This window comes from Ursus arctos, unplaced genomic scaffold (genome assembly GCF_023065955.2).
Source record: "Ursus arctos isolate Adak ecotype North America unplaced genomic scaffold, UrsArc2.0 scaffold_21, whole genome shotgun sequence".
Taxonomy (NCBI): Eukaryota; Metazoa; Chordata; class Mammalia; order Carnivora; family Ursidae; genus Ursus; species Ursus arctos.
The window spans coordinates 51,613,149-51,685,237 of NW_026622886.1; the positions used below are offsets into that span (position 1 = coordinate 51,613,149).

At 37.1% G+C, this 72,089-nt stretch overlaps 2 protein-coding genes and 2 pseudogenes across 2 annotated transcripts; all 4 read right to left on the bottom strand.

Annotated features, from left to right (window-relative positions):
* Positions 1-18,638: 18,638 nt before the first annotated feature.
* On the bottom strand, positions 18,639-33,627 carry LOC130544463 (olfactory receptor 4F3/4F16/4F29-like; annotated as a pseudogene).
* A 1,577-nt stretch (positions 33,628-35,204) lies between these two features.
* On the bottom strand, positions 35,205-36,142 carry LOC125282022 (olfactory receptor 4F3/4F16/4F29-like). Its single transcript, XM_048215943.1, is given in 2 exon segments — positions 35,205-35,557; positions 35,560-36,142. Coding segments are annotated over 2 exon segments (936 nt in total).
* A 22,230-nt stretch (positions 36,143-58,372) lies between these two features.
* Positions 58,373-59,535, bottom strand: LOC125282651 (olfactory receptor 4F6-like; annotated as a pseudogene).
* Positions 59,536-70,982: 11,447 nt separating this feature from the next.
* LOC125282664 (olfactory receptor 4F21-like) lies at positions 70,983-71,922 on the bottom strand. Its single transcript, XM_048218179.1, is given in 2 exon segments — positions 70,983-71,573; positions 71,575-71,922. Coding segments are annotated over 2 exon segments (939 nt in total).
* Between the last annotated feature and the right edge of the window lie 167 nt (positions 71,923-72,089).

Consider the following 72,089-nt stretch of genomic DNA (forward strand, 5'->3'; position numbering starts at 1 on the left):
GGTGTAGCCAAGCACAGAAACCGTTAATAAGAAAAAATGAGAGGCATTTAGTTTTCTAACAACAGAGAGGCCTTTGCCATTTTTTAGAGCAGCTTTAAATTTTTATTTTATGATGACTAAAGTTGAATTCCAGAGCAACATTAAAAAACTATCCTTGACAATTTTTAATCTTTTTATCATTTCTATGTCGATTACCTCAGTAATATTCAACTTAAACAAGAATATATTAAAAAGTATGAAGAATAGAGGTGCCTAGGTGGCGCAGTTGTTAAGCGTCTGCCTTCGGCTCAGGGCGTGATCCCAGTGTTCTGGGATGGAGTCCCACATGGGGCTCCTCGGTGGGGAGCCTGCTTCTTCCTCTCCCTCTCCCTCTCCCCTGCTGTGTTCCCTCTCTCGCTGGCTGTCTCTCTGTCACATAAATAAATAAAATCTTTAAAAAAAAAAGTATGAAGAATAATACATGGAGATAAAACCAAATTATATTGCATGAAAAAAGTAGAATATATAAGAAAATGAGATTTAAATTGACTTCAAATATAATGCTTTTATTCATACTCTACTGAATCCTCACAACCACACTGTGAAGCGCATATTGCCACCTAATCTCAAATTATTTTTCCTTTAAGATTATACAGATATTAAAAGTTTGGTCTATATATGAATTTAGGACAGTCCCAAAATTTTCTTCTTTCTCCTACAGCTAACTTCCTTAAATTATTGAAAAGTCAATATTACACAACATATTCATGAAGCACATATAATCTTGAATCCAAATTTCAGACAAGCACGACAGCAAAAATAAAATTATGTTAACTTCAATTATGTAAATAAATTCAATCTTCCAGACTAAGAGTCCAAACTTGAGATGCTGCTTCTTTCCTCTTCCTTTACAGCAGAAGAAACAAAAATGTAAACGCCATCCTTAGAAAGGCTTGGAAATATATCTACAATTCCAAACCATGACACATGAAAAAAAAAAAAAAACCCTTATGTGCAATAAAAATTGAAACAGGACAAGAGTGAACACCAAAATAAAAATCATGCCTCCTAAGATCTTAAGCTAGTCACTAAGCTCAGCAGTGTCAAAAGGACGTGGATACACTTAGAACAAAACTAGTGATCTTTACTTTGAACAGAAACATGGGAGTGTGTGAACACTCACTCCACAGAATGACCAAGGAAAGGAACTTAGAGGGAAATACACAGATATAGCACCTCTGGAATAAGTAGGCCATGCGTGGTGGAATGAAAGAAAAATCAAGGCAAGAGGAGGTGGGAAGCAGCAAAACACCTGACTATTCCCATTATGTAATGAAAAGAAAAGGATAAATCATAAGACAAATGACCAAAATTAATAAATATGGCTGCTCTGAGCCAGTAGTTAGCCCAGGAATCCAGGAGAGTCATCCCAACAGGTGAGAGGTGATTCAGAGACAACATTCCAAACTCAGCTTCTATCATACCTCACTAAAACCCTTAGTTCCTCCTCCACAGTATCCTTTCAAATTTCTAGCATATTCAGTTAGTATATTAATAATTGGGGTGCTTGGCTGGCTCAGTTGGTAGAACATGTGACTCGATCTCGGGGTTGTAAATTCAAGCTCCACATTAGGTGTACAGATTACTTAAAAATAAAATCTTAACATAATAGTAATAATAATAATAATAATAATATATAATAATTTTGTTTTAAAATAAAGCAGGAGATGACCTATATGAAAATACTTCAAAAAGAAAGAAAAGGGAAATGACACAAGGTATATATCATATACATAATAGGCTATATACCATGAAGTAGTAAAAGTGTGAGCAAATTTTTCTATGAATTTTTAAAGATATAACTTCTTTGTAAAATGACAGAAAATATATATGAGTTATGCAAAGAAATAAATGACAGAAAATATGAAGTGATGAAAAATAAATTGGAGAAATTCAAGAAATACAGGATGCCTCATTTTATTGCACTTTGTTTTATTGTACTTTTCAGAAACTGTATTTTTCACAAATTGAAGTTTTGTGGCAACCTTGCCTGGATCAAGTCTCTTAGTGCCATTTTTCTAACAGTATTTGCTTACTTCATGTCTCTATGTCACATTTTGGTATGCTCACAATACTTGAAACTTTTTCATTATTATTATGTTCATTAAGGAGATCTCTGATCAGTTATCTTTGCTCTTACAACTGTAATTGTTTTGGGTATCACAAACCACACCCATAAAAGACAGCAAATTTAATGAATAAATGTGTATGTTCTCACTGTTCCACCAACTGGCTATTCCCCATCTCTCATCCTCTCCTTGGACCTCCCTATTTCTTGAGACACAATATTGAATTAGGCCAATTGATTACCTTACAATATCCTCTAAGTGTTCAAATAAAGGGAAGAGTCACATGTCTCTCACATGTGACTCACAAGCAGCAAGTCCTGATGTAGAAGCTGCCGCAAGTATCCAGAAGAGCTAGCTAAGATAATGAGGATGGCTACACTAAACAACAAAAAACAGTCTTCCCTGAAAGAAGATACCATCTAGGATTTTCATAGCTAGAGAGAAGAAGTCTGTGTCTGGCTTCAAAGGAGAGACTCTCTTGTTAGGGCCTAATGCAGCTGGTGACTTGAAGTTGAAGCCACTGTTCATTTACCATTCTAAAAATCCTAGGGCCCTCAAGAATTATGCTAAATCTACTCTGCTTGTGCTCTATAATAGATCAACAAACCTTGGAGGACAGCACATTTGTTTACAACATGATTTACTAAATATTTTAACCCCATGGTTGAGACCTACTGCCCAGAAAAAGATTCCTTTCAAAATATAACCACTCGCTGACAATGCACCTGTTCACCAAGAACTCTGATGGAGATGTACGACAGAATGTTTTCATCCATTCTGCAGCCAATGCATCAATGAGTAATTCTGACTTTCAAGTCATATTACTCAAGAAATACATTTCATAAGGCTATAGCTGCCATAAATAGTGATTTCTCTGATGAATCTGGGCAAAGTCAACTGAAAACCTTCTGGAAAGGATCCACCATTCTAGGTGCCATTAAGAATATTCATGACTCATGGGAAGAGGTCAAAAACATCAACATGAACAAGACTTTGGAAGAAGCTGACTCCAACTCTCATGGATGACTTTGAGGAGGCTTCCATGGAGAAAGTAACTGCAGATGTGGTGGAAAGAGCAACAGAACCAGAATTATGTATGGAGTCTGAAGATGTGACTGAATTGCCACAATCCTGTGATAAAATTTTAATAGATGAGGAGTTGCTTCCTAGAGATGACCAAAGAAAATCGTTTCTTGAGATGGAAACTACTCCTGGTGAAGATACTGTGAGGACTGTTAAAATGGCAACAAAAGATTTAGAATATTCTACAAACTTAGTTGATAAAGCAGTGAGAGTTTGAGAGGTCTGACTCTAATTTTGAAAGAAGTTGTACTGTAGATAAAATGCTATCAAACAGCATCACATGCTACAGAGAAATTATTCATGAAATGAAGAGTCAATGGTTGTAGCAAACTTCATTTCATCTTACTGTAAGAAATTGCCACAGCAACCCCAGCCTTCATTGACCACCACCCTGATCAGTCAGCAGCCATCAATATCGAGGTAAGACCCTCCACTGGCAAAAAGATTATGACTCATTAAAAGCTCAGATGATGGTTAGTATTATTTAGCAAAAAAGTATTTTTTAATCGAAGTATGGCTTTTTAGATGGGATTTTAGATAGTTTAAGATGGCTTTTTTAGATGTAATGTATTGTACACTTAATAGGCTATATATAGCTTAAACATAACTTTTATATGCACCAGGAAATCAAAAAATTCATTTGACCCACTTAATTGCAAAATTTGCTTTACTAAGGCAGTCTAAACCTACAATATCTCAGAGGAGATAAAAAAAAACAAAGAGCTTAAAAGAGTTAGAAAAAATATAGATTAAAATAAAATCTAAGAAACGAAAAATTAATGTTCCTTAAGAATTCATTATACTTGGTAAAGAAAAAAATTCAAAAGAAAACTTTTCTGAAATGAAAGAAGCATTGAAACTACAGTCTAAAGAGACTGTCATGACCCAGGGGGGATAAAATGTTATTGCATGGGCCACATCAAGGCCAATCCAGTTGAAAGTCCCAGATTCCACGTCCACAAAATAAACAGCCTACAAAATAATGAAAACAAACAACAAACAAAAACCTTAGGAAATAGAGTTCCCATGAGGTCTTATTAAAGAAAACCATTAAAGAATAAACTTCACTAATCAAAAGTGAGTAGAGATAACATACTGAATTATAAAGCCTGATATTAAACAATTCTGGGGATTATGATTAAAGAACAGAATACAAATGTTACAAACCATGACAATATTAAAGAATAGTTATCTTAGTAAAAAAAATTTAAAAAACACATTTCTACTGAAAAACTCTGGTTTCTTCACTTTCACAGTGGGAGAGAATCAACAAATCATTTTAAGGGTAATTAAGTATTATATTAAAGTATAAAGGTAATGATTAGAAGAACTAAGAATACTAGAATCAAAATTGAGTGAAGGGAGAAAGGGAAGTGGGGTAAAAGGGTTAAAGTATAATAATTTCTTTCTATCTCATAGTCAATGGATACTGTCTTTGGAGGTAACACAAAATTAAAGAATTATAAACAGTGAATAATTAAAATGATCTATAATCCTTCAATATTATTAACCCATTCACACACAAAAGAAAACAACATATACAGAAATCTTAATGAAAGGATTAAATGGATGCATAAAATGTATTCATTCATTTATTCTACTAATATTTATTGAGCACTCATATGCCAGTATTGTGCCGAGTGCCAGTGATGTAGAGCTCCTGAATCTTGGAGTTTTACAGAACAGTGCGGGAGGTATATATTAATCAAACAATCACACAAACATTAAAATTGCAACCATAAAAATTACTCTGCAAAAGAGTGACTATCACATTAATAGAAGAATTTGATGTAAACAGGAAAATCAGGGGAGGTTTCCCTGAGGAAGTGACACTGGGAACTAAGATCCGAAGGTAAACAGAAGTTAACTAGGAGTGGAGGAAAAAGGATTCCCTGCAGACGGAACAATTTGTGCTCCCCCTTGAGGCCAGAGGTGCATTGGGAGTTGTGTCTGGAACCACAATGCCAAGAAAATGAGGTGAACATTATACAGGATATGACTGAATTCAGTAATGAGAGATCGCTCCTAAGAGAATGAAAAAGAAGATTTTAAAGCAGAAGGGTGATTTGACCAGACCTGACATTTATGAATATTACTCTCGGTACAGTGTACAGATTGGATTTGAAGGAGTTCAGACTGGATGCAGGTGAGCCACTTAGAAAGCAATATTCCTGTCAAGGCAAAAAATGTTATTTAGACTAGGATAAGAGTTTGGGAAGTAGGTAGATTTGCCCTATATTTAGGAGAGACAATCAACAGGGCTTGATGACAGGTTTAGCTGGAGATGCACTCACTTTAACTAATGCTTCAAGTTTAAGAATTACTCAACTCCAATAGGATCTCCAATCCAATGATCCTACCAATATTTTTACTGTCCCTTACTCCCTTGATGTTTTACCTCTCTCCTTTCCCAGCTTAAATTCCATGGCCAATTTTCTTGCTCCCTTTTATTTTGTTGTATTCACTTAGCCAAACCTGCTGAAACAGCACTGACTGCTGTTTCTCCTACTTCTACCTATTGAATGAAAGGGTCTATTGTAGCTACCCTGTGGAAGTCTTGCCATTGTATGTATTACATGGGGACAGAGAACTAATAACTTATTTTCGGATCAAGAAGAATCATACTCCAACAGCTGTATTTAAAGAACCATACCTGGGGAATATCATGGGAACTTGATTTAAAAGGCAAGATCTTGGACTTTCAGCTAAGGCCATAAAGAGACGAGATTTGGGGGCTCTTGGGAAGAGGTGGGTATTTTGTACATGGGAGGGACTTACAGTTCAAGCCAGAGAGCAGATGGTGGTAGCTGTTCTATGACAGGAACATAATCGATTCCTTCCCATCCACCCTGAATACACACACCACTCCCCCATCAAGAGACAAGATCTGTTCCCTCCCTCCTTTTGATCCTGAGCTGACCTCAGTTATTTGATTAACAGAATGAAGCATAAGTGATTCTAGATGTGGGATTTCAGGGTCATAAGATAAATGCGAGTTTAACTTTTATAAAAGAAACTGCCAAATGGTCTTGCAAAGTAGCTGTACATTTTACGTTACCATCAGTAATGCATGACGGTTCCAGTGTTCCACAACCTCAAGAGCCCTTGAAATTGTCAGGTTTTCTTTCCTATTCTTTTTCTTCTTTCTTTCTTTTTTCTTTCTATTTATGTATTCATTTATTTCCATTAATAACTAACAGTGTTGAGCATCTTTTCATGTGTTTGGTATCCACATATTTTCTTTGGGAAAGTATCTGTTCAAATCTTTTGCTAATTTAAATGGGATCATTTTTTTTCTTAGTATTGAGAACTCTTCATAAATTTAAAATACAAGTCATTTCTCAGATATATAATTGCAAATATTCTTCCCCCATTATGTGGCTTGTCACTTCATTAGCAGAGTAGAAATTTTTAATTTTGATTAAGTACAATATATCAATTGTTTGTTTTATGTTTTTGGTGTCATATCTTAGAAATCTTTACTAAGCTAAGGTCACAAAACTTTTCCAATATTTTCTTCTAGAAGTTTCATAGTTTTAGATTGTACATTTAGATCTACAATCCACTGTGGGTTAATTTTGTGTAAGATGTAAGAAATGGGTTGAGGTTCAATGTTTGCAGGTAAATGTTTGTCTCAGCACAATATGTTGAAAAGACTACTTGTCCTCCACTTAATTGTGTTTGTACACTTGTGGGTCTATTCCCTGAGTCATTTTTCTGTTATACTGATCCACATGTATTTTGTAAAATTCAACATGACTTTTTTTAAAATTGTTTTTGGCTGTTCTGGTTCCTTTGCATTTCCATACAAATTTTAGAATCAGTCTGTTGATATCTTCAAAAATTTGATGGTATTTTCACCATGGTTTTGTTGACTCTGTGGATGAGTATGGAAAGAACCGACATATTAACAATATTAAGTGTTCCAATTTATGATTTGTTTATACATTTTATTTCATCAGTTTTATAATTATAGAAGTGTATATATTGTTATATTCATACCTATGTGTTTCATGTTTATAAGTGTTATCATGAACAGCATATTTAAATTTTTTATTTCTAACCATATATTTCTAGTACATAGAAATACAACTGAATTTATATATTGACTTGAAGCCTGTGGCCTTCACTTATCATTTTTTGGAGCTTGTTTTATAGATTCTTTAGAATTTACTTTATAGAAAGCCATGTCTTTAGCACATGGAGGCAGTTTTTTATTTCTTCCTTTTAAAAATACAGGTCTCTTCTTTCTCTTGCCTTTTTCTCTGGCTGGGACTTCTAATGTAATGATAGTCATGAGAATGTCCATCTTTGCCTTGCTCTCAATCTTAGGATGAAAGCATTCAGTCTTTTATCAGTTTAATGTTACCCTTATTGGTGCCTTTAATCAGATTAAGGAAATCCCCTTCTATTTTTGTTTGCTGAGAGTTTTTATCATGAATGGATATTTAATTTTGTCAAATGTTTTCTCTGCATCCAATAAGACAATCATGTGGTCTTACTTCTTTAGTCTCTAAATTGACAATTAAGTGTTGAGCCAGCCTTTCATGCCTTGGGTAAACCCTAATTAGTTATGATGTATTTATCCTTTTATACATGTGTGATTTTAATTTTCTAATAGTTTTTGAGCATTTTTGTGTCTGTGCACATGGTGGATATTGGTCTATAGTTTCTTTTCTTGTAATGTATTTGTACAGTTTTGATATCGGAATAATGTTGATCCCATATATTGAGTTGCAAAGTGTTTCCTCCTTTAGTATTTTCTGAAAAAAAAGATTGTGTAAATGGATATTATATCTTTCCTAAATATCTGATAGAATTCACCAGTGAAATCATCTGGATCTAGAGTTCTCTTAATGGAAGGTTTTTAACTAGAAATTCCATTTCCTTAACTAATATAAGACTATTCAACTTATTTACTTCTTGTTCAACTTGAGTATTTTATGTCTTTCAAAAATCAAGACATTTAAGTTGTTAAAATTATGGGAATAACTACTTGTATTATCTCACTATTATCCTTTTGATGTGTCTAGAGTACACACTGAGGCCATAACTTTCATTTCTGATAATAATAATTTAGTCTTCTCTTTTTTCTTGATTAGTTTGGTTAGAGAGTTTCCACTTTTATTGGTATTTTCCAAAAATCTTTTGGTTTCAATGTTATTACTTTATAGATCTATTTTCTTTTTTATTTAAATTCAATTAATTAACATATAGTGTATGATTAGTTTCAGATCTTTCTATTTTCAATTCTTTTTCTATCATTACTTTTTCTTTTCTTCTGCTTATCTGTATTTAATTTAATCTTGTTCTATTTTCTTATGGTGAAATATTAGAGTACTGGTTTAATAACTTCCTTATAGTCTAATATTAGTATTTTTATAAAATTTTCCTTAAGCATTGCTGTAACTGCATTCCAGAAATTTTGATGTTGAGTGCTTTTCCGGAGTAGGAAACTAGTTTTGTCTGACCCCAGGAATTCAGTTTGACAGCTATCAAATCATTCTGAACAGCTATGAACTCAACCAGAGAATTAGAAAAGAATTGTTGTTCTACAAATAAAAAAGTGATGACTTTTTGCAAGGTAGGAGGTGCAAAGAAGTGATCCAAGGTGATACATGGGAAGATAAACCTAGCACGGGAGGGAGCCTCCGTAACGTGGCTACTGGAAAGTGATACAGCAGCTGAACGCAAAACTGGAACTTTTAGAAGTCTACTCCAGTGAGGGACAACCCTGCCTGACAGGCATTCAGGTGGAGAAGCAGGTTGGAATCCTAGGTGGGACAGAGTGGGTTCAGGATCCATGGGACCACAGAAAAAATGGGGGTGCCTGAGTGCATCAGAGTTCCCAGGCATCAGATAGGGGAAGCTGGCTGCAATCAGCAAGCCCCAGAATGGGCTTTCAGCCCAGTGTTGCCATAAATCACAAACTGCGGCACAGGTCAGGTGACTGCTCTCCAAGCAGGGGCCCAACAAATGGCAGAACCATGGCGAGACCCCCTTTCTCCCCCAGGATGAGCGGTGCAGGTGCATGCAGCAGGAGCCTGCAGCATTTGGACTTGAAGTAGGGTCATGTGTCTGGGATTGAAATGCTTGGTCATAGGTTGGGTGAGCACGGAGTGCAGACGGAGTCCAGGGAGACAGGAGTGATCCACTGCTTTTCCCTGAGGATGCACTGAAGAATAGGTGGGGGGTAGGGGGTGAGAGCTTTCAGTGCCAGGGCTAAAGATTGGGAGGCTGCCATTTTCATTTTCATCCTCCAAAGCAGTGTGGAAAGCCTTCAGGGAACAAATTCCGCAGAGAGCAATCCAGAGCCCCTTACTTAGCCTGGCCCCCTGAGCAAAGACACCCGAGAATCAGCAAAACAGGACCCTCCCTCATAAGATCAACAAGAATATCCAGCTAAGACCAAGTTTATGGATCACACAGAACTGCAAAACTCCAGGGGTAGGGGAAAATAGTATATAGAATTAATGGGAATTTTTTCCATGATTCTTTAGCCTTTCAATTTAATTTTTTTTCTCTTTCCTTTTCAACCAATTTCTTATTTTAATCAACTCTTTCAGTCTTTTTCAATTTTCATTTTTATAGTTACATACTATCTTTTCATTGTATTTAATTTTATTTTTGTATGTATTTGAGTTTTTCTTTCTCTACAATTTTGGTATGCAGTTTCTTCTAACAGAACAAAATACAAACAGATTCTAGTGTATTGCTCTGTTCTCCTCTGATTATATTCTATCTTTTTTAAAAGTTTTTATTATTTTTTTATTTATTTATTTTTAAAGATTTTATTTATTTATTTGACAGGGAGAGACACAGCCAGCGAGAGAGGGAACACAAGCAGGGGGAGTGGGAGAGGAAGAAGCAGACTCCCAGCAGAGCAGGGAGCCCAATGTGGGGCTCGATCCCAGTACCCTGGGATCACGCTCTGGACCGAAGGCAGATACTTAATGACTGAGCCACCCAGGCGCCCCTAAAAGTTTTTTTTTAAATATTCATCTTTATAGCTACATTCTATCCTTTCAATGTATTTAATTGCATTTTTGTATATATATAAGTTTTTCATTCTTTATAATTTTGGGATGTAGTTTCTTCTAACAAATGGACCAAAATACACACAGGATATAGTATATTGCTCTGTTCTGTTCATCTGTCTGTTGATATTCTTTTTTTTTTTTTTTTTGGTCTTTTAATATTCATTTTTCCAATTACACTCTATCCTTTCACTGTATATAATTTTATTTTTCTACATATATGTTTTTCTTTCTTTACAATTTTGGGATCTAGTTTTCTAAAAAACAGATCAAAATACACACAAGGCCCAGTGTACTGCTCCGTTCTGTTCACCTGTTTCATTATATTCTTTTTTTCTTAAATTTTTTTTTTTCAGGTTCAGGCCTCTTCTGATTTATTTAATGTATATTGCTCTGGGGTCATTGTTGCAATTTTAGTATTTTGTTCTCTTGTTCATCTATTCTTCTCTGGATGGAATGACAAGATGGAAAAACTCACAGCAAAAAAGAGAACAAGAGGCATTACTGACTGCCAGGGACCTAATCAGTATGAATATACGTAAGATGTCAGAACAAGAGTTCAGAATAATGTATACAGAAAAGCTTGGCTTGAAAAAGCATAGATGACACTATAGAATCCCTTTATGGAGAAATAAAACTAAAATCTAATCAAGTCAAATCAAAAAGGCTACTAATGACAGGCAATCAAAAACGGAGGCTCTAAATGCTAAGATAAATGAGCCAGGAGAGAGAATTAGTGATATAGAAAAAAAATGATGGAGAATAAAGAAGCTGAGAAAAAGAGAGAGAAATAACTACTGGATAATGAGGAGAGATATCAAGAGATAAATGATACCATAAAGCAAAACAATATTAGAATAATTGGGATTCCAGAAGAAAAGTAGAGAGAGAGGGGCAGAAGGTATACTGGAGCAAACTATAGCAGAGAACTTCCCCAATCTGGGGAAGGAAACAGGCATTCAAGTCCAGGAGGCACAGGTAACATCCCTTAAAATCAAAAATATAGGGCAACATCTCGACATAGTGAAGCTTTCAAATCTCAGAGACAAAGAGAAAATCCTGAAAGCAGCTCAGTGGACAAGAGGTTTATAACATACAAGGGCAGAAACATTATACTGGCAGCAGACCAATCCATACAGACCTGGCAGGCCAGAAAGGACTAGCATGATATATTCCAGGTGCTAAATGAGAAAAACATGCAGCCAAGAATACTTTATCAAGCAAGGCTGTCATTCAAAATAGAAGGCAAGATACAGAGCTTCCAGGACAAATAAAAACTAAAAGAATTTGTGATTACCAAACCAGCCCTACAAGAAATATTAAAAGGGGTCCTATAAGCAAAGAGATAGCCCAAAAGTAACATAGACCAGAAAGGAACAGAGGCAATGTACAGAAACAGTGACTGTACAGGTAATACAATGAAACTAAATTCATAGCTTTCAATAGTTACTCTGAATGCAAATGGGCTAAATGCCCCAATCAAAAGGCACAGGGTATCAGACTGAATAAAAAAGCAAGACCCACTGATATGCTGTCATTTTAAACCCAAAGACACCTCCGCATTTAAAGTGAGGAGATGGAAAACCATTTATCATGCTAATAGACATCAAAAGAGCTGGAACAAACAAACCTAAAATTTGTATGGAACCAGAAAAGACCCTGAATAGCCAAAGGAACATTGAAAAGGAAAACCTAAGCTGGTAGTATCACAATCCCAGACTTAAAGCTCCATTACAAAGCTGTAATCATCAAGACAGTATGGTACCGGTACAAAAACAGACACATAGATCAATGGAACAGAGTAAAGACCCCAGAAATGGACCCTCAACTCTGTGGTCAACTAATCTTCAACAAAGCAGGAAAGAATATCTAATGGAAAAAAGACAGTCTCTTCAACAAATGGTGTTGGGAAAATTGGACCATTTCCTCACACCATACATAGAAATAGACTCAAATGGATAAAAGACCTAAATGTGAGACAGGAATCCATCAAAATTCTAGAGGAGAACACAGGCAGCAACCTCTTTGACCTCAGCTTCAGCAACTTCTTGCTAGACATATCTCCAAAAGCAAAGGAAACAAAAGCAAAAATGAACTATTGGGACTTCATCAAGATAAAAAGCTTTTGCACAGCAAAGGAAACAGTTGAAAAAAACAAAAGACAACCTACAGAATGGGAGAAGATATCTGCAAATGTCTTATCAGATAAAGGGCTATTACCCAAGATCTATAAAGAACTTATCAAACTCAACACCCCAAAAAACAAAAAATCCAGTCAAGAAATGGGCAGAAGACATGAACAGACATTTCTTCAAAGAAGACATACAAATGGCTAACAGACACATAAATAAATGCTCAACATCACTTGGCATCGGGGAAATACAAATCAAAGCCAAAATGAGATAGCCTCCCACACCAGTCAGGACAGCTAAAATTAATAAGTCAGTAAATGACAGATGTTGGCGAGGATGCAGAGAAAATCCTCTTACACTGCTGGTGGGAATGCGAGCTGGTATAGCCACTATAGAAAAGAGTATGGAGGTTCCTCAGGGAGTTAAAAATCGATTCCCTATGACCCAGCAATTGCACTACTACATATCTACTCAGAGGATACAAACATAGTGATCCAAAGGGGCACCTGCACCCCAATGTTTATAGCAGCAATGTCCAAACCAACAATGTTTATAGTAGCAACAACAGCCAAACTATGGAAAGAGCCCAGATGTCGATCAATAGATGAATGAATACACACACACACACACAATGGAATACTACTCAGCTGTCAAAAAATTGAAATCTTGGCATTTGCAAGGACATGGATGGAACTAGAGGGTATTATGCTAAGCAAAATAAGTCAATCAGAGAAAGACAATTATCATACAATTTCACTCATATGTGGTATTTAAGAAACAAAACAGAATAGCATAGGGGAAAGGAGGGAAACATAAAATAAGATGAAATCAGAGAGGGAGACAAACCATAGGAGACTCTTAACTAAAGGAAACAAACTGAAGGTTGCTGGAGGGAAAATGGGTGGGGGGGATGAGGTAACTGGGTGATGGGCATTAAGGTGTGCACATGATGTAATGAGCACTGGGTGTTATATGCAACTGATGTGTTATATGAAACTAAACTCTACCTCTGAAACTAATAATACACTATGTGTGCATTAATTGAATTTAAATAAAATAAAAGATAAAATAAATATAGAACAAACACTGTAACAAGAGACAAAAAAGGGCATTATATAATCAAAAAGGGAACAATCCAACAAGAAGATATAACAATTATAAACATTCACACACCCAACACAGGAGCACCCAAATATATAAAACAATAACAAACCTAAAGGAACTAATTAATAATAATACAATAATAGGAGGTGACTTTAACAACCCACTTGCATCAACGGACATATCATATAAACAGAAAATCAACAAGGAAACTATGGCTTTGAATGACACCCTGAACCAGATGGGCTTAACAGATATACTCAGAATATTCTATCCTAATGCAGCAGAAAACATTCTTTTCAAGTGCATGTGGAACATTCTCCAGAATAGATCAGACATTGAGTCCCAAAACAGACTTTGACAAATACAAAACACTTAAATCATACATTACACCTTTTCTGATGACACTATAAAACTTGAAATCAACCACAACAAAAAAACCTGGAAAGACCCTATGTACCTGAATAACATGCCACTAAACAATTACTGAATCAACCAGGAAATAAAAGGAGAAATAAAAAAAATACATGGAAACAAGTGAAAATGAAAACACAATGGCCCAAAACCTTTGGGATGCAGCCAAGTCCTGAGGGAAGTAAATAGCAATTACAGGCCTACTTCGAAAATCAAGAAAAATCTCAAATAAACAACAAAACCTTACACCTAAAGGAGTTACAAAAAGAACAACAAATGAAGCCTAAAGTCAGCAGAGGGAAGGAAATAATAAAGACTAGAGCAGAAATAAATGATATAAAAACTAAAAAAAAAAAAAACTAATTCAATGAAATCAGGACTAATTCTTTGAAATAATAAATAAAATTGATAAACCTCTAGCCAGACTTATCAAAAAGAAAAGATAAAGGACCCAAATAAATAAAATCATAAATGAGAGAAAAATAATAACCAACACCATAGATATACAAACAATTGTAAGAGAATATTGTGAAAAATTGTATATGACCAAAATGGACAATCTGGAAGAAACAGGTAAATTCCTAGAAATATATAACCTACCAAAACTGAAACAGGAAGAAATAGAAAATTTGAAAAGATCAATAACCAGCAAAGAAACTGAATCAGTAATCAAAAAACCCTCAACAAACAAAAGTCCAGGATCAAATGCTTCCACAGGCAAATTCTATCAAACATTTAAAGATGAGTTAATACCTAGTCTTCTCAAAGTATTCCAAAAAACATAAAAGGAAGGAAAACATCCAGATTCATTCTATGAGGCCAGCATTACCCTGACACCAAACCAGATAAAGACACCACTTAAAAAGAGAACTACAGGCTAATATCCCTGATGAACACAGATGCAGAAATTCTCAATAACAGACTAACAAACTGAATCCAACAATACATTAAAAATTCATTCACCACAACCCAGGGGAATTTATTCCTGGGTTGCAAGTGTGGTTCAATATTCTTAAATCAATATGATACACTACATTAATAAAAGAAAGGATAAGAACCATTTGATCATTTCAATAGATATGGAAAAATCATTTGACCAAGTAAAATATTCATTCATGATAAAAAAAAAAAACCTCCACAAGTAGTCTTTGAAGGAACATACCTCAACATAATAAAAGCCATGTATGAAAAACCCACAGCTATTATCATCCTCAACAGGGAAAAACTCAGAGTTTTTCCTCTACAGTCAGAAACAAACAGGGATGTCCATTCTCACCACTCTTATTTAACATAGTACTGGAAGTCCTAGCCACAGCAATAAGACAATAAAATTAAATAAGAGCATCCAAAGTAGCAAGGAAGAAGTAAAGCTTTTGCTATTTGTAGATGGCAGGATACCATATATAGAAAACCTGAAAGATTCTACCAATAAAGGTGCTAGAACAGATAAATAAATTCACTAATGTCACAGGATACAAAATCAACATACAGAAATCTGTTGCATATCCATACACCAATAATGAAGCAGGAGAAAGGGAAATTAAGGACTCAATCCTATTTACCATTGCACCAAAAACCTAACCAACGAGGTGAAAGACCTATACTCTGAAAACTATAAAACACTGATAAAGAAATTTAAGACAACAGAAAGAAATGGAAAGTCATTCCATGCTCATGGATTGAAAGAACAAATATTGCCAAAATGTCTATACTACCCAAATCAATCTACACATTTAATGTAACCCCAATCAAAATGCCACCAACATTTTCCACAGAGCTAGAACAAACAATCCTAAAATTTATATGGAACCACAAAAGACCCCAAGCACTAAAAGCAATCTTGAAAAAGAAAAGGAAAATTGCAGGCATCACAATTCTGGACTTCAAGTTATATTACAAAACAGTATGGTACTGACACAAAAATAGACACATGGATCAATAGAACAGAAGAGAAAACCCAGAAATGAACCCACAACTTTATGGTCAATTAATCTTCAGCAAAGCAGGAAAAAATATCCTATGGGAAAGTCTCTTCAATAAATGAGAAGAACTTTTGGGGAAAATTTGACAGCTGTATGCTAATGAATGAAACTGGACCAATTTCTTATACCATACACAAAATAAATTCAAAATGGATGAAAGACCTACATTTGAGACAGGAATCCATAAAAATCCTAGAGGAGAACACAGGCAGCAACTTCTTTGACATTGTCCATGGCAACTTCTTTCTAGATATGTCTTCTGAGGCAAGGGAAACAAAACATAAAATAAACTATTGGGATGTAATCAAGATAAAAATCTTCATTAGAGAGAAGGAAACAATCAAGAAAACTAAGACAACCTATGGAATGGGAGAAGATATTTGCAAATGACATATCCAATAAAGGGTTAGTATCCAAAATCTATAAAGAACTTACCAAACTCAACACCCAGAAAACAAATAATCCAGTTAAAAAAATGGGAAGAAGACATGAATAGACATTCTTCCAAAGAAGACATACAGATGGCTAAGAGACACATGAAAAGATGCTCAACATCACTGATCATCAAGGAAATGCAAATAAAAACTACAATGAGATACCACCTCACACTTGTCAGAATGGCTAAAATCAACAACACAAGCAACAACCTGGTGAGGATGCAGAGAAAGGGGAATCCTTTTGCACTGTTGGTGGGATTGCAAACTGGTACAGCCACTTTGGAAAACAGGATGGAGTTTCCTCAAAAAGTTAAAAATAGAACTAGCCTACAATCCAGCAATTGCACTACCAGGTATTTATCCAAAGAATACAAAAACACTAATTCGAAGGGATACATGAACCCCGATGTTTAGAGCAGCATAATTACAATAGCCAAGCTATGAAAGTAGCCCAAGTGACCATGGACTAATGAATAAGTAATGAAGAAGTGGTGTATATATATATAATGGAATATTACTCAGCCATAAAAAGAATGCAATCTTGCCATTTGCAATGACATGGAAGGAACTAGAAAGTATTATACTAAGTGAAATAAGTCAGAGAAAGACAAATACCATATTATTTCACTTTTAATTATATAGAACAAACTGATGGTAACCAGAATGGGGGCGGGGGGTATGGATAAAACAGGTGAGGGGATTAAACAGTGCACTTTTGATGAGCAGTGGGTGTTGTATGGAAGTGCTGAATCACTATAATGTACACCTGAAGCTAATATTACAGTGTATGTTAACTAACTGGAATTTAAATAAACTTTTTAAAAACTCAATAAAATAAAATGAGAATAAACAAACAAAGAACATAATCAGATCTGCAAATACAGAAAACAAATCGATGGTTTTCCAGAGAGGAGGGGAGTGAAGGCTGGGGAAAATGAGTGAATGTGAGTAGAAGACACAGAATTCTAGTCACAGAGTAAATAAATCAAGGGAATAAAAGGCACCACATTGGTAATATACTCAGTGGTATCATAACAACACTGTATGGTGATGGTAGCTAGTAGCTACACTTATGGTGTGCATAGCATAACATATACAGAAGTTGAATTGCTGTGCTACATACCTGAAACTAATGTAACATTATCTGTCAACTACACTCAAATAAAATTTTTTAAAAATTTTAATTAAAATAAAATAAAATAAATTTATATATATAAATTTATATATATATATAAAATTTATATATATATATATAAAATCTTCTAGGCCATCCATTTTAGGGTGGTTTCATGAATTCCTAGAAACAATGCCAGATATAGAGTAAGCACAACTCCATATATTAGTAAGCCAAAAAAAAAATTTTTAGAGAACAAAAAAATAAAACAAAGAATGAATTACTGGTTCATGAATGTGCATATGTATGTGATCAAAAGAAAATCAGAAGGTGTCATTGGTTTATGCTTTTCAAAATTCTTCCCAGAAAGGGTTACCTCACCAATAGAAAAAATATTGAGTGATCGTGAGGCAATTATCTAAGAAAAAGATTATCAAAGAAAGGGGTGAAGGGAGAACACAATGAAGCAGGAGAGATCAGTACTCCTCTAGTCTGAAATCAGATTGTTTTTAATTATTTGAAGAACAATCTGAACACAAAATTTTCCTGCTGAACAAGATAACTATGTCCTCCAAATCATAAAGCAAAAGTTAGCTTGTAATAGACCTGAAGAACCTGGATTAAATGGGGCGCCTGGGTGGCTCAGATGGTTAAGCCTCTGCCTTTATCTCAGGTCATGATCTCCAGGTGCTGGGATCAAGCCCCACATCGGGCTCCCAGCTCAGCAGGGAGTCGGCTTCTCCCTCTGCCATTCCCTCTCCTTGCGCTCTCTCTGCCTCATTGTCTCTCTCAAATGAATAAATAAAATCTGTAAAAAAAAAAAAAAAAGAACCTAAATTAGATATGAATATTTCCCAACTCACCAAAGGAATAAGAAAAAGATCCATTATTGATAAAAGTGGAGATTATCAATTGTAAGTAAATAATTAGCATGTCGGATACATCGAAGAGAAAATTATAAGAAAGTATGTAGATAAATTGAATAATGATAAACTGAAAAATTGAGGCAAAGAAATTATTAAAAGTAGCACATATATGTGCAACCCCATATGAATCAACGTAAGTTTTCAATTAAGGTTTTATTTGTCTAAGTCTTCATGATTCTAAGGAAAGAGGAGCATTCTTAAAAGGTGTGGAACACAAATCAATTGCAGAATCACTAAAGAAGCCAATTCTAAAATTTCAGATACAAGCTACATGATGATCCCGATAAAAATCTTACAGCATTTTTTACAAAATCTTTCTAAAAATCACTAATGGCCTGAAAGCTCTTTTCATTGCTGTCTTCATCTCTTTATTCCTGAATGTGTAGATGACTGGATTTAAAAAAGGAGTGAGAACTGCATCAGAGAGAGCAAGAAATTTGTCCATCCATGAACTGGGATGTGGCCATGTATAGATAAACATGGTTGGACCAAAGAAAAAAAATACCACAGTGATGTGAGCTGACAAAGTGGAGAGGGCCTTGGACGAACCACCTAAGGAATGTTTCCAAACAGTAAACAGGATGAAGATGTAGGAGATGAGGAGTATGAAGAAAGAGCCAACACAAAGGAACCCACTGTTGACTAGTGCCCATGAACTGCAATCTGTAAGTATCTGTACAGGCCAGTCTGAGGAGATGAGAAAGGTCACAGTAAAAGCTGTCCAATACATTAGGACCACAGAAGGGTAAATTAACAATAAATGCTAGTTGGAACAGTGAGTGAATAATGCCAAGAGCCCAAGCAGCAGCCAGAAACAAAACACACATTCGTGGGCTCATAATGGTCAAGTAGTGGAGAGGCTTACAAATGGCAACATATCTGTCAAAGGCCGTGGCGATGAGTAGCACCATCTCCACGCTACCGATGACATGGATCGAAGAAGATCTGGGCAATGCAGCCTCCAAAGGAAATAACTTTGTGCTTTCTGAAAGGATCATAAATCATCTTGGGTGAGGTGGCAGAGCAGGCCCCCAAGTCAGTGAAAGAGAGACTAGACTGGCCAGTAGGAAGTACATGGGGGAATGTGAGGATCGATGGTCACAGAAAACACAATGAGGATGTTTCCAGTCATGCTTGCCACATAGAGCACACAGGAGAACACCAGGAGGAGAAGCTGGATCTCCCATGAATGAGTGAGTCCCAGAAACACAAACTCAGACACACTGAGTGATTCCTTCCGTCCGTGGATCCAGCCAACTGGGCTGCCACTGAAATCATGAGAACTAACAATGTGAGGAAGAAATTATGATTATCAGGAATTATAGTGGTATTAATTATTTATGTTGCATTACAAATGAGAATTACCTGGTAATCCAATTCTTCAGACTTCATAAGTAATAATGATAATGGTGACAATGATGATGACATAAGCACAACTCAGGAGATCATATTATAATTGGAACTATCAGGAAAACCTCTCATTGCCTAAAATTAATAGGAGAATTTGGCAAGAAGAAAAGCTTCACAGGTGCCTATAACAAGAAACAGAATATATAAGCAAGAAGGTATATTTGCTCATGAAAGACAAAGAGATAGTAGGTGAAAATAAAATTTAATTACGCACAAAGGGAAATTATAGTTTTACAAGTTATATCTGACTCTACTTTCCTATATCAACACATTTCATCTCCCTTTTATGATCATTTTCAATTTCTTCTCTCTGTACAGTTTACATTCAGGGAGTAGGATTGTGGGGAAACTGATTAATCAATGGATCACCATTTAGGAGTGAAAGTTTTCTGAAACATGAGATAGGAATGAATTAAGGAGAAACACACTGTAGAACAGGACACAGATTGAGATTAGGGGCAATGAAACTGAGGAATAAGAAAACACCAAAACCAAATGAGAGTAGTAAAAGGAGAGGAATGGGCTTTATCAAAGATAGAATTTCATGTTTTTATTTCATCACATCAGATCAGGTTCACTGCTTTCCTGAATCTTCCCATTTTTTCTATTGTGGTAAAAACAATACAGCATTAAAATTTACCATCTAAATCCTGCATAAGTGTACAGTTCAGTATTATTAAGTATATTTGTCTGTGGTGGAAAAGATCCCTAGAACTTCACCTTGTAAATCTGAAACTCAATCCCATTAAACAATAATTCCTTTCCCCCTACCCTCAGCCCCAGGTAAACACCATTCTACTTTCTGTTTTTATAAATTTGACTACTTTAGGAACCTCATAGAAGTGGAATCAGACAGTATTGATTTATTTTTTACTATCTTATTCCACTTAGCATAATGTCCTCAGATTCATCAACTACATCTTCCCATTTTTTTAAAAGTACTATCAAAATCATACAGAGATCTCTACTGGCCACTCGACTCAATAAAGTTCCCTCTGGAACCAACACCTGGCCCTGCAAGACTTTTATCAGGACCTAAGATATATACAAGTATTTGGGATTTCGCCCTAGTTTCTGCTAAAGCATGGCCCTATATCACCACAAGGAATGTGAAATACACCTGAAACAGCTTCTATTTGTCCACACATATAAAATGCTTATGGCCAGCACTTGGAAACATTAAAATATTACATTTTTCTTCATCAGTGATTCAGCCATCCACTCCCTTTTTCTGCTCGGTAGTATCTCCATCTTTTTAAAGTATTCGGTACTTTATTGTAACTTGCTCTGATATTTGACATCATCGTACTCAATGTGTCTGAAATCCATGCAGGTATATGGTTATCTCCAAGATCATTTGTACTTTTAAGCTTTAGCCCATTTTGAAATGAAAAGAATGTCAAACTTCAGTAATATTATAGGAGGGCACCAGAGTTATCACCTTGGCTTGATCACATGCAGATACTAAAGGGTTGGTAGCTGGGGTACCTGGCTGGCTCAGTTGGTAGAGCATGTAACTCTTGATCTCAGGGTTCTAAGCTCAAGCCCCCAGTGGGTGTAGAGATTACTTAAAAATAAATCTTTAAAAAACAAGGGGTTAGTGACTTTTAAGTTTTGGCTATGTTTTGTATTTGGGAGGAGAAGGAATGAAAGTGGTGGAGAAGATTCCATTGCTCTGTCCAGATACCCACCATAATGAATTCCCCAGTAGAGGGTAAGCCCTGAAAACAGCTGCTGAAATTTTATTCCTTCAGAAGGTGCTGGAATGTAATACAGGCTTACTGGCATTTCTTCTCCTTTTGCAGAACCAGCTCCAGGAATTTGAAGAATCTTCTCAAAAAAAAAATACAGTTGATATTGTCATCTATCCTAAAACATATCTCTACCCCAAAACTTAAAAAAGCGCTCACTATGATCTGACCCCAATTCTAGCTCGCCAATACTCAGCTGAGTCTCTCCATATGCAACTGAATCAAATGATTTTGCTGTCACCTCCTGAGTCTACAGTCCATAGTCTCAAGACACACGCTTTCTATAGCCTGAAGCTCTTCAGTCAGAAATCTCTGAGCCTGGGCTGGAGAAAAAGGAACCACCTGTGTTGTCATTGTGTGAGAGACAGATGGGAGGAAGAGGACTGGTGGGATAAATATGCATGGGTTACTGATGAAACATACAGACTTCTGTGTGGAAAGCATACTCACCCAGTGAAATCATACCAATATTTCTATCTAAGAGACAGCCTGTTCCAGACTGACCATTACGCAGATGAACAGCCTGAGATTCAAAAATGTAAACTGAATTGCTTATAGTCACACAAGTGCCAGAACAGGGACCAGAACCTAGGTCTCTGGATTCTTGATCCAGAAACTACTGTTCCTGTGAAATATAACCTAAGAAAGAAGAGTAAAATATCATAATTAAAAATGTGATTTTCTGAGGTAAAACTGACACCAAATACAGCATTTATACAAACCACCTATTATTTGCACAAATTATTTTGCATGACAATAATAACTACATACAACAATAACGTGACCAATTAAATGTTAGAAGTAAATGGTATACAGAAATGAAATCTTTTGAAAGACAAATACCATGTGATGTCATTCATATGTGGAATTTAAGAAACACAACAGATGAACATAGGGGAAAAGGGAAGAAAAAAAAAGAGAGATGGAGGCAAACCATAAGAGACTCCTAACTGTCTATAGAGAACAAACTGAGGGTTGCTGGAGGGGAGGTGGGTGGGGGGATGGGATAAATGGGTGATGGGCATTAAGGAGGGCACTTGTAGTGATGAGCACTGGGTGTTACGTGTAAGTGATGAATCACTCAATTCTATACCTGAAACCAATATTACACTACATGTTAACTAGCTAGAATTTAAATAAAAACTTGAAACAAACAAACAAACAAACAAGAAATGACATCATTTATTGCTGCCACACTTCGAGTGCTCACTCTTCTCATTTTAGTGCTCATTCGGAAGAACCCAACAGCAGTACAATATTGAAAGAAGTTCGTTTATCACATCATCATTTCTGCCTCTCTATAGTTGGCTGTTCTCAAAAGTCAAATAATGTTCCCAATTATTTTTATAAAGATTTCCTTGAGAGTTCCAGTACATAATGGTCAGGGTTTGTTTTTGGTTTTGGTTTCTAACTTCTATAAGTCACAAACTCAATAAACCCATCAGAAAGACATAAATTACACATGTGATAGCTACAACATAAGGTAGCATACAATACATGCCATACAAACAGTAGAGAAAATTATTTGCTGAATGTGTGAGGAAAAAAAAGAAAGAAATTCAAAGGAAGGACCAGTATTATCCAGTAAAGTCAAGGATTTCAGGAAGAGAATGGAATGTAACGTGTCCCTTTTATTTTTTTAAGATTTTATTATTTATTTGAGAGACAGCAAGAAGGGGGAGGGAGGGAGAGGGACTCCTCACTGAGTACAAGCCTGACACAGGCCTGGATCCCACAAACCCAAGATCACAACCTGAGCCGAAATTGAAAGTCCAACCTTAAACTGCCTGAGCCACCCAGGTGCCCCATGCTGTGTCCTTTTAAATATGAGGGGGAAACACCTTAATCTGTAAACTGTAGTCTTTTGCTATTAACCATAATACCTTAAAAGTTTTATTTGTATTGCCCTAAGTTACTAAGTGTTAAAGTCCGTAAATATTTCCAGAATGAAACATTGGTTAATAACCACTCCACACTCAGGAACCAGTGACTCTGACACTGTTTCTCTGCCATCTTTGAAATAGATTCCACACACACAGAAGAATATTTATCTCTTATATCAAAACTGATAATAACCATAACTAATGGTCTCTATTCAGAGGCACCCCATCCTCTAAAACATATACCTTGCTTGGGGATGAGGAAACTTTTCTCTGCAAACCTACACCTAACACTGAATTTCATGAAGCTTTGCAATAATCTGAGAGGTAGAAAGAAATAGGGAAGAGAGGAAGTAGAAAGCAATATGAAAAGAGAGAAAGACACAAGGAAAAGAGAAAATAGAAAAGACACATACTGAGGTGCCTGGGTGGCTCAGCTGGTTAAGTTTATGACCCTTGATCTCAGCTCAGGTCTTGATCTCAGGGTCATGAGTTCAAGCCCCATGTTGGGCCCCACACTGGATGTGGAGCCTACTTAAAAAATATAGATAGATAGATAGATAGATAGATAGATAGATGAGAGATAGATAGATACACACACACATACTATGATAATGAAAGGAAGAGAGAGAAAATAAACCGTACAGGGACAGAGGGGGAAAGTTCAGAAGAGTTCAGATAAAATTAAACATAAAGATCCCATTTCCACCTCTGAATAAGTGATTCAATTTGAAAAGGCAAACTCCTTCAGTTCCTGCCCAGCAGGCTCACAATTTCCTGTGACTATCGCATATGATAATGAATGGAAAGACTGCTTTTTATAATGCAATGCAAATGGAAATTACCCTGAAGTTATAACTACTACTCTAACTTGAGAAGGCCACAATAGAGCTGTGAATAGCTTGGGCTCTGAAGTCTATGAAGCCTGTTTTTGAATCCAGACTCCACTACAACTTGCTATATGAGCATGGGAAAGGTACTTAACCTCTCCGAGCCTCAGTTTCCTCATTTGTAAAAGGAGATAACAACACCTCCCTTGCAGGGCATGGTGGGACCTACGTGATATGATGATATACATAATATGTACCTAATGCAGGACCTACCACATTGTAAGGGCACAATGAGTGGTACCTAGTAAGTAGTCAGGACCAGCTAGCTGTATGTCCCCGTTCTGAGTTCCAAGTGTTATTTTTTTTTTTAATTTTGAATCCATTATTCTGAGATAATTAAGAAGAACCAGTTTCAGTTTAGGTTTTCATGTCTATGCTGGTGTCCAATAGCTTGAAAAGTTTCATTAGGACATTCCCTGTAGGATAATTTTGCTCCGAAGTGGAGACACTGCTCAGGGCTTGATTTGTGAGAAGTTTTTGTCCTGACGAATAATAAGAAGGGCTGTGCCATTTCCACAACCTCCCTACAGCCAAAGTCGTGGATAAATTCTCAAAAAAAAAAAAAAAAGCCTTGACCACCTCAAATAATACTGGTCATTTGCCCCTGCACGGGGTGGGGTGCTTCCAAAGATGTGCTCATCCAGAAAAAAATTTGATTAAACTTACCTAAAAAGAGGAGGAAACCCACAAATACCTATCTTTCAGGAAATAACTTGCTCCCTAACTCCCATTTTTTTCAAGATTCATTTAGCATCTTTAGCTATAACTGTTACTAACTCTGTACAAATGGAAAACACAAAGAGAATTTATGCATGTCAAAAAATCAGTTATGGATGCAGATGGTAACTTAGACCAATGTAGTCCTAGTTCTGTTTTTTCTATTCTACTGTGCCTTATTTAATTATTTTACTAATTAAAATATATTTACTCAGCATCTGTTTTTGTTAGTTGCTTGGTAAGACAATGCCTATCTCACATCTTTTTTTTTTTTTTTGGTTTATTACATTTTATTTTATTTTTTTATTTTTATTTTTTTATTATATTATGATGTAAAGTTCAATGATTCATTAGTTGCGTATAACACCCAGTGCACCATGAAATACGTGCCCTCCTTACTACCTATCACCAGCCTATCCCATTCCCTATCTCACATCTTAAGTCAGTATCAACAAACACAGTAAGATGAATGCCACAGACTTAGTTATACCTGAGTAAAGTGGAAGGAGAAAGCCACAGCTGTAGTGATCAGAAAGACAAGATGGAAAATGTGGCATTGAGCAGCACTTTTATAAACAGTAATATTATAATACACAAAGAGAGTCTGAAGAATCATTTCAAGCAGAGAGCACAATATAGAAATGACAGTTAAGTTCAAGTTACTCTAAGACAATGGTAAAGACTGCAGGTTGCCCAGAGAATGGAAAATGTTTAAGAGAACAGTGGAAAATAAGATGAGAAGGAAAGTTGAGACTAGTTTTATCTGACCTCAGGCTCTAACTTCAGATGGTGGAGTACTGAGTACTGTTAATAAATAAAGGGGAATAAAGACTTAGAGCAAGGAATTAATGGATGAGACCAGTGGTGGAGGAAGATGATTCATTTGCCAATGTGACAGACAGGCTGGAAGGAAAGGCCAAACAAGAAAAGAAGCCCAATTAAGAGACTGCTATAAGAGAGTGGATCTGACTTGAGAAAATCTTCATCACATCACCAAAACCATCTCTACTTTTACACTGGAGAAACCTTTGTTCTCTGATTTTCTTACCATTCTTATCCCCCTCACCTACCTGTTGTGCCAAGGGAACTAAGAGATCAGCATCACTGAAGATTCAGAGTCAGTGCATCAGACCTTATTCAGGATCACTACAGACGCACACCAATAGCTTTATAAAAACAGTGTCACAGTAAGAGTGAAAGTTAATCACGGCCCCAGAGGGCAGTGACCAAGTGATGCTGCAGAGATCTGGGACTGCCAGACTGAGATCAATTGACCTGGGGAATTATCACCTATGATCATTTTGGTTTTCCCAGTGTAGCTAAGCAGAGAGGCTATTAATGAGAAGAAATAAGAGTTTGTAGTTTTCTGACAAAGAGACTCTTTGCCCTATTCTAGAACTATTTGGAATCTTTATTTTACTGTGACTGAATATGCATTCACAGAAAGATATAAACTGGATTTTTGCATTTTTAATCATTTTATGATCATTTCAATAGTACATATTTCATCTTAGGTATGTGAAAATACAGAAAAGTATTTTTAAAAATCTTGAGGACAGAATATATTGAGTTTTTTTAAAAAGAAAATATTTTCAAATGTGAAAATAAAGTGATTTTAGAAATCAATCCTTTTGCATATTATTTTATTGAACCCTTATTTTTTTAAAATTTTTTATTATGTTATGTTAGTCACCATACAGTACATCATTAGTTTTTGATGTAGTGATCCATGATTCATTGTTTGCGTATAACACCCAGTGCTCCATGCAATACGTGTCCTCCTTAATACCCATCACCAGCCTACCCCAATCCTCCATCCTCCTCCCTTCTGAAACCCTCAGTTTGTTTCCCGGAGCCCATAGTCTCTTGTGGTTCATTCCCCCTCTGTTTACCCTTCATTCTTCCCTTCCTTCGCCTACCAATCTCCCTGCTATTTCTTATGTTCCACAAATGAGTGAAACCATGTGATAATTGTCTTTCTCTGCTTGACTTATTTCACTTAGCATTATCTCCTCCAGTCCTGTCCATGAACCCTTAGAACAGCATAGCCAAGTAAGCACTATTATTACATGCATGACTCCAATTATGTATCAATTCATGCATGACTTCAATTTATGTATAAAATTATGTATTTATATAGCTAATAAAGCTTAGCTTCATCTTTGAACCCAAAACTACAAAATTCATTCTTGTTCTTCTCTTCAGCCTTCTTCTTTGACACAAATTTTGTCAAAGTACAGAATAAAGATACAACGTTACCCACCCATTTTATAAGGCAAAATCAAAGTATCAGGCAAGAACAATACCACAGCAAAGAAAATTAGCAGCCCCATCACTTTTGAAAATAGATATAGAATTCCAGCTTAAGAGAGCAGAAAAGGCAGTTATGTCCTCTTGTCTTCCTTCTACACACAAGTGACAAGGTTCTCACCAAACCTCATTCATTATAACCCTTCCTTCTTATGCACTCAAGACCCACAGCAGCTTCCCCCAACCCTTCTATATCATCTGTGTTTCTTCCTCTATCGTGTGGTTCCCCTCTCCTTTCACCATGTGTTATATCTCCCATCTTACTAAAATCTCTTGATCCAACTTTCCCTTCTGGCTATTGCTCCATTTCTGTAAAGACCTTTGCATCAAAATTCCTCAAAAGAGTTGCCTCTGCTCTCTTGGTCCAATTCCTCTCCTGTATTTTCCTCCAAATTCACTCCAACCAAAATTTGTCCCCAGAACCTCCACTAAAACTGGGTTTTCAATTCTCCCATGACCTCCGTATCAAAATCTAATGATCAAGTCTCAGTTCTCATCTTTTAACCATTATCTATTCCAAACGTCATGTGCATTTTCTTCACTTGGTTACTCAGGTACCACACAATCCTGGCTTTCCTACTATGTCACTGGTGGCTCTTCCTTAGTCTCCATTAATTGTTATTCACTTCCTGATCTCTTGATTTTTAAGAATACCAGGGCTCATGCCTTTTCTATCTATATTCATGCTCCAGGTTTTCTCATCTAGTACCATGCCTTTAAATAACCTCTGTGTATTAACTTATATCATCCTCAATGGGGAAAAACAGAGAGCTTTTCCTCGACGGTCAGGAATAAGACAGGGATGTCCACTCTCACGATTACTACTTAACAAAATACTGGAAGTCTTAGCCTCAGCAATCAGACAACAAAAAGAAATAAAAGGCACCCAAATAGCAAGGAAGAAATCAAACTTTCACTATTTGCAGATGACATGATACTCCCTATATAGAAAACCAGAAAGACTCTACCAAAAAAAAAAAAAAATGCTAGAACTAATGCATGAATTTAGCAATGTTGCAAGATATAAAATCAATGTGCAGAAATCAGTTGCATTTCTATACACCAATAGCAAAGCAGCAGAAAAAGAGATCAAAGAATTGATCCCACTTACAATTACATCAAAAACAATAGGATACCTAGGAATAAACCAAACCAAAGTTTCTGTACTCTGAAAACTACAGAACACTAATGAAAGAAATTGAAGAGGACACAAAGAAATGGAAAAATAGTCCATGCTCATGGATTGGAAGAACAAACATTATTAAAATGTCTACACTACCCAAAGCAATCTACACATTTAATGCAATCCCTATCAAAATACCACCAGCATTTTTCACAGAGCTACAACAAACAATCCTAAAATTTGTACAAAGTCTCTAAATAGCCAAAGCAATCCTGAAAAAGAAAAGCAAAGCTGGAGGCATCACAATTCCAGACTTCAAGCCATATTACAAAGCTTGACGATATTACAAAGATGACTACAAAGTACTTATCAAGACAGTATAGTATTGACACAAAAACAGACACATAGATCAATGGAAAGAATAGAAAACCCAGAAATGGACCCACAACTATACGGTCAATTAATCTTTGACAAAGCAAGAAAGGATATCCAATGGAACAAAGACAGTCTCTTCAACAAATGGTGTTGGGAAAACTGGACAGCAACATGCAGAAGAATGAAACTGGACCACTTACTTATATCACACACAAAAATAAATTCAAAATGAATGAAAGACCTGCATGTGAAATAGGAATCCATCCAAATCCTAGAGGAGAACACAGGCAGCAACCTCTTTGACCTCAGCCACAGTAACTGCTTCTAGACAAGTCACCAGAGGCAAGGGAAATAAAAGCAAAAATGAACTATTGGGACTTCATTAGGATAAAAAGCTTCTGCACAACGAAGGAAACAATGAAGAAAACCGAAAGCAACCTATGGAATGGGAGAAGATATCTGCAAATGACATATCCAATAATGGGTTAGTATCCAAAATCTATAAAGAACTTATCAAACTAAACACCCAAAAACCAAATAATCCAGTTATGAAATGGTCAGAAGACATGAATAGACATTTTTCCAAAGAAGACATACAGATGACTAATAGGCACATGAAAAGATACCCAACATCACTTATCATCAGGGATATACAAATCAAAACCACGATGAGATACCACCTCACACCTGTTAGAATGGCTAAAATTAAGGGCCCAAGAAACAACAGGTGTTGACAAGGATGTGGATAAAGGGGAACCCCTTTGCACTATTGGTGGGAATGCAAACTGGTGCAGCCACTCAGGAAAAGAGTATGGAGGGTCCTCAAAAAGTTAAAAATAGAACTACCCTATGACCCAGCAGTTGCACTACTAGATATTTATCCAAAGGATACAAAAATACAGATTCAAAGGGATACATGCCTCTCACTATAGCAGCATTATCAACAATAACCATACTATGGAGAGAGCCCAAATGTCCATCAACTGCTGAATGGATAAAGAAAAAGTGATACGGGGTGTCTAGGTGGCTCATTCAGTTAAGCGTATGCCTTCAGCTCAGGTCATGATTCTGGGATCCTAGGATCGAGTCCCGTGTCTGGCTCCCGGCTCAGTGGAGTCTGCTTCTCCCTCTACACCTTCACCGCGCACTCTCTCTCGCTCTCTCTCAAATAAATAAATGAAATCTTAAAAAAAAAAAGTGATATACATACAAACACACACACAATGGAATGTTACTCAGCCATCAAAAACAATGAAATCTTGCCATTTGTAACCACATGGATGGAGCTAAAGTGTATTATACTAAGTGAAATCAGTCTGAGAAAGACAAATACCATACGATTTCATTCATATGTGGAATTTAAGAAAAAAAAAACAGAGGAACATACGGGAAGGAAAACTGAAAAAAAGAGAGGGAAGCAAATCATAAGAAACTCTTAACAATAGAGAACAAACTGCAGGTTGATGGAGGGAGGTGGGTGGTGCAGCATGACTAAACAGGGGATGGGTATTAGGGAGGGCACTTGTTATGATAAGCACTGGGTGTTATACGGAAGTGATGAGCCATTAAATTTAAATAATTAAAAATAAGGTGATCAACTTAATCATAAAAATAAATAAATAAATAAATAAATAATAAATAAACATCTATGTATCAATCTCTTGCTCATATTTCTAACCTGTATATCAGACTTGCTTATCCAGATACCTACTTTACATTTCCACTTGAATATCCAAAAAGCATCTTAAATGTAACGCGCACACAATTGAACTCCTACTTTAACCTACTCCTTCAAATAACTGATCACAAATCCATCTTTCCAGCTGCTTATGTCAAAAAACTTGGGAATCACTTCTCTAAAATTCAATATCCATCAATTGGCAAATTGTGTTAGCTCACCCTTCAAAATCTCATCATTTCTTACCATTTGCATTGCTACCCAAGCCAGTTTCCTTCTTCCCTTAATCTGCAACACAGTAGTAACTAACCACTGCTTAGACACTTTTCCTAGACTATTCTTAGCAGGACAACCAGACAAAAAGTTAATCTTATTTTTTTCCTTTTTTTTTTTCAATTTATTGAAAAAATTCAATTTAAGTTTCAATGTGGGGCTTGAACTCACAACCCTGGGATCAAGACCTGAGATCAAGAATCAGATCCTCAACAGACTGAGCCACCTGGGTGCCCCAAAGTTAATTTTAAATGTAAATTATATCATGCCATCCTCTGCTCAGAATCTTCCAATGATCCCCCTTCTTCAGAGTAAAAGCCAAATCTGTTACAATGGTTTACAGAATCCTATATGATTTGGCCCCACTTTACCTCCATGAATATTCTCCTACTATTTTCCATTTATTATATTGACAAAGTCACACTGGCCTCCTTGCTGTTTCTTGAATACAACAAAGCACTTGACGCCTTTGTACTGACTATCCTCTCTGCCTGGGATGCCCTTCTCCCTGATATTTACATTGATAATCCACTCACCTATATCAAACCTTCCCAATGATGCCTACACCCTGACTACCCTACTCAGAAGTGCAACCCACTCCCCACAACTCTGGAGTTTCAGATTCACCCTAACCTCCTCTATTGCACTGGTAAGTGCACTCATTTCTATTTAACTTACTACAGAACTTACTTGTATGTTTTGCTTATTATTTATTGTCTGGATAGCCTCACAATGGTAGGAATTTTATATACACATATAACATATATATACATACTATGTATATAATACGATATATATGTACATTAAATATATTTTTTAACTGAGATATTCCAGAAGCTTACAATAATGCCTGGCACTCAGTAGGCACTTGGTATTTGCTGCATAAATGAAAAATTGAAAAGAGGAGGTGGAGGGAAAAGGAGAGGGAGAGGACGAGAATCACTCCTGGGTTTCTTGTTTCCATAAGTGGATAGATAATAGTGGAAGAAGACACAGTTTTCAGTGATGATCACAAGTACCATTTTGCATTTATTCAGTCAAAGGACATATGAAAAAATGCCAGAAGACAGATTACATATGAATCTAGATCTCAGAAGAGACAAGGACTATGTTTTATATAATAGTGTAGTATAAAATGGTTACAGATCAGAAGGGAAATGATTACTCACTAAATGGGGCCAAGAAAATTAATAAACAAATTTGAGAAATTTAGATCCTCTCCTATTATTTTCACTAAAAATAATTTTCAGATGGATAAAGTATTTTAGAAATACATGTTCATGGATATTCTTTAGGTATTAGAATGGAAAAGGACTAAGAATAAAACTTACTCACAATAAAGAATAAAACTATAAAGTCACAATTTAAAAGCTCCATGAAGTTGGTCACAAAAATCATTACTTTCATGTTGCAGAATATGATAGGTAAAATTAAAAAGAAAACCGCAAATTGGGGAAAATATTTTGAACATAGATACAGTAGTAAAGGAGTTAGTGTCTTCAACATATATGTGAGACTGGTAAATAAATATGACAAAACTAATATTCTATATATGAAGATGGGGAGGAAGAACACCTCAGCAAAGGTTCTACTTCAAATTAGAAAAAACACGTGACAATTTTTTGCCTGCCCTAAATTACTACTTCCCTTCCACGGATGGTTGTTCCCCACCTCCTCCATTTCAGAAATGCTCCCCTTCAAATTCATTCAGTTCTCTGGAGGCTCTCAGGCAAACCTCTTGATTTGAGGTTGCCAAGAGAGGAAGATTGCTGAAGTAGGCTCTCAACCTACTTCTTAGCAGGTACAAATCTTTGGGGAGAAATGATAATGTGAATAAAGAGTTTAAAAGATTATTATCCCCTATTAACTCCAAATGTATCACTCTACAAAGGAAGAAATCTGAAATACAGACAATATACATGCAAGATTTTCAAGACAGAGTAAAAAATTAAAGATAATCTGACCAATGACAGAGGAATAACAAATATAATTATGATATAGTCATATAATGCAGTACTATGTATTTAAAATTATTTTGTACTACAATATCTAATAATGTGAAAAATTTCTCAGAATGTAATATTCATCAAAAAGGCAGGATAAAAATACAGAGACCATTAAATCCCCATTTTGTAAATATATGTTTTTATTTAGGCATAGAAAAACACTAGAAATAAGTATATCAAGATATTACTACTAATTATCTCCATATGGTGATTTTATGGAGATGATTTCTATTTTATCACCTCTAATTAACAAATAAATTTTTCGTTATTAGAAGAAATTTTTTTCTTTTATTAGAAAAAAATCTCCCCAAATAAATAATAAAACATAGAGGATTTCACAACAGAAGTAATGGAAAATACAATCTTCTTAGAACCAGAGATGTATTTCTCAGTACCCTTTTGATTGTAGATGACAGAACTACACCTTAAGCAAACTTAAGCAAGAGGGTTAATGTATTGGCTCATTCATTAGCTCAGCTGGAACAAACTAATTGGAGGGCAAGAATGAAGCAGAATGCTCAAGACAGCTGGAACCAAGAAAATGATTACTGCCAAGCTTCTATCTTTAAAACTTATAGCTTCTCCAACATATCTTTTTTCAGTATCCCAGACTTGGTTTTTGACAACAGGAAATATGATTGCCAGTGGTTTCTGCATATATAGCTCCAAAAGAGATTGTGCTTGTTTTCTCTCTATTCTCAAATCCAACATCCTGGGAAAAAGCTCAGATTTGGCCCATCTTGGTCAGAGGCTCATACCTGCACCCTTCAACTGTGGCTAAGAGATGTGCATTATGACTTGGTTCAGAAGCCCAACCTTTGACCAAACAGTAGGGGTCAAAGAAGTAAGACTTAATGTCACCTTCATAATCATACCACATGGTTACTGCAAGAGAAAACTACATTTACCAAGAGAAGAAGGTTGCTGATTTGAGCAAACAACAGACTAGATGTTCTTTAAAAATCATTATTTCTTCAGAGTAAAAAGAATGACCTTTAAAATTAGATGATACAGAAAATCTTTAGGCACTATGCAGTTAATGAATGTATACTGTAATAGATATAGACCTGAGAGAAAGGCAGAAAGACAAAAGATTGGGAGTAAGCCTTTTTTTTTTTTCTTTTTAATGAACACACACAAACAGTGAGGAATCTAGGAATCCCTGCTAGGCCTTTTGAACATATTTTAATTAATGAAAGAGAAAACCGAGTGGAATTTCCATTTTAAATACACCACTTCCAAACAAATTTTAGGGAGACTGAGCATAACTGGTAGCTACTAAATTGATAATATATGTATTGGTTTTCCAATAGTCAAGAGCCCCCAAGAGGGGGCTGAATGAATGAATGAATAATATAAGAGCAATGGAAATCAAAAGAAAAGGCACATAAATTATCAAGTGAGATGAACTATGAGGTAAATAAGGACCATTTATAAGACAATAGGAATACTGATAAACTGGTTAAGATGTATGGAGTGGTTCAGAGTCATTCACACTACATCTCTGAGAATGAGCCTTGGTTCCTCTGTGTTGAAATGGATAAGAATTGAAATTTCTAAATTGGTGTATGCAAATCCCTCATTATGATAGAAGAGAATATGGTCATATATAAAAAGCCTCCCAAACTAAAATTTAGCTTGTAATGACTCAAATCATGTAAATGCAATGGGAATAGTATTATGTCAGCAGAAGAAAAAGGAAGAACCTGGCTATTTACAAATGAAAATAAGAATGAATCTTAAAGAATAAAGGGGTTAGACAGCCTGAAACACAGTACAAACAAAAGTCAAAAGTTAAAACTTGTGAGACCAGCCAGCGCTGTCCAGATAGAAAAGTGGCCTGGTCTAAGGATCCTATTTTTCCACTTGTTATGGAAAGCATATCCTAGTGTGGAGATATAAGCATTAATCATCAAAATCTGATATGATTAAATATTTGAATAAATCCATCTAACTCCTCTTGCTCTGATTCCCTGCTCATGAATGTCCTTATCACCTAACTTCTCAGAAATTTCCCTATAATGAAATAGTAAGTTAGGCTTTCATGAAAGTTTAGACCACTTTACTAATTTTTTATAGCAAATTAACAAATTGACATCTTGATATACATATATTTCTATCCAGTATCAATTTATTTAGTGTCAATCAGCAAGTATTCCCTTGTATAACTCCCACTGAAGAGACTCAATTTTGAATTCTAGACCATAGTAAATTCATCAAGATAATGTCTCCTGAGAGACAGCATTTGGCCTTCTCTGGGAGATATTTTTTATCACACAACATGCTTCCTTCAACAATAGACAGCAACACAATTTCTCAATTAAGACTCTTAAATAACCATGTTATTTTCATCTCAGACACCTAAACAGTAGTAAGGTACTTGGAAACTGATACTGAAACTATAGAAATTTGATGTTATTTCAAGTCATTAAGAAAAGTCCATAATACTTTTGTCATTTATGAAATCCTTCTGTAAGTAATAAACTGACTGCATACTCTCCTCATTGCCACTTTCATTTCTTTGTTCCTGAATGTATAGATGACTGAATTAAAAAAGGGAATAAGAACTGCATCAAAAACAGCAAGAAATTTGTCAAAGCGTGATGTGGGGTGAGGCCAGATATAAACAAAGATGCAAGGACCAAAGCACAAAATCACCACCATGACATGAGTTGCTGAAGTGGAGAGGGCCTTGGATGAGCGTCTTGAGGAGTGTTTCCAAACAGTGGTCAGGATAGAACTGTAGGAGACAATCAATATGAAGAATGATCCCAGAGATATAAACCCACTGTTGGCTATGACCATGAATCTAGACTGTAGGTGTCTGTGCAGGCCAGTTTGATTAACCGAGGGAAGTCACAGAAAAAGCTGTCTAACACATTAGGGCCACAGAATGGCAATTTTATAACGAAAACCAATTGAATCACTGAGTGGGTCAAGCCAATTACCCATGTAGCTACCAGAAGCAAAATACACATTTTTCGGTTCATAATAGTCAAATAATGCAGAGGTTTACATATGGCAACATATCTGTCAAAGGCCATGGCAATGAGCAGCACCATCTCCACACCACCAATGACATGGAGAAAGAAGATCTGAGTGATGCAGCCACCAAAGGAGATGACTTTACGTTTTCTGAAAAGGTCATAAATCATCTTCGGAGAAATGACAGAAGAAACTCCAAGGTCAATGAAGGTGAGGTTGGCCAACAGAAAGTACATGGGGGAATGTAAGTGAGGGTCAGAAGTCACAGTGAGCATGATGAGGGAGTTTCCCATCATGCTTGCCACATAAAATATGGAGCAGAACACAAAGAGGAGAAGTTGGATCTCCCAGGAGTTGGTGACTCCCAGGAACACCAACTCTGACACCACAGAGTGATTCACTCCATCCATTGATTTATCAGCTGGAATGTTTCCAGATTAAAAAAAAAATTAAAAAGAAACTAAAATAAGAATGTTAATAAAGTTCTACATTATAATGATTAATTATTCAAGGATATTCACACTGTGAAGACTATCTATCCCCTCAATTCGTTCACAGGGCCATTATTAAATAAGCATTTTACCTGGTGTCACCTAAAGCAGTTGAGTCACTTCCACATGCAACATCCCTAACACCATGGCTTCCAGGACAATTCATCTATAAACAAGAAAATGAAGCAAATATAAAAACACTGTAGATATGCATAACAAAGATTAGGAAGGGCAAGGAAGGTGGTATAGTGCAACACAATGAGAAAAAGAAAGAGGAGGTAAAGATGGCATTTGCCAGAATTCACTGGTACTATTTTAATTGCTCCTGGAACAATTCTTCAGCCATTCAAGTTGTCTCGTTTCTTACCCTTGCCTCATCTCAGGCACATAATATGTCTCTTATAATTATACCACTACCTACAATCATATTTACAATTCATACAATGCCCACAGAGTAGCAGTGAACAAAAGAGAACCAGGCATAGGGTATAAAGGTGACTCGAGAGTATGAAGGATCAAGGCAAGGGTAGACTAGATACTAATGGCACAGAGTATTTGCATGGGCACTCGGAAGGTAAAAGTAGAAGTACCTAGTAGGATGGTCAGCAGCCGGGACATGGCCAAGATGTACAAGGGGGAAGGGAGTGCTATGGGAAGTCAGGAAGTTAAGGAAGCCAATTTGATTTATTTGTCCAGATTCTTCACAATCTCTGAAGTTTGTGAACCTTGGCTATAGCTACTAGAGCCCGAAGCTTTTGGAATTTGCTGGGGATGAAGAAATGCAAACTTCATAGTTGCCATATAACCATTGATTTTCTCCTGTCCCTTCATCAACCTTAGCCCCTTTTATCCCTCTTATCTGATCTCTCTGCTTCAAACCTCTCAAGTGTCTGGGATCCAATGCCAAGTCTGATGGTTCCCTGACTCTAATTCTGGGTGACTACATGAATCTCTTTAGTTCTTACCCACTTTTTTGCAGGGAATACAATGTGACCACATGGAAAATATATTCTCTTGCCTGTAGGTCAAACAGTTCTGTGTCTCAAGCCCTCTTGCTCCCATAATACTTAGATATGCTGCTAAAAGATGAAGTGGTCTGAGAAAAGAGGTGGGTTACAGCATACACAGTAAAGAGCTGGTAAAATAAAGGTACATGAATGCACAAAAAGCCTCACACCTGGAACTGAAAGGAAAGGGCAAGAGAAACCCAGCAATAGAAAAAAAAAAAAAGGATCCCAAAGTTTTGTCTTTTAATATGTGTATTTATATATGCACATACACACACACCTCAGTTGTGCATGACGAGTGAAATCAGTCATAAAAATATTATCCCACAAATCTCGTAAGTGATTAGCTAGTCCAAATTAATCATTTACAAATGAGAAAACAGTAGTCCAGTGAGGAACAAGCAACTAGTTATAGACAGAGAATCTGGTTTTTCTAGTCCACGTATGGCTTCAGATACCACATGCTAGAAAAATCACAAAATAAGAAGAGATATGCCAAACCTAGATCTACTTGGTCCAAACTAGTTCCCAATAATTACATATGGTTATTAAATGAAATTAAAAATCTATTTCCTCGGTTGTACTGGCCAAGGAAATACTAGTATTGAAATACTAGTATTTCAAGTGCTCAATAGCCTCATCTAGCTACTGGTTACGGACAGGATAGTGCAATATGGAACATTTCCAATCACTACTCATCCCTTAAAGGTAAATCAAAATCCCATCTCCTCCACGAAAATTTTCCTAGTAACTCCACTTTATATGAATCTCTTCTCTTATTCCCAGAAGTCAGGAAACTTAAATTTTAATTGAAAAATAATAAATACCCACATAAAAATAAACCATAATATATAGTACCATAGGAGACATTCCAGATGTCTGCTGTTGGCCAGGAAGGACACACAAGAGTCCAGGAAATTCAGACACAACTTTACAAAGGATAAAGGTCTTGTGAGTTTTGCAAAAATAACTATAGGAGTTTAACAAGTTGAGAGGGGAGAGGAAAACATGCTGAAAAGAGATAATAACTGATTGCTTATCTAGAGCAAATCAGTTCTTACTAATCATAGTTCCTCAATGGTTTCAATTTTATAGATTTTCCCTCCTCAAATGTACTGTAAGTTTGAGAAGGAAAAGGAGCCTTTCTTCTGGCTCTTGTGTTTCCTAAAATACAATTAATAACACTTCTCTGAAGTAAAGGCACTTTCTCGGGTCCATAATTTTTCACAGTTCCTGTTTTTCTAGTCTACCATCTTTTTCTTTGAAGTCCAGCATGCACAAATGAAGTTTCCAAATTCAAACCTAAGCATTAACACATTTCCCAGTCACTCCCAAGAGAATGCCTGGTATTCTTGCTATAAACTTCCAGCTGGGGAGTAGGGAAGCCTCATCTCAGGACTTATAATGGTCCATGGTTTAACTTCATGAGGTTTTAGAAAAGAAGAAGCAGCATGTAAAAGGAAAAGAAAGGGTTGGGGGAGCAATAGTTCCAATAGCAGCCAGCATAGCAGGGAATTTATACAGTTTCTATTTCCCAGGCTTCATGATATAATTAGTAATCATCTTCCATGCCATTGTTAAAGTCACAAAGAAAATATAGATTTTTTTACACCATATTCTGAAAGTTTCTAAAATATTTAATGATAGAATCTCAGAGCTGGAAAACCATACATTATTTTTATGGCACATATTTACTAAGTACTTTCACATGTTTGATCCTTATAATTACCTATAGGATAGATATACCTGATAGAATTATTTTCATTTATGGATGCAAAATCTCAAATTCAGAGAAGCTAGTAACTTACCTAAAAACATAGTTACATAGTTTAAAACCAAAAACTAGACCCTCTGATTCCAAATCCAGTGCTGTTTTGACTACATCATGCAAATATGGATATCTGTTCATGATCTAAAACAATTATTCCTGTTATGAACTTTGAGCAAGAATGCAAAAAATGTACACCTTAAACTGACACAATGTTATACGTCAATTATATTTCAATAAATCTGGGGAAAAAAGGATTCCATTTTACTAGGAATATTCCATCCCATTCTCATAAACATTTAATACATAAATAAATTAACTTACCCAAGATTTTATAGCTACTAGTGGCAGAGCTAAGACTTAAACCTACATATTACTGCTACAAGTTGAGGGGAAGGGAGAAAGGTGTTTGCTGATCAGAAGGGAAAAAAAACAAAATCCACCAGAGTTTTGGTGCTAGTAAAAGACTCAGCAGGGGCGCCTGGGTAGCTCAGTCACTTAAGTGTCTGACTTTGGCTCAGGTCATGATCCCCCACTATCAGGCCTCCTGCTCAGTGGGGAGTCTGCTAGTCCCTCTCCCTCTGCCCCCACTCCTCCTCCTACCCTTGCTCCTGCATGCGTGTGCTCTCTCAAATAAATAAAATCTTTAAAAAAATTCACCAAGTCAGGGGGCCATTTATTCATAAAAATCCACAGTAATTGACAGATGAGCAATTTCCCACTCTGGGACAAAAATTTAGGAGCCATCCAAAATTTGAAGTCATGAGAAAGAAAGATTTACTTAAAGGATAACATATAAGACAGAAGAAAGCTAGTGGAGGAAACATACATGGCCAAAAAAGAACAAATACATAGTATTTGTTGTCATCATTTTTGTGTTACTATAACTACTATTTTTACACATTATCTGCCTTTTAAAAGCCCTGTTTCAATGTATAAAAAGCAAGGAAAAAGGAATGTCACAGAAGTAAGTAACAGCTCACTTTCACATGCTAAAGAGTGACCAAAATTAGAAGACTAAATAAAAGGCATAGATTTAGAGCTGAGATATCACTGGTACCATTAAAGGGAGAAAACCAAACAGCAGAGAGAAAAATCAAGATTTTAGGGAAGTAACAGATGGTGTTAAAGTGGAGAAAGCAAAATCAGGAAATGACAATTTCAATCATATAGAGGAAAAGGTTTGGGGGTGAGTGGGAAAATAAGGCAATATGCTATGTGTAGAAAATTTGTAGAGTGTCAGAAATGTACCAATAGTTAAAAGATAATTTCCAAGCAACTGTGAGAATCTTGTTGAAGACAGGTTTCACAAACTTAGTCCAAAGCCAGATGGAACCTTTTTGTGACACCCTTCAGAAATGGTCAGGAACTTGATATTCAGCATTTTAGAGCAGCACATCTGTCTGGCACAGTAAGCAGAATGGAGCATCAAAAGAGACAGAGGTCCTTTGTTCATTTGTTTTGTTTCTTAAATTCCACATATGAGTGAAATCACATGGTATTTGTCTTTCTCTGACTTACTTGCTTACCATTATACTTTCTAGATCCATCCGTGTTGTTGCAAATGCAAGGTTTCATTCTTTTTGTGGCTGAATAATATTGCATTGTGTGTCTTCATCCATCCATGTATCGATAGCCACTTGAGCTGCTTCCATAATTTGGCTATCGTAAATTATGCTGCAATAAACATAGGGGTGCATATATCCTTTTGACTCTTAACAATAGAGAACAAACTGATGGTTATGAGAGCAGAGGTTGTTGGGGGATGAGTGAAATAGGTGAAGGGGATTAAGAGTACACTTACCATGATAAGCACTGAGTAATGTATAGAATTATTCAATCACTGTATTGTACACCTGAAACTAATGTAACACCATTAACTACCTGGGATTAAAATTAAAAACAATAAAAAAATAAAATATATTCCTCTAAAAAGAGAGAGAGAGAGAAAGAAAAACAAAGATCCTTGGAAGTCTGAGGTCACACTGAAATTGAGCAAATTACATACTGGGCAATGCAGAAAGTGAAGCCAAAAAGGAGCTGATATATGGAGATAACAAAATACAGATCAGAGATCTTAAAAGCAGGGACAGTAACTCTATCCTTTACTCTCTCTTCCATATCTTGTTTTCAAAACTGGATTCCCATTAAAAATCAACTTCACGACAACACTATGATTATAGTTAACACTGCTATATGATATACAAGAAAACTGTTGAGAGTTAATCCTTAGAGTTTCTATCACAAAGAATTTTTTTCTCTTTTCTTTTTATTTAATCTATAAGATGGTGGGTGTTAACTAAACTTATTGCGGTAATCATTTCATAATTTATGTAATCAATCCACCATACTGTACACCTTAAAGTTAAAATGATGTATGTCAATTATTTCTCAACAAAACTAGAAAAAAATCAACTTCACTTTCTTTCACGTGCCTTTCTCTATACAGTTGCCCCCACTCTTCTCTCCTGTACAATTTCTGCTCCTGCTCATTTTATTATTTCCTTCCTCTCTGGAAGCATAGGAATCTGTGAAGGAGATTTTTCTTCAGGTAGAAGACAGTTCACCAAGCCTTCAGTCCCTCTTCACTACATCACCTACCTAATCTATCAAAAGACCTCCGGTGGCAACATGGTCAGGGAGTCAGAGAAGATCCACCGACTGCATTTTCTCCTGTGCATAAGCATTGCCCATATCCACCCACCCCAGGACAAGGAGCTAAATAAAACTGCTGTTTTGAGAAAGGAGCCTAATTAAACTAATGCAGAAGGTGGTGACCAAGTGAGGCATTAGAGTTCTGGGATTCTCAGACTGAGATCATCAGGCCAAGGGGACGGTCTCATAGGATAATAAGGGAGGGAGGAAAGAGGTGTAGGATTTTCTTATAAAAAATAAAGATCCACTATTTTTTTCTTACATACTTTTTACCTTTATTTTATGATATGACCCAGAAAAATCTCTAATGAAAGATGTATTTTCTAATTTTTAAATGGAAAAAACTCCAACACTTTTATGAAAAAAAGTTGTAGAACTTAGAAATCTTGACACATTTTGTCAACTAAGTCTCTGTGTGTTCAAAGGTCCAAACAACAATTAAGAGCAGCAAGTGTGAGTAAATACGAAAGACTTAGAATAATGGAGGAAGATGTGAATACTTGAGTAGAAACAGATTAGGACAAGAAACGTAGAGATGGAGATGGAGAGATGTGTGCACAAACCCTTTACTTTCTGGAGAAACAATAGGAAACCAACTAAAAGAATTGTCAGAGCACAGCAAATTTGAAAACTACGAGATAATTCACACAAAAACTGTTAATACAAGGACTCACAATTAAATACATTAAGATTATTGCATTCAGGGGCGCCTGGGTGGCATAGCGGTTAGGCATCTGCCTTCGGCTCAGGGCGTGATCCTAGCGTTATGGGATCGAGCCCCACATCAGGCTCCTCCGCTATGAGCCTGCTTCTTCCTCTCCCACTCCCCCTGCTTGTGCTCCCTCTCTCGCTGGCTGTCTCTAACTCTGTCAAATAAATAAATAAAATCTTAAAAAAAAAAAAAGATTATTGCATTCAAAATAAGGCCCAAAATACAACTTTCTTGGATTTTACATATATTAAATATGAAAAACATTAAAATAAAATACATTTTAAATAAGAGTATAGATTAATCACTACAGACATTTACCTTCTTCTACTCTAGTAAATCAAATATAGTAGAACCAGTAGAAAACGAAAAATAGAATGAACTGACAATTGATAAAGGAAAAAAAATTAAAACGCCAATAAACATACAGAAGTACAAAACTTGGAGGCAAAAAGTTTGGTGTTTAATCCTTTCAACATTACATGATGGCAAAGGACACCCAAGGATTACCCAGGAGAATATACATAATTCATCTATTAAGTATTGATTAAAGGATATAGACTTGGTGAAGTTACCATTTTCCTCACAGATTTTTGCCCAGTAGAGATATACATAATTTCTTTTTTTTAACATTAAACCAATAATTATATATAATTTCAAAGTTACATAATTTCTGTCCAGTAGAACAGATAACCTCAGATATTTATGGCTTAACATTAATTAACATTAATTAAACATTAATCAGTGTTATATTTACAGTTCAGGAATCATGCCAGAATTTCTTTGCAAAAATGCCTATAGATACCCTAAATTTTTACCAGCTTTACTGAGATATTGGCATATGATACTGTGTAAAGTGTACAGCATGTAAAAAATAAATAAAAAATGAAGTGTACAGCATGATTTGATACACACATAACATTATAAAATGATTTTCATAATAAACATCTCCACCACCTCAATAATTACCATTATTACATATGTAGTGATAACATTTAAAATTTATACTCAACAACTTTCTATGTATAATACAGTATTGTTAGCTACTGTTACTATGCTGTACATTAAACCCCCAGAACTTATCCATCTTATAGCTGGAAATCTGTACTCTTTGGACAATATCCTCCCATTTTCCCTACCCCTTGGTCCTTGGCAACCACCATTCTACAGTTTCTATGTGTTTGGCTTTTCAAAATTCCACCTATAAGAAAGACTGCAGAGTATCAGCCTTTCCCTGCCTGACTTATTCCACTTAGCCTAATGCCCTCAAGATCTACCCCTACTGTTGAAAAAGGCAGAATTTCCTTCTTTTTCGTGGCTGAATAATATTCCACTATGTGAAGGCATGTGTGTGTATCACAGCTTCTTTATCCATACATCCATCAGTGGACACTAAGGTTGTTTCCATGTCTTGGCTATTGTAAACAATGCTGCAATGAACATAGGAGTGCAGATAGCTCCTTGACACGTGATTTCATTTCCTTCAGTTGTATGCCCAGAAGTGAGATTGTTGATCATATGGTAGTTCTATTTTTAACTCTTTGAAGAAACTCCCAACTGTTTCCCATAGTGGCTGCACAAATTTATATTTCCACCAACAGTGCACAAAGTTTCCATTTTCTCCACAACCTTGCCAACACATGTTATCCCTTGTTTTTGAAAATAGCCATTCTAACAGGTACGAGGTACTACCTGATTTGCATTTCCCTGATAATTAGTGATGTTGAGCAACTTTTCATGTACCTGTTCGCCATTTGTATGTCTTTGGGAAATGTCTATTCATTCCTTTACCCATTTTTGATTGGATTATTTGTTTTGCCATTGAGTTGTATAAGTTCTTTATATATTTTGGGTATTAACCCTTTATAATATAGATGGTTTGCAAATATTTTCTCCTATTCTGTAAGTCACTTTTTCTGCTGGGCAGAAGTTTTTGAGTTTGATGTAATCCCATTTCTTTTTTTTTTTTAAGATTTTATTTATTTATTTGAGAGAGAGAGTGGGGGTGCATACGCATGCACATGCAAGCAGGGGGAGGGACAGAGGGGGAGGGAGAGGGACAAGCAGACTCCAGGCAGTGTGCAGAACCAGACATGGGGCTTGATCTCATGACCCTGTGATCATGACCTGAGCTGAAATCAAGAGTCAGACACTTAACCAACTGAGCCACCCAGGTGCCCCACCCAATTCTGAGTGAGACTGTATATGCAGAGATTTGTGATGCGCTCTTGATTCTATTTCACTGATGTATGTGTCTGTTTTGATTACTATAGGTTTCTTTGGTAAAGTTTGAAATTAGGAAGTGTGGTATCTCCAGCTTTGTTCTTCTTTCTCAGGATTGTTTTGGCAACTTAGGATCTTTTGTAATAAGAATTTTAGGATTCTTTTTTCTATTTGGATGAAAAATACCATTGTAATTTTGACAGGCATTGCACTGAATCTATAGAAGTATAAAAATAAAAAGTATAGAATATGTTAAAGTGTTTCATAGCTATGAAAGAGCCTTGAGTATATAAACATTTTATTCATTCTTCCAATCCATGAACACAAGATATCTTTCCATTTATTTGTGTCTTCTTCAATGTCTTTAATCAATCTCTTTGAATCTTTTAACTTCTTGATTAAATTTATTTTTAAGTATCTTATTCTTTTGATGCTACTGTAAATTAGATTATTTTCTTTATTTCTTTTTCAGGTAGTTCATTGTGAGTGTAAGAAATGCAAGTGATTTCTATGTGTTGGTTTGTATCCTGCAACTTCACTACATTGATTTATTAGTTCTAAGGGGTTTTTTGGAAGAGTCTTTGGGATTTTCTGTGTTAAAGAAAATCATATCAACTGGAAACATAGACAATTTACTTTTTCCTTTCTGATTTGGATGGCTTTTATTTCTTTTTCTTATCTATGTGCTGCAGCTAGGATGTCCAGCACTATATCGAGTAGAAACAGCAAGAGTGGGCATCTTTGTCTTATTCCTGATCTTACAGGAGAAGGTGTGAACCTTTCCCCACTGAGTATGATGTTTGCTGTCGTTTTGTCACACATGGCCTTTATTTTGTTTGGGTACATTCCTTATACACCCAATATGGTGAGAATTTTTAATCATGAAAGGATGTTGAAGTTTGTTAAATTTTTTTTTATCTATTGAGATAATCATATGATTTTTATCTCTCACTCCATTAGTGTGGTGTATCACATTTATTGATTTGTATATAGGCATCAAATTATCACACTGTACACCTCAAAGTTACATATGTATCAATAATATCATAATAAAGCTGGAAAATATATAATCTATTTTCAATTTTAAGATTCTGTCTTTACTGATGGTTGTTGAAAAGAAACTAGACTTATAGGGACACGTGGGTGGCTTAATCAGTTAAGCATCTATATTCAGCTTAGGTCATGATCCCAGGGTCTTGGGATCCCAGGGTCTTGGGATCCCAGGGTCTTGGGATCCCAGGGTCTTGGGATCCCAGGGTCTTGGGATCCCAGGGTCTTGGGATTGAGCCCCTTGTCAGACTCCCTACTCAGCAGGGTGTCTGCTTCTCCCTCTCCTTCTGCCCCTCCCCCTGCTTGTGCTCACTCTCTCTCTCTCAAATAAATGTTTAAAAAAAAAAAAAAAAGAAAGAGGGGCGCCTGGGTAGCGCAGTCGTTAAAGCGTCTGCCTTCAGCTCAGGGCGTGATCCCGGCTTACCGGGATCGAGTCCCACATCGGGCTCCTCCGCTGTGAGCCTGCTTCTTCCTCTCCCACTCCCCCTGCTGTGTTCCCTCTCTCGCTGGCTGTCTCTCTGTCACAAAAATAAATAAAAAATCTTTAAAAAAAAAAAAAAGAAAGAAAGAAAGAAGAAAGAAAGAAAGAAAGAAAGAAAGAAAGAAAGAAAGAAAGAAAAGAAAAGAAACTAAACTTATCAATGTTATCATTTAATCAGGAAACCATATTTGCTCCCAGAGAATTCCAATTGTATACTGAAGTTATAACACAATATGTTTATTATTAGAAGTAAAATTTGTTTAAGTTGTTTACTAAAGCTATAAAACTACTCAATACTTCTGTGATAAGTAAATTCATCACTATTAAGGTTTATGGATCTTTCTTGCTAGTCAGAAAACTTCAGCTCTTAAGTCCACCATTCTCTTTGCAGCCCTAAAAACTGTAAGTCACGTCAAACTCCAAAAAGCCCTTTTCTTTCAGATAGCAACTTCCAACACAGGGTAACAAAACAAACTAGCTTGGCACTAAATCACAGGTACACCAAAAACTTAGAGCTAGAACCCTTTCTTTAAGGCTTTTAGTGAGAGCTCTCTGTCTCTGCAGCTAATCTCTAATTTGGAATAGAACCACTTTGTTTTGTTATGTTCTTTTTTTTTTTCCCCTGTAAATTTGCTAATGAGATAAGGAAAAGGAAATTCATGAAATTACTGAGTAAGGATCCAAGGTCAGATGATGCTGTGAAAAGCTGTACTTTTCCACTCATGAACTTTTATAACACTCTCTGTATCTAAAAGCAGTTTTAGGAACTGAGAAAAGAAAATAGGAGCAAAAAATTCTCAGGAGCAAAACCAAATCACAAGCAATGACCACCATGAACCATAAACGGACCAGTCATGAAAAAAATCACAGGAGTACTGAAAATGAACAAGCTGTACCACCACCTCACTTTAAGTTAACAAAGGTTTGCTGAGCCATGTCTCAACAAAAACGCCAACTAAAATTTGTTCGGTAGTCACTACTACAGTCTTCTTGAAGAAAGCACTTGCCTTTGCCTCTATTTAGAGGCTAATCAGTCTCAGTTTCTATCTTGTTGGTGTGGTAAAATAAAAATTAAGAGACAGAAGAAAGTGTTGAATGGAAACATTTTATCAAATCCAATCCAGAAACAGACTTAAAAAAATAATAATAAAGACTGGTAGTTAGAAGGAAATGGGAAGAAAAGGAATAACTCTATTAAAGCTGAAAGTCCACGATGTGACTCCCTCCCATACTGGGAAAGCACTCTCTGAATTTTGTGGATTGGTTGGCAGCACCCAGGTTGATGGGTTAGGTAAGCACTAACCCAGGGGGCTAGCTGCTGGGGGTGTACTGCAAGTGAGATGCCAGGCTCTACGTCTGCACAGGTGTCTGCAAGGCCAGTTGTCCCTGCATAGAGAAGTGAAAGGATCATTTTCAAACCACTAAAATCATGACACTCACCCAAAGTCATTCATTAATGAGCAAACTAACAAAATGTTAAAATCAATTCATATGGGAATTTGACTTACAGAGACTTACATTCTCTGTATTTTGCATTGCCATAAACAGCATGTATTGACACTGCCACGGACAGAACCCATTTCCATTGTTCTGAACAGGAAATATGCATTACTTTCAATTTTCTAATAAGCTAAAAAGCCAGATACTAACAGCCTCCTCAAAGACAAAGGCCCACATTCCTACAGAACCACACAATCCCAGAGGATCCCCTAGCTAATGCCCATTATTCCACAGAAGGGGCACCCAGTAATTTCCTGGCCATTTCCAAGTCATCCTCAAATTTTTCCTAACAAAGTATTTCTCTGTTTCCCAGAGCAAGACCTGATTAATTTGAGGTTAAAACAACAACAACAAAAAGTCTCCCCTCCAGTGCAATCAAATGATGTTCAAAGGAAAGTAAAAATTCTCTTGTGGGAACCCACTGGGCAAATCTAACCGCCTCACTGCAGAGAAACTAGTCTGCAAGAATATTTAAAGTGCTGTCCAAGGTGATTTGGTTTGAGTGTGTTCTTCATGAAATTAAGTCATGAATACTCAGTTTGAGTTCTGAAGCTGACCTGATAGGAATCAGGTTTCTCTGTTTGGCCCTGATATAATAGAGATAAATAGAAATGTCGTCATGTATTTACAATGCCTTCATCTCAAACACTCTTTCTGCACAAACAGAAGTTGATTCTGAAATAAGGGGAGGAGGTGGTCTAGGAAGAGATATTTCTATGAAGAATTTGCCAAGTCACAAATTCTTGAGGTGGAATTATTTTGCTCCAGACATGTATATAATTATTCATAAAACAATACACTTACATAAAATTGCCAGATTATCAAGAGAAAACAATCAAATTAAAAGTCATAAAGAAACTGCATATACAGAGAATACAAGAATTCTATCAGAAAAACTGCATCACAAATTATAAAAACGTGGGAAACGTATCTTTATATTTTCCTCTCTGGCTCTTTTTCTTGCTGGAAGAAATAACTGAGCTCCCTGCCTTTGGAGCTTGGTGCAGCTATGGGAATAATTGCTTATAATCACTTTTCCTTTCCCACTAGCCTAGCAATTTACAGGTCATGACTATCTTATTTGAGGATTACTTCTTCTTCCCATTTGTAACTAGTGACCTATAGAAAATTTAAAACAAGTTGGGGTGTTGCCAGTATGTATTGCTCATACAGACAAAACACAGAAATAAGCTAAAAAGCCAGATACTAAAGACAAGTCTGTATTTCAATATATTGAAAATATAGAAAGTAATAACTGACATGAGGGAGAACAAAGAGAGTAAAACTAACCAGTAAGTCATCATGTAGCCTCTAACCAGAAAAGACTGACTTACAACATAAACTAATTGATAAGATCTTTCTCATTTTAGCTTTAAAAATCAACAAAAATCCTCTTCTGGCAAAGGAAGTTGGTTAAATGCCAAGACTATTGATGGGAAGTGGTAAGGATGTAGCTTAAAAATGCTCTGTTTTTTATTATATTTTTCTTTTTGGATGAGGACTGCACCTTAACTTCTGTTTGAAAGATAATTGTATGAAAACAATGCAGGTAGACAGAAGTTTCCGTGAATTTGTGAGAAGTTTTGTTGTTTTTTTCAAAAATGCTGGATGCCTTTTGTCATTCTAGGATACTTGATGGATTCTGAGTACCCTAGATTGTAGAGGTCTTACAAGTAGTTGAATTGTGTTATCACAAACTGAGTTATTCATAAGATCATTAAGTCGAAGAGTTCAGGTTTACTGTATTAAAAAAAATTACTGAGTGGCAACTAATTTCAATGAAAGAACTCTTTTATCTCAAAGACAGACTCAAGTTGATTCTTTAGGATTAAAGATCAAATAAAGATAAGAGACAAAGTAACTAAAATGCAGACACACTTCTGAAAAAATTATTTGGTGTCCTTTGAATCTTCATTTGAAGCTACTGATACTATGGTTTCTGATCTGAGAAAGTCAAAGAAATCGCCACACATCCTTCAACTATTTTCTAAAGTAAAGATGAATTTTAAAATTCACATTACAAGCATTAAAGGTTTCCACATTTGGGCACTTTTTATATGAAGTGTTTTTGTTTATAAGACCAGAAAAAATATGGTATAATTTTTTTACAGTCTCAGTTTAGGAATTTCCTAAATATCTTAAAGAGTTAGTGAATTTAAGGATTTTTATGTGGAAATCTCCTTCTCAAATAAAAAAAATCTGCTATGATATTACTAAACTTTTTTTACTGACTTACTGCATCAAGGAATAACACAATTCCAAAACAGCACTTAATTAGGGAAAGTGAGAACATGGTTTCTATGGCATATGGGTTGATCTCACAGTTATTAAAACAGGCTATCAAAAACTGGGCAAATATTTGGATTGGTTGATGTCTTAAGGCAAGAGCTGATGCAGGCAAGGCAAGGTTTTAGGCAAAAAAAAAAAAAAAAGTGCAGTGTGAATCACAAGTTATTCCCTGATTATAATTACACAACTGATGGAGATAGTTGTTCTAGTTCTTAGTCAAGGATAACTGATGACTGTGTTTTGTCCCATCCAGAGGGTCAGAAAAAAGTAGCCTCACTCTTGCATACATCATTGTCAGGATTTCTAGATGGCATTGATGTCACGGAAACTACAGTCTGGAGTCCAATTAGGAACTGATCTCCAAGCTCCTTTTGTCAAATGATGAGTTGTTGGATCATGTGGTATGACAGTGGTTGCAGAGCTGCCTTAAAACTTTGGAAATCACTGCAATCACAATGCACAGAAATTCAAGAGCAAAATAATGATTGAACACTGCAGAATGCTTCAGAGACATAATTTAAAATTACCAAACTCAAGCTAAAACAATGTGTCCCTGAATTTTTTACCTACTTGACAAGCCAGATAAACCATCTTCTTCGGTTTAGAGATTAATTGTTTCTTCTGGCTCACATCCAAGTGCAACAAAAAATGTTGGCAATACCACAGACATAACTCACTTGGCTCGCTAATAAAAAGTCTGAAGCTATTTGGTTGTCCACTATCACACCGGCTAAAATGCTTAGAGTTGCCTATTGAGCCTCAAAAGCTGTCAGAGTCAATTATAACTTTCACTAAGGTTAATTACACATTTCTGGCCATGTTTTCCAATTAATGATCACTTATAAAAATCTCCATTTGGATGGAATCAGAAAAAGTGAATCAGCGATTCCTCTAGGAAATTCTCCAGCTGTTAAGGCATGAAAGGTTTCCTTGGGAGGATGAAGAAAAGATGGTAGTATCTGCTAATGATAAAGCCGAGTGTATTACATGAGTTCCCTGTAGTATTGGGCCATATCTGCTTGCAACAGAATGGTGTCTAAGATCAGATGATGCTCTAAAATGCACAGATTCCTGTTACTAAGCCATAAGGAGAGAGACTATGAGCTAGGGAATCTCAAATATTTCCGAATGTTTTCTACTAGGCCAGAAGATGGAAGATGGTATGGATAGTGGAGTTTTTGTGTAAGTGAGAATGCCTTGCAGAGCTCTTTAATTAGAGCCTCATAACTCCCCACATGGGAAACTGGGAAACTTTTGCCAGTTTTCTACCTGAAATCATCTGCAACTACAAGACAAGTATCCTGGAAATGCCAGAGATTATATTCATATAATTTATATCCATATCATTTCCAATATTCTTTCTTTACTGTTGGAAATCAATTTTGGCATTTTATGACCTCTTTGAACTACTCCAAACTCCTATTTAGGGGAAGTATCAAAGGAGCAAGCACCTTTGCAAGGGCTTTATACTGACTCCCAGCAATGGGGCATTCTCACACAACAATGCCATTGTCCCTGTTATCTCTAATCTTGTCGCTCAGTAGGAAACACAAATGTAATTCTCAAATTAAAATTAGTCAAACTTGCCTAAGATAACTAATTGCAATGCTTCTTAATTTACATGTTCCTTTAAATTTTATCTGCTGTGGAGACAAGTAAGAAGGGCAGTGCAAATCCTTGATCAGAATAGATGAGGGAGGGCTCCTAAAAAATGTTAGCACATACCAGCCTAAGAATAGCACTACTAAATACTATACACCAGAGACTCATATTTCCTGGTTGCAAGCAGTCATTTTAACTAAATTACTACTAAGGGATAAAAATATAGGTACCTAGGACTCCAAATCTAGGGATTTTTCACATTATTCCACAATTCTCATTAATGAGCACCTCCCCTGACCTATATCTCTGCTTGAAAGCATATTAACCTAATCAATTGGCACCATATAGATTCATCAAAGAGCATAAGGTCACTTTGCCCTTAACCCCAACTGTGGCTAAATCCACATGAAGTCTTTTTCTCACTTCATTCTTTGTCTTTCAGTAATTTGCAATGAAAATAGACGACCTTTCTTTCCCCAGCAACCCAATTCCCTTGGAAAAGGGCAGTTTGCAATATTTATACACCATCTATCCATAACTCCTACAACACTACTATATAGAGAGCAGACAATCAGTTATCATTAGGAGGCACATAGACCAAATCTATGCTATATCTGCCATGTTTTTCCATATAAATAACATCATTTTTGGCAACTCTATGAAAATGCTAAGAGGATTTTAACTGTCTTTTGTATGACTGGCTTTCAGTACTTGCCTCTAAGTCAACGTATAAGACATTCATTACTGGTGACAACTCCAGTTAGTCTCACTTTTATTTTCAACAATGACTACCCAGGGTTAAAACTAAAACACCAAAGTATTTCCTCATGGACTCTGCAGCACATTAGGACTTGCCAGTGTAACCTCCATTTCTAAAGGGAATAGCAACTGCATGTGAAAGTATCCTGGTATCCACAGTGATACCAACTCAGAGATTGACTCAAACTCACTCAATGAATAAAGAATCTGCAGACCACTAAGATATAATTTCCTTTCAGGGAAAATAATAAAATGTATAATGACCTATAAGTTCACCAAAGACATACTAGGAGAAGGGCAATGCAAGTTTTGAGACTAAAAATCATGGCTTTTAGGATTCTTTTAGAGGTCAAGTATGAAGACAAATTACCACCAGTGATTATGATTTACACATAGGCCAGCAAAATGCCTTTGTCAAGGTTCAACAACAAAAATCTGTGAAAAATACCAGAGCTTAAGGGATTTTTGTGTGTATTTGACTATTTTAGTAGTTTTTTCATTATTGAAGCATTTGTTATAAAAGTATAAAAATTACAGATAATTACAAGAAGATAATTAACCATCTATATCTACCCCCCAAAGAAATAATCACTATTAATATTTTGGGTTATACATATACATTAATTTTAAAATAGATTGAATTTTAAACCTTGTTTTGTCACCTCCTTTTTCACTTATCAATCTATCCTGGGCAATCTTCCATGTTATTAAATATATTAATATATTTCCATGTTATATAAATATTAAATATAGTGTAGCTGAGCCATATGTATATAACATACTTCTACTGTGCTCATAACATTATTTAATTCATTTTTTTATCATCAACAAGGAAATGACATAAATTTAGGGAGGAAAAAAATAGACAAATTGGTCCAAAATGAAGAAAGGTAAACTAGGGCTTCCCAGGGATCAATGTTAAACCAACTTTATAAAAAGCAAAAAAAGTATAACGATTAAAAATCCAGACTCAGAACCACACTGCTTGGATTTAAACTCAAATCTCTCATTTACTAACATTAGATAAGCCATTTAGCCTCCAACTCCCATTCTGCAAAACAGGGATGACAATAGTATCTACCTCAAGGACTGCTGTGAGGATCAAATGAGTTAATGCAGGTACAGATGAAAGCAGTGCCTGACACACAGTATATACTTTGTAAATATTCACCATTATTATTTTTACCATTGAACTGAAGAAGGAATTAAACTATTACATCTTCCATTTCACAGTTAACACAAAGCAATGAAAGTACATACTACAATACTATGAAAAAACTAGGTTAATGAAAATGCATCAAAGGTGTGTGTGTGTGTGTTTGTGTGTGTGCGTGTAAGAGAAAGAAGAGAGAGAGAGAATTAGAAGGTAAGTTTAATGTGAATTAGAAGATAAATTATGGGGCGCCTGGGTGGCGCAGTCGTTAAGCGTCTGCCTTTGGCTCAGGGCGTGATCCTGGTGCTCTGGGATCGAGCCCCACATCAGGCTCCTCCACTGGGAGCCTGCTTCTTCCCCTCCCACTCCCCCTGCTTGTGTTCCCTCTCTCTCTGGCTGTCTCTCTCTCTCTGTCAAATACATAAATAAAATCTTTTTAAAAAAATGTTAAAAAAAGAAGATAAATTAGAAGATTTTATTTTTAAGCTGACAGACTCCAAGCAAATGGCAATAGTTCAGGAAAGGAACCCAGGTTAATTTTTAAATTGATAAATCCTTTTCAAATATCATCTCAATTAGTCATAACCGTAAACCTGTTAGTTCTAGTGCAGTGTTGGAAGAAACTGAAACTCAGAGAGGTTAAGCAACTTAGGTAAGGTAACGCAGCAAGTGAGTTGGTGCTGTTGGGACCAAAAGCTCTGAATTGTAACCGCAAATTTTGTGTGATGCTACACTGCCTTTCGTTTTAGACTTGTTTTAAGACAAAGTAAGAAAAAGACTTTTATTCAAGTCCAAGTTAGGACAGCTGCCCAGGAAACATGCTCTTCACAGGGAAGAAAGTGTCCACAAACTAAACAGTTTTCACAGAGTTCTATACTTTTTTACATCTTATAAAAGCTCAAAAGATTACAGATTACCATATAGGCAGGAATCACAAGTTTTAGTATCAAGGAATGCAGGGAGTAGGAGCACTGATCAATATCTTTAAGGACAAGATGGTTTTCCTTTAGGCTACTCATTTACAAAGCAGGTGCACCAAGTGTGCTTGGTGGGCCATAAGTTAGGCTTTTGGTTTAAAAAAAGTGTCGTCAGGCACTGAAATAAAGCCCTCAGACACCAATCTGAGCGGTCGTGCAGGGCTGCCTCTGCAAGGGAGAGTACAGCACACAAAGCTGGTCTTTATGGATAACCTACTGCTTACTTAAAGATGTTCCCATAACTAACAAGTTTATAACAGAAAAATAGATGAGAGAGAAATTGAAAGTAAATACCGCACGCCTAAAAGAAAGAAAAAAGTGAGCTCAATGGTCACTCCACCGCAGGCATCGAGTGCCTGTAATTCCTACCTGCATGAGCAGACGTCCCTTCCCCCTTCTCGGGCTTGAGGAGTGACCTGCGTGCCGGTAGGGAGTACATGGAGTACCTGACCACAAACGATAAATGTTTCTCCTAAGCATTTACTCCCTGGATGAGTGTTGAGTGCATTAAGCTGCAACAAGGATCTGGCTGTTTTCAGCCCTGAAACTTCAAAGGAGGCCCAGGTTTCTGGACAGTCCTTTGCTTTTCAATTAGTCTCATCCAGGGAGGCATGTGTTTATTAAATCTTATCTAGCCAGGCATTATGAATTCCCACAAAAACGTAATGTACAGTCATACTGACTTAGAAAGAAATCTAAAATCTCAGGCCTTTAGAGCATTCTTTCTTTCATCACCATTTATAGAAAGTTTGCCAGCACCTGATCTATTTGACTGAATATAGAGTCGAGAACATTAATATATGGAACACAGCATGAAAGCAAGAATTGTACATTAGAATGTGTAAGTAACCTCAGATCTTACAGATTACTGCTTCTCACCCATAACCAAAAGGCTAAAATAACAAAGCAGAACAAGTGAAAAGGAAATATGAGACATGAGATACAGATAATAAAGCATGATGTTAACAAATGTATCAATTATAGGGCAGGATTGCCTGAAAACAGTAATATGCTTATCCTGAGCAACAAATTTATTTACATCATTATCTATTATGTGTGACACTATAACTGACATGGTTGTTTAGGAACTGAAAAATAAGGGCTAAGGTAATCTTTGATTTCTAACCCATTAATATAAAACCATTAATACAAAAGTTCCTCTCTTTTTTTTTTTTTTTTTTCAGGGAAGAACGTCTCCCACTCTTCAGTGAGAACAAAGTAGATCACCATGTGAGTGAGGAAGGTCCGCGAACACGCCGTTATATACAGTAGGAAGAGCCCCCCCCCCCATTCCAGGTCAAGATGGCGACGAAAAAGGATCCTGAACTCACCTCCTCCCACAAACTCCCCTTATCTGCATTACCTATGGAACAGCTTCTTCTGAGAGAGAAAAAAACAAAACCCTAAAAACTGACTCCTACGCCAACAGGAGAAGGGCCACATCTAAGCAGGTAGGAGAGGCTGGGACACAACGTAACCATAAACCCGGCACCACAACTGACAGGGAACTCAAAACCGCGAGCTCCTCCCTGAAGAGCAAGGGGTTTGAACCCCATATCCATCACCCACTTTTAAGACCGGCACCTGCCAAGCCCCCAAAACATCCAGCTTTGACAAACAATGAAGCCGCCATCCACAAGACCCACGAAGTTAGCTCCCTGAAAAACAGCCCTTAATGGGCTCACGGGCTTGGAGTCACCTGCCTCGGGGCCCAGCGTGGAGGCAGCAGACGGAGGGACAAGCCGACTTTGTGTGTGAGAGGCCCTCTTGCTTTTTGTCTTGGAGCATTGGCGTGAGGGGCAGGCATCTGAGGTAACACACGTTCGGAGGCTTGCGGGACGTCTCCCGCGTGGGACTGGCGGGCGCCATCTTGGCGTTTCCCTCGCGGAGCGGAGCACCGGCTCCAGTGGAGGGAGCTTTCCCTTGCGTCCTGCGCGCTTGTCTTTGTGGCTGCCGCCTGGGGATGCCTTTGCTGTCCTGGCTCTGGTGAGCAGGGGTGCTTGTGTTCCTGGATCCCACAGGACGGTAACCATCAGAGAGACAGTTTTTGGGAGGCTACCACCGCCAGGGTACCGCTCAAGCTGAGGCAGCCCAGCGCTTCTGTGAAAAAGACCCGTTTGCTGGTTCTGAAGCTTCTGCGTGAGGGACGGGCTTCAGCTCTGGCTCACGTGTGGGGGCCTGATGATGGACTGGACCTCAGGCTCTCGGGCTGTCACGGAACGTTGTGGGCGCTCACCATCTCCTCGCTACGGCTCACTGGTGTCTCCCACCCCGGGGCTTACACGCTCATTGGAGCCCCGATTTGTGTGCTGCCACTCGGGGGACGCCTCTAGATCGCCTGGCACTAGTGGTTCACAACGCTTATGCTCGTGGTCTCATAAAACTGTATGTATGTGCATTTCTTTTATTTGTTAAATTTTACTTCATTTTTGTTCCAGCTTTATTAAGATATAATTGGCATAAAACACTGATTAAACTTAAGGTGTAGGATGTGGTAATTTGATACACTTATATATAATCATTACAAAATAATTATCACCATAGTCTTAGTTAACACTTCCGTCACCTCATATGATGACCAATTTTTATTTTTGTGGCGCGTATTTGCATACTCCCTGCCTGAGAGTCTGGCTTCCAATCAGCCTGAATCCAGGTGCTGTTGGAGATCCTCACTTTTGAGACCCTGAAAGGCTTGGCACACCCTCAACTACTGGGAGCTATTAAGCTATTAATAGGCTCAGGGCGCCTGGGTGGCTCAGTAGGTTAATTGGCTGCCTTCGGCTGGGGCCGTGATCCCTGGGTCCTGGGATGGAGCCCCAAGAATGACTCCCGGTTCCGTAGGGGCCCTGCTTCTCCCTCTCCCTCTGTCCTTCTCCCTGCTCATTCTCTCTCTCTCAAATGAATAGATAAAATATTTAAATATATATGATAGGTTCCGTTTTCTCTCCTGTTAATGAGGATAAGACTTCTTTCACCTTCATGCCAAAGCAGTGAACACAGACGTGAGCTGCTCAGAGCCCCTTAAAAGAAAGACTTGTTGGGGCGGCTGCGAGGTTGCGTGGCTCCCTGGTTAAGCACCCACTTCAATCTCAGCTCAGGTCTTGATCTCAGGGTTGTGAGTTCAAACCCTGAATTGTGTTCCATGATGGGCATGGAGCCCACTTAAAAAAAGATTAGGGGGTGGCTCCTGGGTGGCTCAGTTGGTTCAGTGACTGACTCTTGGTTTCAGCTCAGGTCATGATTTCAGGGTCCTGGGATCCAGCCCTGTGTTGGGGCCCAGGCTGGGCAGGGAGTCGGCTTGAGGATTTCTTCCCCTTTGCCCCCCCCCTCTCGCTGGCACACAGCGACTGCTCAGAAGAAGAAGAAAAAATACTTGTTGCCCCAGCTGTCAGCTCCCGCAGAATTGTTGTCAGAGCATGTCCTCATCCAAAGACTGATTGCAGTGGGGATGGAAGGGTATGTGCACCCATCGTAGCTTGCTGCAGTGTAGCCCTAAAAGGCTGGGCAAGGCTTTCTCATGTCTGCATTACAGTTTGACTTTTCACTCTGCCCAATCCACCTCTTACCTTTCTCTGCCACCACTAGTGATCCCTATAAAATATCCTGCATGCCAAAACTTTATATATATATATATATATATATATATATATATATATATATATATATATATATATATATAATGGACTGCTTGGACAATCACAAAGGTTTAGAGACAACAGTAAGAGTGAGGGTGGGGTTGAACAGTAAGTTTTCTCTCCTACATGAGGCCCCTCCTTCAAAACTGGAAAAGGTAGATGTTTTATTTAATGCATAGAAACCGACACAGAGAGCCAAGAGAAATGAAAAGAGGAATGTGTTCTAAACAAAAGAACAAAATAAGACTCAGAAAGGTGGTCCCTTCTTCTAGAGGATTGGCTTTTAGGAAGAGAAAATTAATCAATTGTCAGTTGGAAATGTTGTGTTTCAATAAAGCCATTTAGTGCTTTTTTCTAAAACCCATAAGCTGACTGAACACTCTCCTCTTTGCCGTCTTCATCTCTCTGTTCCTCTATAGGTGTATATATGACTGGATTTAGAAAAGGAGTTAAAACTGCATCAAATCTGGCTATAAATTTATCCAGATGTGTTGAAGGAGAGGGCCACATGTGGAAAAAATTCAGTGGACCAAAGAATAAAATCACCACAATAGGGGCGCCTGGGTAGCGCAGTCGTTAAAGCGTCTGCCTTCGGCTCAGGGCGTGATCCTGGCGTACCGGGATCGAGTCCCACATCAGGCTCCTCTGCTGTGAGCCTGCTTCTTCCTCTCCCACTCTCCCTGCTGTGTTCCCTCTCTCGCTGGCTGTCTCTCTCTGTCAAATAAATAAATAAAAAAATCTTTAAAAAAAAAAAAATCACCACAATAATATGAGCTGACAGAGTAAAAGGAGCCTTGGATGAACTACCTGAGGAGTGTTCCTGAGGAGTGGCTAGGATGAAGGTATAGGAGAGGATGAGCAAGAAGAAAGCAGCCAAGGAAATGAGCTCACTATTAGCAGTGACCATGAACACCAGTTTATAAGTATCTGCACCGGCAAATTTGATTAGCCAAGGTATGTCACAGTAAAAGCTATCTAATAATACATTAGAGCTACAGAGGGGCAAGCTTACCACAAAAGCCAATTGGGCCAATATGTGAATGAGACCAATGGTCCAGACAACCACTAAAATCAAAATGAATATTCAGGGGTTCATGATGGTCAGGTAGTAGAGAGGCTTCCATATGGCCATATATCTGTCAAAGGCCATGGCAATGATAGTACATCTCATTGTTTCCAACAGCATAGCAAAAGAAGATCTGAGCTAGATAGCCCCCAAAGGAGAGGACTTTCTGCTTCCTGAAAAGATCACAAAGCATCTTGGGTGCTGCAGTGGAGCAAAATATCAGGTCAATGATGGAGAAATTGGCTAACAGAAAATATGCGGGGGCGGGGGGGTGGTATAAGGGTCAGAAGTCACAGTGACCCCTACTAAAAGGTTTCCCATCATCCTAGACATATATAAAAGATAAGAAAAGCAAAAAAGAAGGAGCTGGATCTCCCAGGAATTGGAGAGTCCCAGGAACACAAACTCAGGTACCCCGGGGTGATTGGCCCCATCCATTGGCTCATTTGGTAGGTTCATGTTCCTGACATCTAAAGAAAAAAAAGTGATAGAATTCAAATTAATACTATTACATTAATACACTCTATGGAAAAAGTATATAAAATTTGGAAGTCAAATATTACCTGAGCATTTCACAAAAATCAAATAACATCCTTTTGGCCACTATTACTGTAGTTACATATGATGGTAACTGAGTTGCCAAGTGCCTTGCTAACACAAGGAATGGTGCCTAGGAAAATTTATTTAAGTGACAAGTCTTTCACATCCCATGTAAATTATTTTTTCTGATCACTTTTTGGGAGTAGCAGCTAACTCAAATTTAGGTATTTAAGCAAGTGGGAGTTTTGATAGTATAAAAAGCCAAATAAATTTGGAACATCTGGTCCTGTCCAAATATAATGAGCCTCAATGAGGTACATCAGAAAGAAGAATTGGACAAGGAAATTCCTCAATAGAAAGAAGGATTCACTTGAACCACTTTCACATTTAAGAAAAAAATGACATCGGAGAGAATAACAGAGTGGACCACTGTTCATGTTGGTGGTCAAGTTAGCGAAGATCTAATGGGTGAGGAGGAGCAAGCATGGGGGACAGAGTGGCGTGGAGAATGCTTCTCCCAGAATGAATAGCAGACAAGTCCTGGAAGCAGGAGAGAGCCATGCCTTTTACCCTTCAAATCTGCTCAAAGATTTCCTTTTCCAGAAGCCTCTCAGTATTGATCCCCAGCATATATTGATGATTCCATATATTTTTGGCGTTTTCAGGTACTGAACCAAGCAACCCAGAAAGAAAATGTGCATAAAAATAAAATCAGTGATTTATCTAAATCCATTTCAAGTTAATTTCTGTGAATGGTGTAAGACAGAGGCCTAGTTTCATTCTTTTGCATGTGAATATCCAACTATCCAGCACTATTTATTGAAGAGAATGTCTTCTCCAGTGAGTAAAATGTTAGTGGTAGAACCTAAGTGGTGGGTAGGCAGGTATTCACCGTAAAATTGTTTCATCTTTGCAGTATGTTTGAAATACTTTCAAAATAAAATATTGCAGAAGGAAGGGAGGAACATATCTAATAAAATGATGATGTTCTACCAAAAAATGGCATGCAAAGTACAATCTCCAAAATCTCCTAAAGCCATTTGAGGGGGAAGGGGGGGGAGTCCATTCGATTGGAAGTCTCTTAAAAGCCAGGATCTAAACATGGAGTTTATTCATTCAATCTATTTTTTGACCATTACCCATGTGCTAGTTCCTAGACAAGGAATTTGGAGCCCAAAGAAGAGACACACACATGCAAACAAAGCAATTTAATCCAATCTGGATAACAGCAATACTATAATTCATGTTCTTTTTTTTTTTTTAAAGATTTTATTTACTTATCTGACAGAGATAGAGACAGCCAGCGAGAGGGGGAACACAAGTAGGGGGAGTGGGAGAGGAAGAAGCAGGCTCATAGCAGAGGAGCCTGATGTGGGGCTCGATCCCACAACACCGGGATCACGCCCTGAGCCGAAGGCAGACGCTTAACCGCTGTGCCACCCAGGCGCCCCTATAATTCATGTTCTATGCAGTGGGTAGTAACATAGAAGAAAGAAGCCCTAAATCTACCTGGAGAAATCTGGGCAGACTTCCCAGGGAAAGTAGCATTTGAGTAGAGACTTAAAGAGTTTGAGAGAGGAATGAATGGGAGGTGAGGGTTTAGGGTGCCTGGGAAGACATTCCAGGAAGAATTCCAGGAGGAATGCAGAATGTGTCATGGCATGTTTGGCATGTTTGAGAAACTATAGTCATTTAGTACTAATGGAACATTACATACAGGGTGGAGAGTGGTAGGAGAAGAGACAGAGAGCTTTTTAAAAATATTGTGCCCACCCCAGACCAATTAAATCAGAATCTTTGAGAGATGGGCCAAGAGTCTATAAACATTTTTTGAAAGTACATCAGGTCATTCTAAGCCACAGCTACTGTGGAAAACCACTGCTCTACCCTATGCTTCTCTTTGTACTCCCATAGAATCTTGTGCATCCCTTTTTCTTTCTTTCTTTCTTTCTTTCTTTCTTTCTTTCTTTCTTTCTTTCTTTCTTTCTTTCTTCTTTTTCTTTCTTTCTTTCTTTCTTCTTTTTTTAGGGGGGGGCAGAAGTAGTGGAGAGAGGGAGAGAGAGAATCCCAAGGAAGTTCCAGCACAGAGTCCATGTGGGGCTCAAGCTGACAACCCTGAGATCGTGACCTGAGCCAAAATCAAGAGTCGGACTCTCAACCCACTGAGCCACCCAAGTGCCCCCTTTGTGCATCCCTTTATCACTATACTTACCTCATAACATGGAAACTATTTCTCTGTATCTCACAGAAAAGAGGTTCCTCAATGGCAGGGATGCTTTCTTATTTTTCTCTTTATCTCCAGTGCCTTGCACACTTTCTGGGACTTAGTAAATACTTGTAAGTATTGTTAAACTGAGCAAAACTAAAATAGGATAAAATTAGACCAAAGCTCAAATATTAACCTCTCTCAGCATCTCCCCAAAGGCCCTTCATATCCATGACCCACAAACTCCCTTTCCTTCACCTGTGATGACAGATAGCATATGCTTTATGAAATACGCCTAGTCAGCTACGTGATACATTATCCTTAAGCCCTAGAGCAGTCTGAAGCAGAACAATTGCAAACCATGTAATCATCTATTAGATTTTAGGTGGGAAAAATTGTATATTAGTTAATAAAATCTTAATTTTTAAAATAAATGATACTTTGAAAATTCAAAATCTCACAGAATGACTTGATAAAAGAAAAATTATCAACTAATATTTTTAATTTTAAATAAGTTTTAATTGTATAGAAAGCACATGAGTCTATTCTCATTTTAAAAGTTAGAACACCACAGACAAAGCCTTTTGTTCATAACCCTTAATCCAGGACCCCTGCCCTCTTCTCTAGGGGTAAATGACATGTGGTATGTATTCTTCCAGAACTTCTTTATGCTTTACATTTATATCTATTCACCTGTATAAATACATATTATTTGAGTTAATTTCTTTTTTAGATATTTTTATAGATATTTCAGGGTATTGATCAAAGTCCAGACAGGAAGAGATGTCACATTCAAATGGGTGATTGAAGAGAGTTGACTACAGAAATTGTATACAGGAGTTTAGGCAGCCAACAAAGCCAACTTTTGTTGGTTATAGGAGCCAACAAAAGACTGTAAAGTCACCTAGGGCTTGCAAGAAAAGTGACCTTTTATCATTTCTAGGGGTACAGAAGGTGAGGAAGGAATGGTTTCTAAGACCACAAGTAAAATCTGTACGTGGAGAAGAAGGTGACCCAATAGGAGCTGTGAAAATAACACAATTGCTTCCGTAACTTATCACAGGCCTATAATACATCTTGTAATGTAGGATGTTATCGTTCCAAGGAGTAGTGCCCCAGCTAGCACTGTCACTGCACTCAGCAGGTCATTCCACTAATCTATCACTGATGGAGCGTTTAGGTAGACTAATGAGCTCCATATGTGTGTGAGTGTACTTCATTTGCTATAAAACGGATCCCCTGGTAAGATGCAGTGTTGTGTAGATATCAGAGTAATGCCAAGACATTCTATCTGCAAATGACTGGGCTGGCAGATACAGTGAGGATGTATCACTCAAGAGTTTGATCAGAGAAGTAGAACTACTATGAGTGATTTAAAAGAAGGAATTTCTCATAGGGATTAGACTTTATGCAATGTGGAATTCATTAAGCATTCTAGGTAAGTATGTTACCACTGAATGTCATGCTGGGCCTGAAGCCCAGCAGTCTGGAAGGGAAAATGGACAGGAAGTGAAGATGACCAATGACAGACTTGAACTGTGTCTCCCACTGTTTCTAATTTTGATGATGCAGGTGGCCTACTGAATAAACTGATGCCCTTCATTATAAAGCTGCACTTGCACCTGGCCCAGGACTTAGAGGAACTGAAGATGGAGATCCAGTAGGAGCTAAAGGAGCTACAAGCCCAAGCCATTGTCCCATATCAGCAAGGTGAGCCAGCCACAGGTATGAGCTATAATGGTACTTGCCCTATACTGTCCTTCAGACCAAAGATGTCTACTGCTCACTTCCATCTTTCAAATCTCACATAAACACTTCTTGTGGCAAACTCTAACATGGAAACATACATGGAAGGGAATTCTGGAAACATAGTTCTGGTTTAGCTAAATTGACAGAGGATGAAGCCATGAGAACAGACTAGCAAGGCAAATCCATAATGAAATATATATCTATTCCTTGGGGCGCCTGGGTGACTCAGTTGGATAAGCATCCAACCCTTGATTTCAGCTCAGGTCATGATCTCAGGGTTTTGAGATTGAGTCCCGCATCTGACTCTGGTTGGGCATGGAGCCTGCTTAAGCCTTTCTTTCTCTCTCTCCATCTGCCCCCCACCTCCTCCCTCTCTGAAAAAAAATATAAAAATAAAAAATATATTTATACAGATGGATGCATATGTATACATGTGTGTATCCATGTGTGTCTATATATATATATTCCTGCTAGGATAAATCACTGCCTGATAAAAAGACATCCAGTGTAATCAGTGAGCTAGCTAATTCCCCCAAGGAATGGTACCAAATTGGTTTCAGCCATTGACAGTTTGGGACTCAGGAATGGTAGTGGACATATCCACTTTATTGAAGGAAAGTCCTTGGTAGTGAGCCCACGCATGGTTTCCATCCCTGTTACCATAACCACTTTGCACATGAGTCCAGTGAGCAAGCACTGGAGTGGTTAGGGGCAGAGGCTGACTGAAATTTAGTGAATGGGTATCTAATCCACATAATTAAGAGCCTTCTCTAAAATGGATGCCCTCTACTGGGCATTTACATGAAAATATCTTCATTGAGCACAGGATTTAATTAACCAAATCTAGCAGGCCATTTATAGCACTCCAAGTACTCATGTCAATACATTAATATCTGAATATCAGGTGAGTACGTGCATAAATAAACCCTACCTTAGTCTCATATTTTGTCTTTTGCAGCCTAAGAATCTTAGAATTCACTCACATATATGTTCATCAGACTTTAGCCAATATTGGCAAGATCCTACATTATTCTACTACAACACTATGTATTATCAGAACAGTCCTTGTACTTCTCTCTTCAGAATATGTTGGGACCTAGCTCTTGTAATGGTTCTAAACACAACAGTTCCAGATAAAACCAAAAATATATTTTTATTCAAGGAAAGACTGGTTCATTCAGACTTCAATGAAGGTGTTGCTCTGCCAGAAAAAAAGGGTAAGGAGTTGGGAGAGCAAGTGACTGTGACATTTGCTTGTATATGGTTTATAGCCTTGCCTTTCACTTGAACTTTACTCCATACAAGCACAAGTGATAATTTAAGTAAAAGTATGTATCTTCCTTGTCTGGGGGATATGTGCCACATAGGATCAAAGTCCAATGTGCCCCAGACAAGGAAGATAGACAGTTACTCCTCTATGTAAGCTTTCCATTCCCAGAATCCCATGGTGAGGGGCTGTTTCCTGGGACTTCTCTTTATGCAAATAGTTATTTTAGGGTTCCACCAGGAAAAAAATGTCTCATTCAAATAGAGTAAATGGGGAAACTATAATCAACAAAGGATAGGCAGTAATAAAGGAAATCAGCAAGGAACGTTAAAAGTATCCGGGATTTGTAACTACAGGGTGCTATTACTATCCCTAAAGCTGATAAACAATGGGAGGGAACACTACCATAAACCAGAGAAAGAGCTATAGTAATAGTATAAGGCCACCAACAAGATCTGAGGGCTTTAGTGGAGGAATGCAGTATTGTCAACACAAAGTTCGGAAGGGAGGATGCTGAGGGTCTTAATACCCAGGTTTCACTCTTCATGTCCTCCAAATCTCTACAATAGCCTCCATTAACTCCTCCCAAGCAGAAGTCAAAGGGCATAGCAACTGGTTGATTTAGTCCATAAAGTTCAGTTTACAGGGCACAGAGGAGAGTAGACACAGTGAAAATTAGATATGGAAAGACAATTAGAGAATAGCCATCAGAACAGTTTAATGTTCTCCCATAAGTGAACATCTGGGTTTTCCCAATGTTGCTTTAAAAGTTGTTGTATGTGTTGTTATACATATGTCTGAGTGCTTCCAAAGGATATATAATGAGAAGTGGAATTTCTAGGAAATACTTTATGCAGTTTCATTTTTAATATATATTGGTAAATAGTCCCTTGACCACATGGAAGCCCCATGACCACAAGTGTTTAATTAATGAACAGAAAGAATACATTCAGATTTGTAGTCTCATGAGAGACTTATCGGTTAGGACAAAGGATAATTACATTAGCAATGGACAGAGCTTATTGATGCCTTCCTTTCTACTGTGTTGGTGGACTCATGACCCATAAAGAGTGGAACTACCGGATCAGAGGAGCCCTGGGTGTTATCATGATAGGGATTGGATCCTTTATAAACCCAGGAAAAACGTGTCAACATCTTAGCCAATAAACCTACATTCTAACTGCCATATCACTTGGACCTTGTTTCCAGATTTTGAGACTGGTATCTTTATGCCACAAAGCTGAGGAAATTTCTACATTTGTCACACACTGTGTATGGGCTTTCAGCCTAGAGAATTTATTTAATTTGAATTTCCCTAATTAAAAGTGAAGTTCAGCATTATTTATACTTTTTTTATTTTAAATTTTTTAAATATCTTAAAATATGAACTGTTTCTATGTCTTATATATTGAATGCTTGTATCAGTTAGGGTCCCACCAGGAGAAAATTAAAATGTAATATTAAAATGGAATAAATGAGGAAAATCTAATTTAAAAATGTTTTGTAAATGAGAGATAATCTGACTCTAGCTTTTTCCCTCGGGTTTGTCTCTTAAAAGATCTGAAGTGGTCACTGTGCCTCAGCTCATTTATAAAACACGGGCATTAGAATCATGGAATTGATAAAATCAAGATCTTAAGGATCATTTACAGTGAGATCCAGTCTGTCTTAGAAATAGATTCTATCAAAACCTGATTGGAACCAGTTTACCACCCTGTTGGTTCCCTCATTGGTATGTTATATAAGAACTGACAGTGTTCACTTTATATGAGTTATATTATTAACTTTTTGAAAATTGTTCTTTGACTGCTCTGAAGGTCCCATCAATATATTCAAGTGGACTCACTTTCTGGAGCCAATCAACTGTTTCCTAAGGAATGCTCCTCATAGGATATTTAAGCCAAGCATGTCTCTTCTTGGTTCACATAATGAATCCCAACCAGCAATAAAACATTACTTTCACTGACACTCTGATCTTTGTGTTGTTTTTCTGCTTTGATAGTTTTTTGTTTGTTTTTGGTTCTTGGCCAAGGTTGGTTCCAATCCTGGTTTGCACAGGACTGATAGATTATTTCTCATTGGTTGCAACAGAGAATATGAATTTGGTTTCATGATCTGATTGTTTGGTAATCTCTATTGGGATGGTAAGGACCTATTCTCTACCAGATGAGAGATGAAAGATAAAATTTGGTTTGTTGGGTGACTTTTTTTTTTTAATCTGTCTCCATTTTTTTAGTTTGTCTTATTTCCATTGGATGTAGAATTTGTCTTGTTTCCGTTGGAAACAGAATAAAAGTTTCTTTAGAGATCTAGTGTGAGATTTTGTGTACCAATCAATCTATACTTTTACTTTTTTGGTAAACCCAAGTCTTGATCAGTAGCTGAAATTCTAGAACTGACCTAGTAATTTTATGTGTGACTGTGTTTCTGTAATTGAGGAACCTTTTCCTCTCATTCTATAAATGTGAAATATTTTCCTACTTCTAGGATATATTAATAAATATAAACCCTCCTAAAGGAGTTCTGTTAGTCTTGCCTTGTGGAGATTAATAAGTGCTGACTTAAATCTACTATTCCCCAAGTTTCAAAAAAATAAAGCCAGATTTCTACTGTTTTACATATGTGAGGTTTTTCAGGGAAAAAAAATCTCTTAGGAATTATGGCTCAGGATGTTTTTCAATGGCTCAGAACATTTTTATGTGAGAATCCAAATACAAATAATCTAAATAAAAGTTTGAACACAGACTGGTTTGATAGCATGTTTTATAAAATAGCTATAGGTCTGTTTGTGATTTTATCAGAATGGAGTATAAAGGAAATTTAAAATTATGGAAAATGTAAAATCAGGTGTTCAGTCATTTGGAAATACAATTCAGTTTTATAGTGAGTCTACTGAAATATAATTTCTAAGATCTTGACTTGTTTTAAGATTTTGATTTAGTGTTAATAAATGAATTAGTAGATATTCACTGGATAATTTTAAAATGAGATCGAGTATTGAAACATTGTGTGTGTGTGTGTGTGTATCACTTTACTCATACCTTTATAGGGTGTATCTTTGGATCATGTTAATAAATTTGTTCGTTTTTACTGCTCCAAGAATAAGAGACTCTTAATTATAGGAAACAAACTGAGGGTTGCTGGAGGGGAGGTGGGTGAGGCAATGGGATGACTGGATGGTGGGCATTAAGGAGGGCTCTTGGTGTAATGAGCCCTGGGTGTTATATGCAACTGATGAATCATTAAATTCCACTCCTGAAACTAATAATGCACTATATGTTAACTAAATTGAATTTAAATAAAAAATTTGTTAAATAATAATAATGTTTAATGCCATTAGGAAAGTGTAATTAGGATGTTTGTGACAACAGAGGAATATATTTTAAACATTCCTGAGCCTTTCTAGTCTATTAACACAATAATATATGAGAGGCAATTCTTAATTACCCACCTTTAAGTTAACAGATCCATCTTTTTTTTTCACTTTTACATGTCCATTTATTAAGAACTCCGTTGTGACAATTTATACAGTATTTATTAGCGATTAGTGTTGAGAAAATTATTTCCCTCTACATACAAAAATACAGATTTGAACACTATGAAAACAGGCAGGACAAGTACCATGAAAAATAGGTCCTTCAAAAGAAATAAAGGGACAAAACTGAAGGCAATGTGAGGCTTTGTCTGATGTCAGGGACAAACCACCAGGAGCTAAGGCTTTGGGGCCCCAAAACCACTCCAAATGGATAGAGTCAAACCCAACACCAGGGTTTGAAAAGCCAGGATAGCCAACAACAGCATAAACCAATGTGTGCCAAATGAGCATCACCTCAGAATGCCCCACAGCTGTGTCCCAACTGGAAAAAGAAATAAACTTTTAAGAAACAAAATGTAATAGCTATTAAATTAACATTGCCCCCTGAAATGCCACTGGGCCAAGTACCAATGAATAATCACATTGGAGTTATTAGCCATCTGACTTGACTTCCTCTGTTAAAATAATTACATATTATGACCCTTCAAAAGGACAAAAAAGAAGCTACAATTTTGTTTCAATAAATCCATTCCTTCATTTTGCAACAGCTTAGCTAGTTTACTCGAGATTTTTCTTGACTAGACAGAACCTGCATCCTACAGGGATGGGAAAGCCAAAGGAACAGCTAGTGTTAGCTGAGTCTTGATTTCATCAAGCTCCTCACAGCAGGGAATCTATTTTGTCCAGACAGAAAACCAGAAAGGGTCACTGAGCCCGCCCCAGGCATCCATAAATCAATCTGAGATCTAAAGAGAAGACCAGCTGGCAGAGGCTGCCTGTGCAGCCTGAACAGATCCATCTTCTTGACCAGACTTTAGTCAGGCTCCTCTGAGCTCTCTTTTCCACTAGCCCTCAACTCCACTAAGCCCCATCCTTGCTGGGCTTGCATAGACCAATTATAACTAGAATCCTATTAAGTCAGTTTAAAGAAAACCCCTCGCCTTTGATATCTGATTCTTTTTTTTTTATTTTAATGTTTTTTTATTATATTATGTTAGTCACCATACAGTACATCCCTGGTTTCTGATGTAAAGTTCGATGATTCATTGGTTACGTATAACACCCAGTGCACCATGCAATACGTGCCCTCCTTACTACCCATCACCAGCCTATCCCATTCCCCCACCCCCCTCCCCTCTGAAGCCCTCAGTACCTACTCTCAATATCTAATCACTCTGGCCTGCCTTTAGCAAGAATCCTATTAGGTCGGTTTAGCCAGAAGTCTCCCCTTAGTAATTTCTATCCACCAACCACCTCCCGTCTGCTCTGGGTATAAATCCACACTTGTTCTGCTGTATTGGATATGAAGCCCGATTCTATACTGAGGTTCCTTTTCCCCTATTGTAATAATTCTCAATTAAAGCCAGTTTTTCAAACTACTGCTGTCATATTCTGGGTTTTGTTTTGTTTTGTTTTGTTTTGTTTTGTTTTGATAGAGTGCTGTCTGTGAAACAAAAGTTAAGTTGCTTTGGTTAAAGTCATAAAATGGATGATTAAGACTGTATGAGAGGTAATTGCAAGGTAGTAGGATCTGGTTTTGTTTATTCAGTGGGATAATGGACAGATTTATTCTGAGATAAAATGTCTGGTTATGCCAGAATCTGAAAGAGGAAGACAAACTCCAATGTAGATAGAAAACTGTAGAAGATTCAGGAAGTAAATTCTACTTGCCTTGGTTTCATATATGTGTATATGTTTTTTTAAATAATGAGAGTGAAAATAAACAATGATATATGTTAATATTTTGGCAGTTTGCAAAGCCCAGCTTTAATTACTTTATTTTTAAAAACAGAAATGCTTTATGACCAAATACTATATTGAAGCAAGACCAGAATTTGGTTTCCTCTCATTTACAATAACCTGACAAATTACCTTGGTATATTCATTCTACCCTTGACTAAAGGCAGTAAATGTTATTCTTTACCTTCTGTGTAATCATCCAAGTTAGCAGAGATTCTTTAGCTCCCCAGAATAACTTTTTGTGTCTTATGCTGACTTTGTATGCTCTATTATTTTTAAAATATGGTTAATTGCCTATGAAAGAGCTGAAGTTCCTTCGGTTTATTTTAAATATACTTCACTCTGATTAATAGATAGATATACTATAACCATTCCCTTTCTAAGAACCTATACTGCCTGCACCACTGTTGCGGGGTGTTTTGTGTCTACCAAATATATGAGCTGAAATCCTAATCCCCAATACCTGTGAATGTGACCATGTTTGGAAATAGTCTTTGCAGACGTAGTCAAGTAAAGATGAAGTCATACTGTATTAACGTAGACTGGGAGATACTTCTGAAGGCCTCAAAGAAGTATGCCATCTTATATTTCTAAAATTAGTTCATATAAATACTGCTCCTTAGGAATTTAGTCTTGAGATTACTATAATCATTGGTTTAAAAATACTTCTGTGTAATTCTCTCTTTTCAAAAGTGAATGTCCCTCCCCCCTGAGTGAAAGACAAAATAGACCCAGTATCAGTGTGTATATTCAAATCAAGAAAAGACAAATAAGAGCATTTCTCTAAGTTTGACTATCAGTAATGAACATCAGTAATCAACAAGGGCTGTTCACAGTACAGGCATCACTTAAGAGATCATTCTGTAATTTACTAGCTGTCTGCATAGCCTCCTTATTGCCACCTTCATTTCTTGATTCCTGAATGTATAGATGACTGGATTCAGGAAAGGAGTGAGAACAGCATCAAAGATGGCCAGAAACTTATCCAGGTGTATGGTGGGAGTTGGCCATGTATAAAAAAAAATCAAAGGACCAAAGAACAAGAAGACCACAGTGATGTGAGCTGACGGTGTGGACGGAGCCTTGAATGAACCAGCTGAAGAGTGTTTCTGAACAGTGAGAATGATGATGACATAGGAAATGATCAGTACGAAGAAGGAGCCAACAGAGATGAGTCCACTACTGGCTGTGACCATAAACTCTAGTCGGTAGGTGTCTGTGCAGGCAAGTTTGATGAACCGAGGAAGGTCACAGTAAAAGCTGTCCAATACATTAGGACCACAGAAGGGTAAGTCTACCACAAAAGCCAATTGAACCACAGAGTGGATAAGGCCAGTCATCCAGGCAGCCACTAAAAAGAAGATGCACATTCTTGGGCTCATGATGGTCAGATAGTGCAGAGGCTTACATATGGCAACATATCTGTCAAAGGCCATGGCAAATGAGCAGCACCATCTCCACACCACCAATGACATGGATAAAGAAGATTTGAATGATGCAGCCACCAAAGGAGATGACTTTACGCTTTCTGAAAAGGTCATAAGTCATCTTGGGAGAAGTGACTGAAGAAACGCCCAGGTCAATGAAGGAGAGGTTGGCCAACAGGAAGTACATGGGAGAGTGCAAGTGAGGGTCAGAAGTCACAGTGAGCATGATGAAGGAGTTTCCCATCATGCTTGCCACATAAAACGTGGAGGAGAACACAAAGAGGAGAAGTTGGATCTTCCAGGAGTTGGTGAGTCCCAGGAACACAAACTCTGACACCGCGGAGTGATTCATTCCATCCATTGGCTTCGTTGGCACTGCTACCTGAGGAAGGACAATAGGAGAAAATGTAAATTATAATTATATTAATAAGTTGGGAGAGAGGTCAAAATTATGAAAGCCTGCTTCTACTGTAGAATTAGAACAGATCTGATATGCTCATGGCCTCTCAAATGTGATTACCCAGAAAA